This window comes from Argopecten irradians, chromosome 2 (genome assembly GCF_041381155.1).
Source record: "Argopecten irradians isolate NY chromosome 2, Ai_NY, whole genome shotgun sequence".
NCBI classification, from domain to species: domain Eukaryota; kingdom Metazoa; phylum Mollusca; class Bivalvia; order Pectinida; family Pectinidae; genus Argopecten; species Argopecten irradians.
The window spans coordinates 10,208,385-10,266,702 of record NC_091135.1 but is presented as its reverse complement, the minus strand read 5'-3'; the positions used below and the strand labels follow the sequence as shown (position 1 = coordinate 10,266,702).

Here is a 58,318-nt window from a genome sequence, read left to right as displayed (position 1 = left end):
CAGTACCCCAAACAAGCCAAAAATAAACGCAAATAACCTCAAACTACAGTACCCCAAACAAGCCAAAAATAAACGCAAATAACCTCAAACTACAGTACCCCAAACAAGCCAAAAATAACCGCAAATAACCTCAAAATACAGTACCTCAAACAAGCCAAAAATAAACGCAATAACCCCAAACAACAGTATCCCAAACAAGCCAAAGCACAAATAGCCCAAAAATTACAATATTCCAAACCAACAAACTTAAGGTAGACCGTCCCTTCTGGTTTTCTCTCGGGGATTTCGTTTATGTTTGATATTTTGATTTTAGGTATATCCTGATCACCAAAACCACTTAAAATTCATATGTCACCGGGTTAATTTTTCTTCCATGGTTGCTTAAAGATATGTACTAATGACATAAAATTCCGGATTTTAATGATTTTTAAATAAATAATATTCCCTCCCTGTAACATCCCTTAACATATAAAGAATATGCCCGTAACATGTTCATACCTTCAGTAGGTGATATAGAATCTATAACTCTATCAAATTAGCTGGGTTTTCCACAATAAAACGAAATATCATTATCTTAAAATAAAATCCGGGCCCAATTTACGTGAAAATTGCATCAAAATGGTCATGTTTTCTTTTTTTCTGCAATAAGAAAAACCAATAAAAAGTATACCTCACCGTATTATTTTTCAAAATATGACCGATTTGCTTTCTAATACCCCTTAAATTTTGGCCTGAAAACCTAAGAATAGGCAAATTCGTAGCATTGTTCAATGTTTTATGCTATTCATTTACGCTTGTAAATTTTCGATATTTATTTTATTATTGGAGCATGCAAATAACACAATAACTACATATCTTAATGGTTTTATTTATTTATTATATAAGATATAACAAACCAGTTTGCAAGCTACATGTAGGGCTGACCTCATACTTTCAAAAAGAGTCTAATTCAGCAGAACATACATCAGGTTTTTTCTGAGACGAATATTTGCTCTGTGTGATACCGTATTAAAATGGACTATTTCCCGTTATAGCATCTCTCAAATTATAAGTAAATATTTAAATGAAATAAAATGAAAATATTTTCCCGCAATTTTATTTCCGTATTTTGTTTGACCGTTCCCGGACGAAAATTAGTATACCGGTATCTTACGAAGAGTGCCTATCGAAGCTCGAAACTCGAAATGTTTCCATTCATAACACCACTAACTTCCTAAGGCATCCATCTACTGTGTAAATTTATTTCTATTCTGCAAAAAGATAGGTATACAATTATAACGATAACGGTAATTCATTTGTTACTATTGACGTGAAGTTTTTCATTTTGGCTCCCGGTATATCCATGTGTACATCATCTGACTGTTTAGTGATTCTTGGATTTTACTCCATGCACGAATCTTCAAAATTATAATATATTTACCGATTGCCACACCTTTAGATTGATACACTTCAAGTAAACACTCAGAAAGGTTCCAGACGAAGTATTTGCTCCAATGCCGATGTCAGAAGAGAGTTGTAATAGATGGGTACGAAGAAATAAAATACGTTTGCCGGGATCCGGATAGCGACGTTACAAACGTATGACTTCACATAAGGGACGGTCTACGTTAAACAGAAACTAATTTGATAGTACCCAAACAAGCCAAATATATACACAAACAGTCCTTAATATTCGTCAACAAATCATTATGTAGTACTACGTACAATATTTTTTCTAAAACACCTATAGAATTCAAAACCACTTAAAGCTTTGTTCTGTCATTGATTGCTGAACTATCATGATTTGATTTTCCCTGATAAAACATGGTTTTACCGATCAATACATCATTCAATATATGATCAACCCTACTAACAAAGAACCGTTTAATAAGTTATTTATATACATGCACCTTTGCACATGAAGTCACATGTTTTAGCACTATGTATGGAGAGAAATAATTACAATAACAACGCACAAAGAAATAATATGTTCTTTTTTTCTTAATATGTTTATGTGCTAGGATAAAAATGACTGAAGAATGACATTGCGAGTGTGAAGCTACAATTAAATGTTAACTTAGCTGCACAAATAGCCATCACTACAAACCTCAAGGTTACTTACAAAAGTAACGTTAAATTTTGTTAAAAGTTTTTGATATGTATGTCAGCATGGAATTACAACTTCTATAGTCACTACGTCGTGACGGTTGCACTTTGACCACAGTACAATCGTGGAAAAATACTTGTTTGGGTCAAGGACACTAATCATCAATATATTCATAGCACCGTCAGATTTTAACGGTCGAGTTGAATTGGTTTAAAGCTTACAATGCAATTGAAAAAAGAATTAAAGTGAGATTAAACACACACACACACACACACACACACACACACACACACAAATTACACTTTTGTTTATGTTACATGTTAAGATGTGACAAAAATAGTATAATGTATATGGTAAACGTCAATGACAGCCGTCGCTAATTTTGTCTGAATAAGGTTAATCCTCCGTTAAAAAATCATTTCCATGAAGATTAATCTACATTTACTATTCAAGAATACGTTATTTAGTTGTATTATCTGTTCCTTGATTTGATTTCTCAACGACGTATTATGTGTTTCGTCCCCAGAAAGTATGGTTGAAGCTGGTCTAATATTGCATTAAATCATTAGTTTATTGTCCTTGGTATTCGAGAGGCGAATTGCAGTATGTGGTAATCCAAAGAAATTCGTATAAACATAAAACTAAGTTATAGTCAATAAAATGTTTTGTTTAAAACACTCTTTGGAAAAAAGGTTAAGTACGTTTGTCTCGTTTTATGTCTCATTCACAGCCAGGGTCATGTAAGGACTATCAGGTTTTATGATGGAGTAATACCGGCGTATTTACAGACAAACCAACAACCAGCGGTCGTTAACTGGCAACTGCCTCACATGTGTTCGAACTTGCGACTCAGAGGTGGAGGGCTTGTGCTAATGCTTGTGGTATCCGAATCAATATCAATTGTTACAGATAACAGATTACATCACAGTAATATCCATTGTCATTGTGTTGTGTGAAATGTTCAACTTGGTTTACACATTTTGGTATAACGCCTTGTATGCCGAACCCTGGTCAGCGCCAATGAAGAAAGCATCCTTTTTTAAGAACTTCTCGAATTGCTCTTTCATTAGCGTGTTTACCTTATTCTTGACAGAAGTATTGCTATCAACCCTTAGGTTACTATTCATTGCATTCATTTACCTTACGTGACACCAGCTAAGGTATAGATAAAGCCTACGTATTATGTAGCTCTACGATTTGGAATTTCAAAAGTATCAATTGGAATAGTTATAAGTCTACACAATAATGTAATACGCAATAATGTTGGCCATCTTGGATTTGAATCTAAAACAAGGTTTTGCCATGAAGAGGTCTGGGTGGACGTTTCCATGTCAGAAGATACACAACACCCAATCAATTTCAGTTGAGAAACCTATGTTAAGATGTTTGTCAAACCTCTAAAGGGAAACAACTGAATTGCCTGACAAATAAGGATATCAGACCTCGATCATACCGTCTCCAGTTCTATTCAGCAGTACTGTAGTTAACCACAATTATAAACATAAATTGCTATTCAAATGCAACGCACCAAATCGTTGCAAGATTTGCGTTATGGGCTTATTAACAAATATTAGTCATAGTGTGGCTAAATATGGTGCAGTGTAGTCACATATTAGGTTTCATAAACATGAGGCGTGTCTGGTGCATTTTAATACTTGAAGGCACGCCTTCCCCTGGCGATAGGGATATTTAAGAGAGAGTGGCGTCTTTCACAGCTATAGTGTCCTAGGCTCGGCTATAACCGAAACACGGACTTTAAACATCATCATTCAATCAATTCACAGCTACGGTCAACCTGTCAAACCGACGATGAAGCTCGTTTGTATTGCTGTGTTCTTTCTGGTAACTACGGTAGCAGAAAATGCCCTGGTAAGTAATTAATGATAATGTGTCTTAATTACATATAACGTTGCGATCTTGAGATTTCCGATTATTGTTTTTTTTAAGTTATATTAGCTTGTAATTTTGTGATGATTTTGATCAAAATGTTAGGAAACCTGAGCCGAAAGTGTACCTAATCTTGTCAGTTTAGCAGTTGCCGTTAGTCACTTGCCTGTAAAAGTCATGTATGCAGTAATTGCCAAACTGATGACAAAAGCAGAGCTTTACATATTTTTATTTTTGTTAACAAGAGCTGTTTGAGAATTTTGTTGATTTAATTCAGGTTCCTTGTATATTTACAAGTAGTATGAAATACATGTATAGCAATGTTGTTGCACAACTTAACTCTTGAGCCCATTTGGCCTCTTGAAACTCTCAAAATTCAGCATTTCCCCCTCAACTGATTGTCAATACCATCACAACAATTATAATTCAAAATCATTGCAGAAACCAATATCAGTTGTTACGGATAACAGTATTACAACACTTGCACCAAAACCTTAACCTGGCTATTTCGGTCCATTTCGGCCTTTTGAAATTCTCAATATCCAGCATTTGGCTCCTTTAAATGATTAAACCCACCCATAACAACAGCTGTAATCAAAACTGATTGCAGAAACCAATGTCATTGTGACAGATAACAGTTTTCAACACTTACACCAAAACCTTAACCTGGGGAATTCCAAAGCTGACGCCGACGCCTGAGTGATTCCATTAGCCGTTTCTTCGAGAGATTGAGAATTACAATACTTGCGATATGTAGGTGTTTTTTTTTACGTACACATAAGAACTAAAAAAGATTTTTGGCAGTACTGCTATATATTTTACGTTTACAGCATCGTAAAATTAGTGCATACGGTCAAAACATGACGTCACGTCGTGGTCTTCGATTTCCTTTCACAGTTTACAGTGTAGTTATTGTAGGGCTACTTACATACATAAGGCATATAAAACAAGAATTTTACAGTGCATAAATCATGTGGTGTAACTATTGTTTATAAGGCATCATGCATGTTTATGTTTCCATTTAAATGGTTTTCAATGCTTAATTCAACAAACCGGATGTTTTTGATAGATTGCTGATGATAACTTGTCAAACGTTTCGCCCAGTTACGGCACGTATAACTTTAACAATTTTCAACTTTTCTAAAATCATCACACCAAAATACTGGGATATAAAGGCCGACCTACTCTTGAAATAGAGTTTCAAGAAAACAAAGCAATTTTATGAAAATTCAAAAATAAAATGCTTTTTTATTTACTTCTAATTTCTTAAATCTTCTAAATGTTCTCAAAATAGACTTTGGATAATAAGAATTAATGGATAAAAACGTAGAAGCTCAATTTCATCATTCCATACTTTTTTCCTTGAATTGTATGTGATATTATTACGTGTTTAATGATAAAATCTACCCCTAACAGATTTTCAGCGGCCTAAAAGATTCATTTTTATGCTAAAAGAAAACAATAACAACTCTTTTAAAGTACACATTTTAAAAAAGACCGAACACTAAATCTATCAATTTGTTCATAATATGATGTAATGGATTGGAAAAGTTACAAAATCAAAACAAAAATCTATATCATGCCAGCTATGGCTGTATGACGCATTCCAATTGAGAGTTTAACGTACCGTCACGTAATCGTTTCTGGGTACGCGAAATTTATGGTGCATTAAGATCAAGTGACATACGTACACTGAAGAGTTATGGAATGCGTCCCATCATTTGAAATATATACTCGTACAACAAAGAAATGATAAAAATATTCGAACATGAAAGAAATTATAAGAGTAAAACTTTAAATTCCCATTGTGCTTTCACCAAATTTGCTAAAATATACATTAACATCCCTTATGAAAGGTTCTTCATTTGGTTTCTTTCCAATGAAAATAATTACGCAATAATCAATAAGTAAAGAATTCTTAAAATAGAACGGGTTGATTTGCATAGTTAAAAATACCTCATGTACACGTATATGTTCGATACCCGGATAGTAGACAAAACAAGCATGGCCGAGAGAGAGAGTTTGGTACTTTATGGCGATATTTTTTCACCCCAAAACATAATGGGGCTTTAATTTATTTCATTTTATCGTTTTCCTGTTTTTGAACAGATGGGAAGAGACATAGGAGAAAAAGAAGAATTATCGAACTGGGCCCCCTTTGGTGAGGTAACTATACATGTACTTAAAAAGTAGTTTAACGGTTTATTTTTTGGCAAGCATGTATGTACAATATACATGTATACTATGCCATGAAAAAGGGTAATATCCGAATAAAGTATCAAATTGTAAAATGTTTGTGTGGGAAGGGGTCACTATTTTTCAAATATCACGAAAACAGAAAAATTGTTCAGGATACATGTTATTCATTAAACTTTGTGCAAAAAGTATCTCAGGGTGACCTAATTCCATAATTCCCTATTTCGTTACAATATGTCCTGAATTTTGACTTGACGCATTTTAAGTGCAAGAGACCCAGAAAACCTATATCGCTCACATGCTTTGTTATGCCAATTACTTGTATATATACAACGATGATTAAATATTTCGACGTGAACAATAGTTGAGTCCAATTTATGTCTCATGGCGCTACCTAATTTACGTTTACATCTTTCGTGCAAATAGTTGTATTTGTACTTCTTCGTTGTATTTTTGAGTGAAGCTTTTATCTTTGTTGTCAGGTTGACAGAGCAGTGCGCGATACAGAAAACCTAGAAATACCTCGCCAAAGAGGTCGAGATGGGATAGAAAAGACGGAGATAAAAATGGGGAACTAAATGAATAGGAGCTGCAGAAAGAGAAAAAATGGGGAACTAAATGAATAGGAGCTGCCAAAGCTTTTACTTTTTTTCTACTAGAAGACCGTCTTTTGAATAGTATTTTAACTGAGTTTAGAGATTATAATAAACGGATGACAACATACCGACCCTAATCATCGACAAGTTACTAGAATATATTTTGTAATGTTATACAATATGCAACTAACAATATCTATATATCTTTATATATTTATACAGACTTTATGTAATTTCATTTACATATTCAACTGTTCAAAATTTTCCTAAAACATTAGCTTGTTAACTGTATTTAGCCAATCTAATCTCTAAAGTAATGATGTCTTAATCAATAATGTCTTCGCCTGTGAAATGGTTAATTTTGGATTTACAAACTTTTAAATTTTGTAAACAGCAATTCATTTTCACTAATATTTGAAGTAAAACTATTTTATAGATGACATATAAGTTGTCTCATTGTTACTTTGTACTGATAATCCTTTAAGAGATGGTGATAAGCCATCGTCTATATCGGATTTGCTATCATAATGGTTGAAAGTTCATTGGTAGAGCTACCCGAGGTCATAAACAAAAGCAATATATCTATCCGACGGGCCTCAATTAAGTTCTCTCTCACACATATTACCAAACATTAAAACATATATATTAATATTCAACGATTCGCGGAATAATTAATAGTATATAAAACATTGTAGGTTAATTATCTATTTTATGATGTTCTTGTATATTGCCAGAATATCTTTTTTTGTCGATATTTTCTTCCTTATTTCGATAAGCAGTTTGTTTACAACAAAAGAAACAAAAGTGTAATGCAAACACTCACAAAAGTCGGACTCGATGTTGGACTATACAGCGGTTATGTCCTTTAATGTCCTTAAAGTACATTGTCGGTGATATAAGAAGAAAATTCCCTCAGAAAACAATGAACTATAATAGCAACAACAGCCGTCCTACTCCTCAAATACTGAGTGACAAACATAGGAGATAATGCATTGTATCATAACGTAATTTAAAAACGGTTAATTTTGTATAATACGACAAAGTATTGCGAGATAATTTGATGAATTGTATTTGTTTTGTTCGTGGGTTTTTTTCATTAATATTATTGATTTTTTTCCTAATGATAATAACTAATTCACCCAAAAGCTGAAAGTCTCATGTATGGTGAGGTAAAAGAAGAAAAAAAGGTAAACACTTTTATATATGTCATTAACGTTAGAATTACGTCAATTGCAATAGCAGATTTGTCCCTTTCTTACAGGGATTTTTTCATGCATTGGTAATCCTAACTGTCCAAAATACAAAACGCACAAAGACTATAAATAGTTTGACAGTTTCTATAGGATTCATTATTTACTCAGTCGGAAGACCTTTACAATGCAGCTGTGCTGCAGTGCTGACCGCCAAGGTCACATTCTAATCCAATCGTAGTCAGCCTTTAATATTTAATTGGAAGAATGACATGGAAAAAGTGCACTATTATCTCTTTAAAACCGAAAGGTCGTAAAAATATACCAATGCGGTGACGGCCTCGTTATTAAGCTAGTTATATAGCATAGGAGTAATTAAGTAATTATGGGTAATTTATTTGAATTCAAACTGATAAACCTTCGTTCAATAGCAGACAAAAACGGAGAATGAATGACTAAGAGTTTAACAGAATGTGGCAACTTGCAGATAAACTCAATGGTTTGAAGTCACAGACACCAATAAATGACAGATTGCAGATAAGAGACACGAGAGTATCATATCATAATTTTTCAAACTTGTTGGTACAGATATAAACTATAGCATTCTGAGATAACTGTCACAAGAACATTGTAGGACAATGTAGAGGAGGTAGAGAAGTTTTTTTGGTGACATAGTTGCGAAAAACCCTTTGACATACTATTTATTTCAACTTTATGCAATTTCAAAACCCCACCGTCAACCGCATTCTATGAAAGGAAAGAGACCCAGTGTTTCAGTTTTAGTCCAACATGAACGCTAAATCTTATTAGAAATGTTGAAAGAGCAATGTGTTGGTCAATTCATTATTAACTTCTTCGATATTCAACACACCCTTCTACATCTCAACCGAACCCAAAAGAATAAAATCCAACATCATTCAAGTTGAGAAAAAAATCGTATTTGTTGTATTTTACGGGCATGGAATAATTTGTACGGAATTATTACTTACTTTTTTAAAAGGAGGAGGTGCATGGTGGTCCACAGCGGATTTTAATTTTGATAATTGTTTTATTTGATTATCGAATGCATGTCGTTTTGGACACTAAAATAGAAATCGACAACGATAAATAGCTTCAAAGCAGCGTAACTTACCATGATTTATGTAAAGCAAAAAGCTGTTTTTTAGTGTTAATGTATTTTCCAAATGAAATTTTTCATATATTAAAAATATATTATAAATAGTGGTATGGCCTTCTTTGATGTTATCACTTAAACAAAAATATTCGAGTTCAGTATGAATGATTTTTTTTCTTTTTGTTTATTTTCATTCTATGAATAATGTGCACTAGTCGCAAGGGTAATACCAAATATTGTTTTTTCAAAACAAGATGGTTCATTCATTTGCGTCAACGGGAAGCGACTAAGCAGATTCAAGTTTAATTAGATCGTAGCATATTGTAATTATATCCATAAACAGGCAAAATTACATTTGAAATTACTGGATAACGAAATAGTGTTACATTTAGAAAAAATGTTTTGGAGTATTAATTGTTCATACTTTCCTAATGTTCTTGATATTTTGGAGTATTCCAAAATGACCTTGATATCTTAGTCAAATGGGAGAATGCATCATCAATCGTACATAACCTTAAATATAAGATAGCACTAAAGACTTTTTCTTAATATGTATGCTGTAATTTTCATACGAATCTAAAAGACCCTTGAATATGTTCTTCTCCACCAAAAGGTACTAAAATTTTAGAATAGCAATATTCACAATGCATAGGTTTTACTTTTACAAGTACAAATAAGAGCTGAGAATGATTTTAGAAGTACTTCCAAAAATCAATATATTTACATCTACAGTGCAGTCAGTCCATGGAGCAAAGTTGCGATCCACAATTTCATGTCACATTTTTATAGTGTTAGTAGTAAATGTAAAGTGATTTCTGCAGGCATTTATAAACATAAGGCAAAAAAGCGAGAATGTTACAGTGCATAATTTCAGTATTGTAGCTCAAGTGTATCAGGGATCATACACGTTTATCTGTCCTTTTGGATAATTTTTACGACATAAACTTACATGTAATTCGTCATACCTTATGGTTTTCAGTAGATTGCTGAAGAAAAATTTCACAACAAAATATTCACAGCGCTATGGCACATATCATTTTAGCAATGCTTCGTACATGTATTTACCTACAAAATGTCTATATAACAGTTTTGTTAAATGAAACGATGCATAACCTACAACAAAAGCTTTGCTATCATTTGAAACAATTTTCAAACAAGGCAAGGAAACCTTCTGCACCGACACATTCGTTGATTCCATTGTTTTTGATGATAGAGGTCAGTATCTTCAACTGAAATGGACATTGGACACTTCAATCTCCCGAGTCTCTCTCTGCATTCAGGACTGTGCCGTCGAATATTACAACATCGCAACCGGGCCCTATATTGCATATTGGATTATTCAGATATATCGAATTTTGGTCACTTTAAGTTGAACATGTAATACATTGCTGAACGCCTGTGCTATTACCACTTTATACAGACATAACGACACCGAGAAAGGTCGTATTTATCCCTTTGTCTGTGTGGAGAGCTAGCCTTTCACAAGTAAATTTTGAAGTGAATTTATTTACATATAACTAGTTATACGTACTTGGGTTTGTGTATGTTGCCTGATAAAAGGCACCTTTTCTTACATGTACAATCACAACTACATTTTGAACCAATCACATGCGTTCACCGATTCATGTAAAATATCAACGGCTTCGCTATAGCTACTGTTGTAGCTGAATAGACAGCTACTTTCTGACTGACTTTTAAAAGTCGGTACGAATGTGATATATTTTCCGCTATAACAGTAGCTACAGCTTAAAGTGCATAAGTTTAGTTACCCGTACAGGTAATAATGGTTTAATAACGCTGTATTGTTATAAGGAATAATATAAGGAGATATCTAGTTTTTGAGACTGGTCCGACTGAGTTCGAAAAGAGAGTGCGGTTAGGATTTGTTGTGTTTTGTCCGAACGAAGGCGCACTGGTTCTAATTGAGCTTGACAAGAACGGTACGTCAAAATTAGTCGTGTTCTGTCCGAGCAAAGGCGAACTGGTTCCAATTGAGCTTGACAAGAACAGTACGTCAGGATTTGTTGTGTTCTGTCCGAACGAAGGCGCACTGGTTCTAATAGGGCTCGTTAAGAATGGTGCGGTAGGATTTGTTGTGTTCTGTCCGAACGAAGGCGCACTGGTTCTAATAGAGTTCAACAAGAATGGTCTATTATCACTCGCGACATAACGTTCGGGGGTAGGAACGCTGGGTTTTTCGTAGTAAGTTTGGGGAACAAATGCCTGTGTCCTACATTCGCTAGCGTCGGTTTGTTCTAAGTCACTGAGCATTTTACTCTTTGCATTGGCTACAGCTAAATCTTTGTTTAAATGAAGTTCTTCCTCCTGAAGTTTTAATGACAGCTTGGCTATTTCAATCTCACGTTTTTCTGCAGTGCCAGCTTTCTGGCTGATAATTCAATTTTTAATTGCTCTTCTTTCAGTCTTTTTGCTGATATTTTGCTCGATGATGTTGACCTGCTTGAGCTACTACCAGTACGAGAACCTTCATCATCTTGTTCATGCTGACTTTTGCTGACAGATACATTAACGAAATACTCTTCTATCTTAGCTTTGAAGTCTCGGAGAAACTCATGGCGGGCAATAAACGATCCGGTATAGAGTTCCCTTTGATCACTATCTGTCTCTCTTTGTAATTAATGTTCATTCATTTGGAGAAAGAGTTCATAGTTTTGCATCCATGACGTGTACTTTTTGCTTATTACTTTTACTGAAACATTAATATTGTCCGAAACCATTTCACTAATCAGAAAGTTTCTTTAAAACTTGATAATGGTTGTTTAATTGATCAAGACTATTGTCTCTTCCTGTTTGTGTAAAAGTTCTGACAAGTTGATCATTACGTTCAAGAGACGAACTTTCATCATTTATTTGGGCATCGGACGTTTCGGCCATCATATCTTTTTTATGTTCTTGGCCGTCAGTTCGCCTTTTGTCTGCATCGACCTTGGAGAGGTCTTCAACCTTACCGTCTACATTTTGACACATATTGTTCATTTCGGTAACGTTGACTTACAATTTTGGTTAATGTTGTCGGATCCGTTGTATCAGCGTAAATTCAAATCAGTAAATTCGACCACCCATCACTTTGTCAACAGTTCAAATTCACGTTTATTCATCAGTATCGTCAAATATATGCATTTCTTACCCAATACCAACGTCTCCTATCTTGATATGCTGAGTTACACAGTAGTTGTTAACGATCGTGGTGATAGATTAACCAAAATGTGTTTACTGATATCCAAAATTATCCCGACAGATCTTCTATTTCCTGTGCAGACAACCCAAGGGGCGCAACTCTAAAGGCGCGTAAAGAATAGAAGTCGTCTACCGGAAAATTTATCCGGAAAGAATATCATCCACCCAAAATCGGTATTACAATATTGGAGATAAAGTCCAGATAAGACCACGTACGCAAAGATGAAAAATTGAGTGGTGGAAGGACAGACTAACGGAACAACACGACACAAAACTATAACTTTGTAACTCGTTCGAGGTGGAGGACTATAAAAATAACGCACGTAAATAGGTTTTATTCATGAATAATTCAAGACAGAAGTTATTTATTTATCAACCCATTTAATCCTAAAATGATGGCCATATTGAAAACCAATATGTCCGAAAGCCTATTTTACATTTAATAACTTTCGATCATAAAGGCATTGACACAAAAACCGTAAATTAAGTTTCAAAATGTTACACTTCAAACTTTTCTGTGGCAGCCATTTTGAAAAAAAAACAATATGGCTTTTAGTTTTACCAATTATTAAAATTACTAAATTTTATTTTTGCATTCACTAACCTTAAGTTGTATGGTCTGTGACTTGTCGTATTTTTGGCATAAAAAAGTTTTAATAAAAGTGTTCTACATATTTTTCTCCGCCTCCCTAAATTTTAAATTTTCAATATTTACCGACTTTTGAAAAGTTCGTATTCGCAAAGTTGTTCAACAATTAAATCAAAATATTGATTTTTAGCGTGTACACGTTTCAAATAGTTCGGAAGTATCCGAACTGGTCCGATCTATTCCGATCTGTACGGGTATTGCCGATATCGACCACGTGATACGGCTCGGGAGGTTCCAATGTATCCTGATATCGCCGATGTCGGTCATGTGATGCAGCTAGGTTTTCCGATATTACCCGAAAGTTTGAAACATGGCGTTGATTGCGGCGGTTCTTTCAAAACGTTTGATATTTCATGCGACATTTACCGCTATGTCAATAGTATTTTGGTGCTTTCATGGATCTGAACCATCATGTATAAGCATCCATATTCACACATTGTAGGTTTTATTAGAGTTTATGATGGTGAAAATTACAAGAAATACAACTTTAACAACAAAGGTATAGTCGCAAACAATAGGATTTTACATCAATTTATTTGAAGACATTAGAATTTAAGAATATCTAAAGGGCCATTTTGAAAAGCAAGATGGCTGACAACAACTTTTACCAATTACTAACGTTCATATTTGCATTCAGTAACCCAAAAATATAGGATTAGAACAAAAAATAGCATTCTATATCAATTAGTTAACAAAATGTTATAATTGAAACATTTCTTTGTCGGCCATTTTGAAAACCAAGATGTCCGACAACAATTTTACCCATTACTAACGTTCACATATGCATTAAGCAACTTGCAAATATAGGTATTGAACAAACATGATTATATTATGATTATATATCAATTAGTTTTCAAGATATTAGAATCTAAACATTTCTATGTGGGCCATTTTGACAAGATGGCCTACAGCTTTTATCATTTACTAATTTTCATATTTGCATTCAGTAACACTGAAAATATAGGTACAGAACAAAAATTAGGATTCTATATCAATCGGGTTTCAAGATATTAGAATTTCAATATTTTAATGGCGGCCATTTTTTCAAAATGGCCGCCATGGCCGACAGCAGCAAGATCCGCATGGGGCACCGTTCTCAATTATCTTGTGTTAGGTCAATTTAATGGTGTACCAAATTTGATACTTGTATCACAAAATGCAAGATTTAATGATTAACCCCCCCCTAACCCGGACTTTAATTACGGTCTTTAATTACAAATAAATTATTAGAACAGGACATGTTAGTGAAGCAACATCAAATGCAAAACAGTTGATAATGGTCTTAAAATACCCAAATGTTTTGTAATTTTTGATTAAGTAAAACCTATTATTTCTACAAAATATCACTAAATAAAACAATTTGAAATCATGTCAATCCTTGCATATGAGTATTGGATTAGATATTGATGTTGGCACTGTTAGATTCTTGATTAATGGTCTAAAATAAGCATATTCATATCATTTTGTAACGTTACTAAAAATAGACCTTGCCTCACTAGGACCTTTAAACGACAAATTTACCGGTTTAAGATTTTTCTAAAATTTTCACTACATTTACTTCTTCAGTTAATGAGTCAACCTTTTAGAAAATATTTTTAGTGCACTCAAGCTGGAAGTGGGTGAATCCCCTTTGTTAATAATTGACATGGCCGAAAATAACATCCAAAATTTCGACATTTTCTGTCTTAAAAATGTAGCCAAAATCTTATTTGTTACATTTTGTCTCTAATTTGTGATCATAATATGTAATTATTTATACTCTTCAGAAAATGATACAGTGTGACGACGTAAAACATGATTTGGATACCGTTTTCGATCAAAAAAGAACCCTGTCATACCCCTTTACAGAGCAATTTTAATTTGGCCATAGCAAAGGCCCTTGGGCCCTTTTGAAATTGTTAAACGTATTTTAAGGGTTTGCATTAATGTTGCTACATATAACATTTTCTTTAAATAAAATTGGTTCGTGAGCAAACGTCCATTGTTCGTGAAAGAGGTCCTTAAATAAAATACTGGGAATTAATGGCTGACCAATTTTTGAAAAAAAGTTCCCAGATTTCAAAAGAGCACTCTGATGAAAATTCAAATTAAAATATATTTTATTTACTTTTTTCTTACGGCTAATTATAATTCAAATCAAACTAACATTTGTTATATATCAAAAGTCACTAAGTTACCAACATTTTGATAATTACAATACTTTCAATAATTTTACACACAAAAGTTAGAAGAGCTAAAAATGAATTTTGGCAGTACTACCAAAATTCATTATATTAACATTTACAGTGCAGTGAAATGAGTACATAATAAAATCAAACCATGAAGTCAAGTTGTGGTCTACAATATTTAGTTCACATTTGTACAATGTTATCAGTACCTTTACAGATATGTTATAATCTAATGATACATAAAGCATAAAAACCCTTTTACAGCGCAATACTTACGTATTATAACAAGTAAGTATAAGGTATGATATTTTCTGTGTCCTTGAATGATTTGAACACTTTAATTCACCAAAACATCTGATTTGCAATAGATTTCTAACGAGAAAATAGCATGTCAAAAGTCTCACTTAGTGCAGATTGGGGTTTTTTCCGGTAATATATTAATAATCATCAGGTTTGTAAATTAAGCTATGGAAATCATTCAAATTGACGGACAAACAACTATTATTACCTATAAACATTACTTAGAACACAACATTTATGCACTGAACTGTTCTTGTTTTATGCCCTATTTATGTTTAGACTGAAACAAACCTGCAGAAAGTAAAACGGGAAATTAAAGCAATGGAAACTGCAAAAGGGATCGAAGAGGCCGAGAGACAGAAACGGGACATAAAAGGAATTAGAGCTGTTAAAGGGATCGAAGAGGCTGAGAGAGAAAAACGGGAAATTAAAGGAGTAAATGTTGCAAAAAAGATCGAAGAGGCTGAGAGAGAAAAACGGGAAATAAAAGGAATTAGAGCTGCAAAAGGGATCGAAGAGGCTGAGAGAGAAAGACGGGAAATTAAAGGAATTAGAGCTGCAAAAGGGATCGAGGAGGCTGAGAGAGAAAAAAGGGAAATTAAAGGAATAGAAACTGCAAAAGGGTTCGAAGAGGCTGTGAGAGAAAAATGGGAAATGAAAGGAATTAGAGCTGCAAAAAGGGAGCGAAGAGGCTGAGAGACAAAAACGGGAAATTAAAGGAATAGAAACTGCAAAAGGAATCGAAGAGGCAGAGAGAGAAAAACGGGAAATTAAAGGAATAGAAACTGCAAAAGGAATCGAAGAGGCAGAGAGAGAAAAACGGGAAATTAAAGGAATAAATGCTGCAAAAGAGATCGAAGAGGCTGAGAGGGAAAAACGGGAATTAAAGGAATAGAAAATGCAAAAGGGATCGAAGAGGCTGATAGAGGAAAACGGGACCTGAAGGAGTAACAGTTGAAAAAGGTGAAAATTATGGACTGTTCTAAAGAAAATGTTCTTTGGAAGGAAAACAATTGTATTTAAATCATCCATTGGACATTGAATAGCATTATCTCCCAACTTCGAGATTATAAGTACTCATGACAACCTAACGACTCTTATCATCGACAAGTAACTAGAATACATTTGATGAGATTATACAATAAGCAACCTATCATATCTGTATATCTTTGTAAATACTTTATGTAATTTCATTTTCATACCGGTATTTAACTATTAGTAATACAGCTTGATATCTATATTTAGCCAGTTTAATCTTTAGAGTAACGATATCTTCATCAATAATGTGAATTTGAATTTTACAAACTTTGAAATTTTGTAAACATCAATTCATTTTGCTAATTTGTTAACTAAAGCTATTTCATAGGTGACAGACAAGTTTTCTTATTTTATATTTAATACGATGGCCGATATCAGCCGTGACGTTGCTCGCATTAATGTGTGACAGGTTACACACATGTGATGAAAGTAACCTGACACAGATAAACACACATGACATGTTACTCTCATGAGATACGAGTGTATTGATGTTTGTGTTCAGTTGATAAATGTTCTTGTTAATACAGTAAATTCTGTATATAAAGGATACCAAATGGTCATATCTTCAGACGATTAAATACATTACAAGGAAACCGTCAATAACTATCAATACACCACAAAGAAAGCGCCAATAAATGTCCATACAATACAAAAAGGCGCCAATAAATGTCCATACAATACAAAAAGCGCCAATAAATGTCCATACAATACAAAAAGCGCCAATAAATGTCCATACAATACAAAAAGCGCCAATAAATGTCCATACAATACAAAAAGCGCCAATAAATGTCCATACAATACAAAAAGCGCCAATAAATGTCCATACAATACAAAAAGCGCCAATAAATGTCCATACAATAAAAAGCGCCAATAATGTCCATACAATACAAAAAGCGCCAATAAATGTCCATACAATACAAAAAGGCATTAATAAATTACATTACAAATATATCGTCAATAACTACCCATGCATAACACACACAACGTAAATAACTGTCCATATGTTACAAAGCAGATATCATTAATTGCCCATACATAATATACACAACAAGCAGAACTATATATTCGGTCATCCAGACTACCATGTTACCCAAATTAACAACCAACATCGTTTTAACTTTGACGTCGAGCATGTAAAAGTAGACTTATTTATGTAAATATATAGACTGAAAAGTGTTTTGATTGCGTTAAAAGTGGTATGAACGCAATCAAAGCAATTGGATACAGATATATTCTTCATGTAGACTTCACACGCTACATTGAATGTGTCTGAATCCAATCTCTATTAAGATTATCATATGACGCAAAATCGTATCGAAGCAGGAAGTTAAAAATAGAAGTTGACCAATCCTGCACTTGCTTTGTATTCATACATCATTGCGATTACGCTAATTTGAACGCAAGTCCCCTCCCATTGACTATATAGGGGCATAAAAAATATGTTGATATAATCGTGTGGCCTTCTTTAGACATCGTATTTTAATTGGCTATAATTAAAGAGCATTTTAGATTTAATATCATTATATTTTATCATCATATATTGAATAAACTTGAAGAAAAATCCTTACGGTCGAAAAATATATACAAAAATAAAAAGCTGAAAAGGAAAAACTTTTCGTTTTGTTTTTGAGAAGGTCATATGATCATATATAGTCAACAACGTTAATTGCAACAACAGCCTTGTCCCTTTCTTACAGGCCAATTATACATATGGGGTAACTCTAACTGCTCCAAATACAAAACACACAAAGACTATCAATTGCTTGACTGTTTCAATAGGAGTCATTACTTGCTCAATCGACTTTTACTGTGCAGCTGTATTACAGTGCTGATCGCCCAGGTACATTCTAATTCAATCGTATTCAGCTTTAAATATTTAATTGGATGATAGACATGGAATAAGTTACTATTCGCTCTTTAAAACAGAAAGGTCGTAAATATATACCAATAAGGTGAGCTAGATATGCAACAAAGTGATTAAGTAATTATAGGTAATTTATTTGAACTCAGCCTCCATTCAAAGTCAGAATTGCAGATAAATTCAATGGCTTGAAGTGAATGACACCAATAAATGAAAGGCTGCAATTAAGAGACACGAGAGTATTATATTGTATTTCTTCAAACTTGTTGGTACAGAAATATACTATAACATTCTGTGATAACTCACAAGAATATTGGGACATACTTGCGAGAACACCTTTGACAAACTATTTATTTCAATCATATCCAATTGCACCATCCCGCTGTCAACTGGATTACCTGAAATGATAGAGACCCAGTGTTTGAAATGAAGTCCAACATGAACGCTAAATCTCACAAGAAATTTTGAAAGAGCAATGTGTTCAATTCATTATTTACTTCTTCGATATTCAACACAGTCATCTATATCTCAACTTATTCCTCAACAATATCTTATTTTGAAAAATGATAGTATTTGTTATATTTTATTGGATTGGAATCATTTGTATAGAATCTTCACTCACTTTTTAAAAAGTGGACCACAGCTAATTTTAATTTTGAATACTACATTTTTATTCATTTTTTTTTTATTTTAATATCAAATGTATGTCATCGTTTTGGACACTAACATGGACAAAGACCGTGAAAACAGCGTGATTTCTTCTATAAAACAAAAAGCTGTCTTTTATTCTCAATATATTTCTTCAAATGAAACTCTGTATAGGTCTATATTATAAAACTCTTTCATATGTAGATATGAAGAATAGGGATATTCTACTCGAGGGTCACAAAATGTTGGAAAACCTGAGACTTGCCGAGGGTTTTATAACATTTTGTGATCCCGACGATAGAATATCACTTGCTTCATATCAACGCATGAAAGAGTATTTTTCTCTCATACCTCGACGTTGTATTGCGATTTTACTACTATAATCTTCCGCCATTTTGAAATAAAAAGCAACTGCGAGTCAATTCCCCATACATGAAAATATGCGTGATATTTTCAACGCAAAATCCTCTTGTTTGAATCTTTAAAGTAAATCCAGCCTCTTTCTGAAAAAAAAAAAAAAAAAAATAGCACCAAATAAAAAAATAGTATTTTGTTGACGCTGTGACGCCATGAGGCTTTATTGCATAAGTAGCCATGCAATACAGCTTCAGGCGACATGTGTGTATTGCCCTGGACCAGCCAGTATTACACGCGTAGGTATGAGAGAATATAACTTGTGGCATGGTCTTCTTTGATTTAAACAAAACTATGTCGGTTAAGTATGAATGCGTTTAGTTTGTTAGTTTGTTTTGGTATTTTTTTTTTGTTTTTTGTTTCTTCTATGAATAATTTGCATTAGTCGTTAGCGTAATACCAAGTTTTTGTTTTTAAAATTTAATAATGATAATAATAATAAAAAACATCGTCCACTCATCTACGAAAAGCATTTGTAATTCTTAACGACTCCCATTCTACTTTTAAATTAATTGGTAGTTTCAAAACGCGGAATAATCAGTCCAAAGCCGAAAGCAAGTAGAATGAGAGGTTAGCAAGATGTTTTATTATCCCGTAAGACAATAAAACATTCGACTACCTAACGATTTCTGTACAAAGATTTTCAACTCAATCAGAATCAAAAGTGATGATTAAACAACAAGGCGGTTACATCAGTCAAGAATGAAAAGCTGCTCTTACAAATAGGAAGGCTTCCATGACTGCCTTTAGCTGTCGCCATTGCATGATCGTAAAATGCGACTCGATGAGATATTATAGCCTTTTATCTTATTTCTAAATGACGTAACGATTCTCGAGTGGTCAAATCGTCACCATCACGGGCATCATTTGTATACTGCCTGTAAGATATAAGAAAATGTATATTTTGGTCATCTATAGCTTCATACTTGCCAATCCTTCATATTTTGGAGGGAGACTCCCGATTTTGAACTCCCATTTTTGGCCATTTCAACAAGTCCAAATCTTTTGATATTCAAAATGTCAAACAAAAATCTTTCTGTACCATAATAAAGAAAAAATCCATCTTTAATTTCTTCATAGGGGTTACTAAGTAGCCTTTCCTGAGATTAAAAGTTTCAACCCCCATGGGAATTTCAAAACGTTGGCAAGTATGTTTTGCTACTGTAAGTTGATTACTTCTGGTTAACAACAAAACGTACGAAGGGTGACAACTCGAGAAAATAACTATTCAAATTCAGTATTTAGTCTTTTCATAAACGTTGTTTCGTGATTTTCTAAAATGTCCAAAAAGATTACTAAAATGCTAAAGGGATAGTAATTGATAGAAATTAACTAACATTAAGTATTTACGAATGATATAAAAAAAAAACAAGTCGAAATATGCGGAAATGCAATAAATAACATTTATGAAAACTAAATTACAATACCCCCATTACGCTTTCTGCAAGTTCTTGACACTCAAATAATTGAGATCGGCAGAACGGATATGATGGTCATAGAGGTTCAGTGTTCTTGTTTAGATGGCGGTACTAATATTGGAAAAGCCATTCCTTTCTTACCCGATATCAAGAAAGATTAAGAAGAGAGACATTTCTTGGAAGTCATCGAGGCATTTGACAAATACTACAACATTCGATGGGTACAGTATAGTTTTTGAACAATATACAACAGTATAGTTGTATTTGGCCATTCAAATGAACATAAAAAGTGGGATTTTTCGACAGGGTCTCAAAGAAGTGTAGCAGGGAGTTTGAGTTTGCCATTGTATCATTCTTTTTTATTTATTTATTTATTTATTTTTCATTTTTTAATTATTATTTTAAACACGGTAGTGGATGATTATTTCGAGTTAAGTTTTGGGACGTTTGGGATACTGTAATTTGGGACTGTTTCTATTAATTTTGGCTTGTGTGGGATATTGGAGGTTTTGACTGTTTGTTTATATTTGGCTTGTTTGGTGTGCTGTAGCTTGGGATTGTTTGTAATATTTTTGGCTTAATTGGGGTACTGTAGTTTGGAAGTGTTTGTTTAATTTTTGCTTGTTTGGGGTACTGTAGTTTGGGATTGTGTGTGTCTAGTTTTGGCTTGTTTGGGGTACTGTAGTTTGGAAATGTATTGTTTATTTTTGGCTTGTTTGGGGTACTGTAGTTTGGAGCTGTCTGTGGTTATTTTTGGCTTGTTTGAGCTACTGTTTGTTGGGGCTCTTTGCGATTATGTTATTGCTTGTTTGTGGAGCTGAAGTTTGGGATTGTTTTGATTTGACTTTTTCTTGAATAAGTCACTTCTTGTTTATGGATGTTTTAGGAGCATTTGGTACGTGCTATAGTTGATGTTTGTTGGAGTATATATACGTAATTAGCACAGAGAGGTAATGAACTTAAAAGAATTTTGTGTTAACCTTTAAAGGTCTAAGAATCATTTTTGAATACTAGAATAGGTCCAAGGCCAATTTATGTTCCCTGTGGTGTAGAGAAATGTCCATTTTTATTCTTATGGAGGTTACTGATTTCTAATTTGATGAATCTATTTCACCTACATGTCTTCCATTTATTATTTGTTGTACTATTCTTGAAATATACCATGTTTCTCTGTACAACACCATTTGTATAATTTTGTTAGTCCAAGTGAAGAGTAAAAAAACTGGTATTTTGGGGACTAAATCAATTTCATTTGTACATTTTATATTAATCTGAATTGCTGTTTTGTTAATCTATATATAAAAGATTGAAGGTGAAGAATATTATACTTGGTTCTTGTACTTCTGGGTTGAAAACTCAATTTCGATTTTAAGATTGTCTTCTTTTTGACAAAGTTCTCTAAATCAGATCTTACTTAGACTTACAGATAACACAAGTTCTTGTTATGTATCGTAACACATAATATGAGGTCAATATTTGTGGTAATTTTTGTTTTGTCAAATGTACTTCAACGTCAATACGCTAAGCCAAAAGTCGGGACAAATATTTGCATGTAATTCTTGTCTTGTTTGTTTGTTTTAAATGTGTATAATGATGCTTTAGTACAACACTGCATTGATAAGTGCATCTTGCGAATTTTATTTAACTCTATATGTGAAATTTGGTACTATGCATGTATGTATTAACTAATGCAACCATTTGATACTGTGATATGTTTATCGCTATGATCAAAATTACATATAATAAATTATTTTTTCACTGTTTAATGTGAGTAATTCAGTACATATAATACATATACATATATTTGATGTACATTTTGTCAATTATTAGCTCACCTGGCACGGAGTCTGTGGTCTATCCACCAACTTTGGCCAGAAACATCCTTAGTGAAAGAGAAGAAAAAATTTGTATAAATCTTGGTTCTGACCCTGAAGTACTTCGAGGTGGATGAATTTGTGGATATTTTGATCTCTTTTCCAGTTGCCATGGTGTTTAAAAGAACAAAACGTCATAAACCTGCACGTCCTGTTACGAGGATACCTAGTCTTACAGTTTGTTTGTTTGTTTGATTAATTAACGTCCAGTAACAGCCAAGGTCATGCAAGGACGGCCTCCCATATGTGCGCTGTATGAAGTGCAAGATGAGTGTTGTGGGAGACTGCGATATATTTGTGTTGAATTTTCTTGTATATTGGAACTATTGCCCTTTTTATAGTGGAATATTGCACTGAGGCAGAGGTCAGGTTATTTGTTGATTTCCTATATTAGCATTCACAGACTCGAACTTTCCAGTATGAAGTTCCAAACCTCCAAACGTTAACACCGTCCTTCTCGGATAAAACACCACAGTTCTTCACCTCCATTGATCTCACTTCTTAATTCTTTCAAAACCCATTGACTCCGACAGCACAAGAACCACAGTGGAGAACATATTCTGTTCGAAATGAGTTTTCGTTTTGTTTCAAGGACTTGAACTTTTTCAGCTGTTATTTGGTACAGTCATACTTACGGGTTCGACATTTAACTGCTTGATGGCTGATGTCTTCATCACATCATCCACCGTCTCACAACACTTGAATACAAGAATGAACTTAGGTCCTAGAAAATGTTTCGTCACACAAGAATCATGCATCTGCTTATGTAATCAAACATCAAAACATGCAATATCACCGCCTACAGATAAAGTTGAGGCTTTACAAGAAAAAGATAACAAGAAAAAGATATTGTGATATTTAAGGCTTTCGTAGGATATTTGGTCTGTTCAACTGGCTCTGGAAGTTCATCTCTAACTGTAGCTACTGTTGTAGCGGAAAAGATATCACCTTCTGAAAAGTCAGTTAGAAGGTGATATCTTTTCCGCTACAACAGTAGCTACCCTAACTGCATTGCTGCTTCTCAACTACTGGTCTACTTCACAGGGGTAGGCGCGCTCTAATTCTACTATGATAGTCCAGGAATGAAGAGATCGTAATTGATCGGAACCCCTGGAGTATCGAGGATGCTACTGAGTATGACCCGTCACATTCATTGAAATAATGACACATGTACAATATGTATGTAGTCGTTGGACGGGTCAAAGTCGAAAAAGGCTATTCACATGATGACATTTTCATGGCGTAGAATTGCACATACCCCTTCTGGTCTATTTTACCAAGAAGGGGGTACCTGCTACTTTGAATGATATATTTCATTTTGTTCAAAACAGACTGGTTAGTAAAATTGTGGAGTTCTTGCCTTTCCGAACTACAGGTCTACGTGTCATCAGACGATTAGAACCAAAATCCCTCCGTAAAAGATAAAGGGAATGGTGTAATGACCAACACTGCCATGTTGGATTGTGCTACTTTTCTCCGTCTCTGGCAGGAACTTCATTCTTGAATGCGACCATCTGGTATGCCGTCCATTGTCTAGAAGAAATTGAAAAGGGGCTATCTATGAAAGGTGGATTGCCATCTTACAACTCATTTTTGAAATTCGTTACAAGATACACTGTATGGAGAACAATAAATCATATGTTTCAACTTGAGGTTGAAAGTAACCTGCTTGCTGATCTATATTTATAATGCCCTATTAGCGTTTAAGAGCGTTTTTGATGTTTGTTTGTTGTTTTTTTTACTTCAAAAATTAATTGAATCGGGACTACAAAGACAAATTTATTGGTTGAATGATAACGTTCTATTGAACTTCCGGAAAACGTCGGTTTCCTGCCGGACATTCAGAAAAAAATCATGATTCAAGTCGAAACCATGATAAAACATTCCTTAGAATTAGTATTGCCGGTCACCCATCACAGGAAACTTGAACTACGAACTTCATTATTAATTGATGAATCAGATAATACAGACACCTCATTACATTCCAGGACTTTTATAGACCTTGGTATCTGTTCTCTGTACCTAATGACTCCACATGTGGCTATTGAAATTAACTCTAAATAAAATGTCTTCGTTAAGATGCATGGAGAAACAGGATGAACATCTTAGTAGATCTTAATCTTAGATAATCCTTCTAGTCTTATTTTTTTCTACTCTGTTTTAATTAGCTCTTATACAAGCGTCTGATAAGAACATCGGAACAACAAAATTTCACAAACTTTTCTCGACACGGCGCATATTACAGAATATTGGTATCTGATCAAGTTATAAACATAATCGGAATCCGTATCAACATGTATATGGAGAAGGTTTGCATCTTTTCACCTTTGTAATGTATGTGTAGCTTTGTTCCTAATAAACCGCTTTAAGTAAAGAACGGACCATTTTACGCACTGTAGTATGATTTGAACCATCATGGCATAATATCATTCATTTCAATACTGATTTCAATCTTCAGTGATGATACAAAATTTCTGCTCTCAAAACTAGCAAAACAATATACAAAGATAGCCACCATTATCTTAGAATATAATATTAAGGGATATCAATGGAAACGAGCTTTGTTAAAGGGACAGTTCTGCCAAAGAGTGCCTTAAACTTTGTACACGTATAATAAATTATATCGGAAACAAACCAGTTCTAATGTCAGTTAGAATGTGGAACAATACGTGTATGCCATATTTTGCTTCGTGGTTATGTAATAGAATTAGCCTCACAGAATTGTCCCTTTAAAAGGAATCTTTATTTTTTGGGGGGAATATTAATTTTATTTTATTTATTCATTTATTAATGATTTTAATTTACTATTGAAAATTAATGAATTTTTAATACATATATCATATCCTTTGTTGGAAACTAAGTGGGGTAATCAACCAAGAGGGAAATTCTAGTTTGATAGAACGCTTGTTTTTACATCGAATTTTATATGACGTCCGGAACTTTTGACCTATAGTTTTAAGATCGACTGGTAATACGATACTACCAAACCATTAGGTGACGGATTCACTGATTTTTATTTGATATAATTATCATTTCGTCTGTTCTTAGAAAATTAATACGTGTGTGTGCATATGTCAATGGTAGCAATAAATTAAAACTAAAACTGTACCTCAAGCACAATGCTAGTCAAAACATACCGTATAACAATTATATATTATTTGTAGATGTTTTATGCTAGATATCATTTTAGGGGAAATTAACTAATTCATATCTTACTATGCAAATTAAAATTTGATAATACCAGGTATATTTAGCTAAAATATTTAAAATATTATTTTGTGTTCAAGAAATAACGTCTTTGGTCCACAAATCTTAGAAAGATGAGAGAGTATATGAGCTCCAAACATTTATGGAATTATTCGAAATGGATAATAAAAGGAATGACATAGCATTCATTGGTTTTAGTTAGCAACACTACTGTATATATATAACTCGTTTTAAAAATGAGATATCATGTGAGAGTTAATTCACTGGGCTCTGGTTGGATGTTCGCTCCCCCGGGGTTTGTAATCTGACCCCTCCGTCGGAAGTAACGATATCCCCCATCACTCCTTCGCTATCTCAGAACGAGTAGGGGTCTCCCGGATACGACTGCTGTAACACACGATCTGGCTGGGTAACTCTACAAATTCACTGATTTCTACAGCGAATAGGCCATACAAAGTGAATTTCCTCCAAAAAAATCATAACTGTGTTTAGACCATATTTTCCATCGGCCCGTCTTGGTGCACGCGAGTGGTCGTCTGCTCAAAATCTACATGCGTGTGAGTAAACACTGACACGACAGCATCCAAGGAAACAGAAAAATGGGAATGTTTTTCTCCATCCACAAAAATCTCCCAATTTCACGGTCCATTGGTGCGTTAATGGTCACTCGAAATATATTCTCTGTGTGGAGTATATAAAGGACAACTTACGACAAAAAAGTTATTTGCTTTTGGAACCAAACTCCTTTGGACACATGTAAGGTCAGTATTATTTTTGTTGTGTTCAACTAGGTGCCTAGAGTATGTCGGAATAGATAGGTTGTTGTCATAGAAAAGAATAGTGTATCTTCAGTAAACAAAGCAATATAAACAAAACAAAAAAACAGCATTATTTTTTTCCATGTCATAAACATTTTATTATACATATATTACAATGCACACATACTAAAATGCTTCAAAAATTACATTTACAATTACTAGACTGTCATTATTTAATGCTTGTATAATATGATGATCTAGTTCAAACAATCATAAGAAAATAATTTTAATAGTTAGTTTAATTAGCGCCGTTTGCATCATGCGCAGCAAGTGTTTGTGATGTGTCTACATCTGTGTATGCTACACTTTCTTCCGGTACAGGCTATAAATACCTATTTTAAAAGTTTAATGTCTGTTTAATTCCCCTGTAGACACAGCACCCTAGACCGACGAGCATGTTTGACACATTGCCCACTACCGTACGTGTTATCACTTCGCTCCGTATTACATTTCCACACTTTAACCTGGATACTCTTTCGTATTGTATGGTTAGTTTCATTCGACAACGACTTTCAAGTAATTAATTCATTGTATATCTTTTTGTATTAGTGTCTTTTGTCGAAAAGATATGTTTAGTTCAATTAGTTGTGACCGACTGTATTTACTTTTTGCTTGGTTACTACAAAATCTGTATTGGTGGGTCTTTCGAACATTCGTGGCTTCCCGTAGTCATTAGAATATTTTCTTAGATTTACATAATCATATATTTTGTGAAATCCAGTTAAAGTTGTTAAGTAATGTTCGTATTTTGTTTTAATTTGGACTAATCCTTTCACAGGATCTTTTGTCGATTTTCTGTAAATTATAATATTCATTGATTCAAAATTCAAAAGCAAATAGTACAACCATATATTTACAGAAGAACTCATTTTCACTGTGTCAATTAACAACTTTTCGAAAAGCAACATTTGCATACTGTAAGAATTATCTTCTGTCACTCGTCCTTGAAACAAAATATATGTATCATGAAATATTTAAATATATATAATTATTTCCCGGAAGCTGACCAGGCGTTCTGCAGGGAGATTGATTACCTCCTTATTGATAAAACTCTGTAGTGCCCCCCTACTGTTCTGTAGATAATCGTTCAGGAGCATGTCCTGGAGTTCATATGTGTGTGTATGTAAACAAACAGAGTTAGATTTGGCTAATTATTGACGTCTTACTAATATGCAAATGAGATATTATCTCTCTGACGATACACTATAGATACACGTGAAGTTCACAATGTTTCAAACATTTGTAATTAAGCACCACAGCACGTAAACGGACTCAAATCCAAAAGTCATATAAATATACATCAAAGATAACTGAAAATGCCATATCAAAATAACTTTTTCAAAAGATTTCTAAGTTACAGTATTATGAATGTTCCGGAGCTACATCTACGTATTTTGCGTGTTTCATTTCTTAAACACTAAAACTCTTCCTTTCCATCAAACAGACATAATTATGATTTTTTGTTTATAAAAGCTGTACATGTAATCTTGCCCTATAATAACATTTGAACGTGATGTTTTAGCTTATTTTCTACCCTTCTGCTGTATCTTCGAATCTAAACATTTAGGTAACCTAATATTCTACTTTTTCTCTTCGGTAGGAGATGTTATCCCCTCACCTCCTTCTATCAGTCAACGTTACACGGAGAGGGTTTGGAGCTGAATCGGAGATGGTGATAAAATTCTTATAGAAAAAGCAGAAAGGGTCAAGGACAACGGATGGGATTATCATCTGCACGAGCTTGTGAAATAAAGAACGTGCTCTGTGCCCTCGAGTGATAAGGAAAAGGATGCAAACGTAACAGTAACTATATAGTAGAACATCTATGGGATACATTAATTCAGCATGGCCATATTATGACCTTTGTCTGGCGTATAGATGTGATAAAAAAAAGTAAATGCTATGCCAATTGAGAAATGTCAGTGAAAGTTGTGACTAATGACATATCTGTTTTCTAAGTTACAACGGGCAGAAGACGTGTTTCTGTAGGAGGCAAAGGGAAGTCTATACTGTCTATATTGTGGTTTACGCTTGGAGAAAATTCAATGATTTGCGACGCGATTGTTAATTACATTGTGGACCATACTTTGATTATAGAATATCAGTTACATAATACAATGTCATGTGAGAAATGAAAGCAAGTGAATTCATACCATTGTTTTGATAAGTAAGAACTCAAAATGGTGTCCCCAATTCATCTTTGTGTAGTTTTCATGACTTTGTATTTCATCAAATGTCAACCGGCCGAGGAGAACGATACGACCAATGCCGTGACACCACCTGTCAACGGCCCGTTCGATGAGGCTCTTGTTACTTCCATCTTGAAAATTGTTGACGTGAAGTTTGAATCTATCAGTACGCGGATTGGTTCGATGGAAAGAGCCATGAATAGCCTCCAGTATTACAATCTACGCCAGTTTCGTGTCGTCAATACCCACTTGCGAGCCCTGGACACGATCATGCAGGCGACACATTCTCAAATGGGCGAGATAGATATCGAAAGCAAGGAGACCAAAATCTCCATTGACATGCTGAAGAAAGAACTGAAGAACATGGAGAAGGTACAGCACGCTATGTTCGACTCCATGGAATTACATTTTGAGAAGAGTGATATCAGAACAAGTGAACAAATTGCCATTTTGCAGGAATCTGTAGACTTAGTTTTAAACTCTACTTTAGAAAACAGTCAGAAAATTAGTGAAGATAAAAACATTAACCTGTCTCCGCTAATTGAAAGTTTGGCATCGGCCTTCAACGATTCTAACAAGCTAACCAACGAAAGACTTTCAAGTCTTGAAGAAAAGATGGATGATAATCACAACTTGACCATGTCAAAACTCGATGGGGTTGGGATAGAGATTGCTAATTCAACAAGTAATAAAACAGAAGAACGTTCACTTTTGGAGACATTGGTAGACCTGAATGATAATGTTCTTCGATCGATTGATTTTTATCGTCATACGGGTGATTTGATCGAGAGGATTGTGGGCGCTACAGAGACAGTAGCAGACGAACAGGACACGATACGTTCAGATCTGAGACTGTTTCTGGAAGTGCAGACCAATAACACAATTTGTAATCGACAGACGGAAGTGGATCAAACGGATTCAAATGAACTTCCTAACGTTATAATGGCGGACAGAAATTTGCACAGATGTGAGTTGACCTTTCAGGAACTGAATGAACTGGCAGATATATTTAGAAACAGTACACACTTGACTGATCAGTGGACAGAAATGGCACAACTGAACCAGTTCACTTTACGGTCCACCGTTATGGATCTTATGGCAGAAGTGGCAAAATTGCATGAAGTGAATGAAAAAGAAAACACATTTTCTGAAACGACGACTACTGCCATGCCAAATTTATTTACGGGGCTAATGGAGTTTGACCTTGAAAGTATTTCAAATAATACAAAAGCTGTCTATCAAATAGTGGAAGCTGTGGCTGCGAATACCGGATGGATACCTTACATATACCACAACCTACAGTTCGTGGAAAGTCAGGTCAACGAAACTGTGAAAAATTACAAAAAGATTCTCCAAAAGCAGGAGACACTATCTGAGTTGATGCGATCACACGACAGGACGGAAGCCTTAACAGGACGACCGTCGATGATGCGAGGGTTCGGAAACTTGGAACCTGTTCCGACTTCCGAGACTGGTGTGATAATTAGTAATGATGGAAACACGTCTTATCTCGATAAACTGAACACAATCTACAGAACAAATGTCAAAATGCATCGCCTCATTCCCGCGTTAACTAGGTTACTAGGCGAACCAGGTGAGAGATGTTTGTAAAAACCAGATAAGAATTTTTGAATGCTTATATTAAGATAAACTTCTGTCATTAGAATCATGCACAAAATGAACCAAACAACCTATGTTTTATCATAAAAGAATTTTATATTTGAAGACGAAATGACAAAGGAACCCTTACAAAATGTATTTCAATGCTAATTGAACGGCTGACATGTTCGAGTAATGAAATATTGATCATAATTATGTCAATATGAACTCTGTATGTTCAATAAAATAATGTCTTTGAATGGTTTCCTTTGATGATAAGTATACTTTCAACACATTTCAGAACCATTTATCACCCTTGTGGATGGCAAGAACGAAAACGAGGGCAGGGTTGAGATTTACCGTAACGGTCGATGGGGTACCCTTTGCAAGGAGATTGGTCATGTAGAAGCTAGTTACATTTGCCGTCACCTTGGTTACCTGGGCGGTATTTCCGCCGGAAGTGGATTTTATGGTGCCGGGGACGGTGTGTTTTGGAAGCTCAATATGACTTGTTTGTTGACCAGGCGGTGTGAGGTAGCGAGTAGCGTTGAAGCAGACTTGTGTAGCCATAGCAACGACGCTGCTATCATCTGTGGTATGTATCAACTTTCTTTCGCGGCTACTAAATTTCGCGATTTCCGTTTCAAAACATTTTCGCGGAGTTGAAGTTTCACTGATTCAAAATCAAATGGCGATATCTTTGAATTCAAATGTACAATAATTATCTCAGATAATAATTCGCGGAGATAAATTTAAGAATTAGGAAGGGTAATAACAGGGCTAGTTCTACTTCAGGAAATATACACGGGCGTTTAATGATTTCGAGCAAAAAAGATCGATTATAAAATAACATACGAATATGAACAAATAATATTATTTTTTCAAAGTAAATTATCCTGTCCACATAAAATTGCTGAGTGAATTTGCGACTCGAATTTTGGTCCTATTCTTGCTGCAAATTTTGCTGAACATCTTTTCATTATGTATAATGGACTAAAATGCGGTCACAAATTCACTCGGCAATTTTACTTGACATGATAATTTACTTTGAAAAAATTAATCTGTTAAATGTGGATTTTACGAATACACTTGCATGTAAAAAAAAAAGAGAAAAAACGGTGCCCTGGAACAGTAAGCGCGATTCTAGTAATCTGGACTCTCAAGCTGTATCCGATTCCGGTTAAGGTTTCAAGCTCAAATGATAATAAAAAAGTAGGAAAGGGCTATATCAAAGCACTAGTCAAGTTTGTCCTCAGATCAATCAGGGAAGAGGAAATCTAAACCTTGAACATCTCTCGTTGTCTGCATTAATCTTCAACGTTCCTGAGTCATTAAGATGTTTGCATCCATTGAATCAAAAACGTATGAACAATTTTAATCTATCTTTTAATATTTTTCATCAGTTTTATTTTTATTACTTTTATTTACTTATCTTCCTCCAGACCATATGGTGAGACTGGACACGGATGAAAGAAAGAGAAGATCTGCTGGATATCTCAACATCCATCACCGTGGAAACTGGCTCAATATTTGTGGGGACAATTGGACAACACAAAATACAAATGTTGCCTGTCGACAACTAGGACACAAAAGTGGAAAAATTGCGCCAGCACTAACAGATCCGAAGACGATGGATGTTAATAATCTATGGCTTCGGAATATTACTTGCTCCGGAAGTGAAATGCGATTGGACGCTTGTGATCACGTGACATGGACACGTGGATGTGAATCAAACCTACCTGTTCGTATATCATGTTCGTGACGTTAATGATCTGTGTTCTCCATTTTGCTTTAGTTGGTACAGACGTTCTAAATCAGTGTAAAGGTTGATGTCGGTTACAAAGGAGCGTTACTTCGTCGATTCAAGCGCTTAGTTCCTCATATCTAGCGCTTTGTGAGGATAGATCACTGTTCAAATGTACAATTAGACTGCAGGAAGATTAGGAAAATTACTATACAGATATATCCCTGTAGCTTCGTCATATAATGTTTTACTGATACTAACGAATTTGAACTTGCTTATATGCATTTGCAAATGTCCGACAATGCTTTGAACAGTGATTTGTTCTTAATATCGATTATTGTAAATCGATTTATTCACCTTTTAGACCCGTTTGAGTTCTAAGAGTGACTTCGTTATGAAAATACAGGGATAAAAGTGTTTATGATGCACTGAACCTAAACACAGAAGACAATGAATAGACATGGGACTATCTATAGTTTTCTTTACCAAAGAAATTGAAATGCTGCAATTCAATCACTATGTAATGCACTTAAAGGGCTAAAACCATAAACAAAAAATATACATGTACGTATAGAGTCTTGTATGGTACAAAATGCAATCGACGTGCATTGTATCAAATGGACTTTCAATGATACAATATTGATTTTTTGACATATGTATTGTACCAAATTAATGTTTGAAAACCAATTATACGAAATTCACTGTTCAGTAAAACTTTTATTTTTATGTTATCATTTCGTGCGAAGATCAACAGGACCACACACAGCTCTAGACTATGTTGTATTTTCCAATAAAGAAATATGACAAAAAAACGACGTTTGACGTAATTTAGCTCACAAATACATCAGTTTGCAGATATCTGATGATCGCTAATTGCAATGATATGAGGATTCCTTTGGCAATTGGTTTTTGTTTGATGTTTCAGATCGTTTATGACGTGTCATCCTATTTGCTTCACACAAAGCCTGATAATTCATTTTAAATACTTTACTTATGTAAATAAAAATATATTCACCGGATTGCTATATGTCGCGGGAAACGAAGGTGCATGTATATCTTAAACAATTTCAAAATATATACTGATAGACGTACACATGTGAATTCAGTCTTTGATATTGTACATGTGAATGACATACACAGTCTCATTTTTTAACAAGACTCACGTTGTTGTAGGCCTATTTTACTTTTTGTATTTTGTTTATAAATTGTAATGTATACACTGTGGTATATGCACATATGTAAATTGATTTCTGCATCGTCCATAGTTTTCTGTTCTCCAATTCTATCATTTTAAGTTTCCATACATGCAAATTCTTTGATGAGTAAATCCATACATCGACAACTTATTTAAACGTTCTATTTGTATGCATGTTGTACTAAAACATAACGATTGCAATATGTATAATATATATTCATATATACCTAATACTGTGACATTATTGTATGAATTAAAGGGACAATTCAGTCTAAGAGTACATTAAAATTTTCATACATGTCGGAATCAAATCAGATTTAAATTGAAATGTTCAAACTCGCTTGCTGTCCGCCATTACACATTGTGGTCGGACGTCTTGTATGTCGAACCCTGGCCTTTGCCAATGTAGTCGAGAGTTTTTGTCTAGAACTACTCACATCGTTCTTACAGTAGTGTGTTTACGTTATTAGGCGCATGTTATTTTCTAAATATAATTTCACCAACTCCTCAGTGGTTATGCATTCCATTTGATTAACCTGCGTGACTTTGCCTCGGGTAAGGGTACATCATAAATATTATACCTGCTTAATCGTAATAATCAACGGTATTAATCAAAATACTTAACAATGTCATAGAATTTGCCAATATTTCTTGTTGTATGATTCATAAGGAATGTGGAACAATGCATTTATGCCATATTTTGCTTCGTGGTTATGTAACAGAACTAGTATTCCGAATTTGCATATTTCAGAGTTATTTGCACTTGCGGGTAGGTATTGATTTTGACGTCATGCGTTTGCGAGCGTAACGTCATACGTTTCGGAGAAAACGACGTGAATTGCGCTCACAAAATAATGACGTAACAATCGATACCTACCCGCAAGGGAGCTAACTCTGTAATATGCAAAGACGGAATAGCAATGTAACCAAACATAAGAAGATACGTACACTAAGACAACGAATTAAGGAAGTAATTTGTTACTGTTTAATGGTCTTCTTTGACTAACGAAACTGGAAAACATTATTGTTCCGTAAATTATAAAAAAAAGCAGAGCACATTATCAAAGATGCTTTAAGAACACCTGGATGCCACCTTATGACACAAACATGCGTTGAGTCGAACATGTGGCATATACAGCGTTTCTCAATACGCCAGGTGTTAAATTATGAAAGTGTAATTTAGCGTTTTTGAAAAGTTATTATAACTTGCATATGTTTATTGTATAACATGTGTTGTTTCTGTTCTTTGTTAAAGGTGACACACTAATGTTTGATGCAAACTAAATTAGATACTAAGTAATTTATAACAGGTACTTATTTTCCTTTTGAAAATTCTGATTTAGCTCAAAATTCATTTAAGTTGAGTTTCTATTCGTAAATTAAAAATGCAAGCATTTCTATGAAAGAATGGAATATTTGTAAGTCGATATTTGGTGAGCTTCTGTTCTTCAGAATCCATCGGACACATACATCTTAGAGTAATGTCCCTTATCACATGGGCAACGTTAACCACATCGGTAAAAAGAGAACACAAACGCGTCAATATTGTGTAATAGAAATGTGTATTTCAGAGGTAAAGCTATATTTCCTTCACCAGAAACACTTTTAGTAGAAATTTGTAGATGAAACACATTTTTCAAAATATTCTAGCGTAATTATTGTGTGTAGGTCTGACATCAAGAGTTGCATGCAGTTCCTGCATACCATCGTATCACTCATTCATCTAGTTAAGAAACAATTACGATATAAACATTAAACTTAGACGATTTGTGATGAATAAGTGATTAACTTTGCTAGTTTTCAAAATGGTTATTTTACAGTTTGCAACAAGGTTTCTTTCCAATTCGAAACTTTGTTACCACAGTTCGCAGAATTAGTAACAATATCGTATCAATAATATTGTATTTAAATCTGGTGAATATTAATCATCTATACTCAAATCGTATTCTTAATAACAATATTAACTCCAGGTTAACTTATTAAACCCGAACTCTTATACACGTTTATTAAATCAAGGACCCTGTCGAATTCAAAGTATCTCATTGTTCCTAGCCTAACATGAAAACTCGAAGTTTTAACACGGACCTGCCGACTTCGAGATAACGATTATATTTTACCACTCTTGTGCGATGAACGTGTGTAAAAGAAATATTACTTAATATCTCATTTTACATGACATAATTGGTCCAAATATTTTGTGTTAAGCTCCAACATTGGTTCACCCACACTGGCCTTTGACGATTCCCGGGTGTCATACTCTGTTTTGTTCCCCACTTGTAGCACCTTGTTTTGTTGATCGTCGTACACGTTTTGTCTTTCCTGGAACTCTTTGCAAATATTTTGTGTTTCGCTTATATCATCACCATCACAAACGGAAAGACGTCTTAATTTCTCTGTATCGATTTCTCTGCCGCTTGAACTTTCATGTTTAGTGAGTCCTGTCTTGCATTCATGTTCTCTCTGAACATTTAATGTTTCGACATTTTGTTTTGTGTCATCAGAGGAATTCTCCAGTCTATTTTTAACACTGACGTCACAATGACTTGGATTTACATGTGATCCTGTTTTGGTGACGTCATTACAACCTGTGTGAAGTTCTGAGACAGCCTCCGGGGAGACCAATGAGTCTGATGAATGTACAGATGTTTTATGGGAAGGATCATCCACATCGTCATCATCGTACTCTTCGTCATCCGACATCCATAAGTGTTTGTCGTCACATTTATCTGTTGAAAAAGAGATTAGCGGATAACTGCTTGAAATTTGAAATGAGACTTTTGGTCCCGGCATCTCGAACCGATATCTCGAAACAAAGGCAACACAATAACGACTTATGTCATCATGATGTAACTAATTAGTCATTTATTATATCTATATTTTTGCATAAGGTTCGTTTTCACTTAAGTGTTTTTTGAGAAATCTGGACCAGTTGATAAAGCTACTTTACAAAAGCTACTTTATATATAATATTTTCCAAACATGTATCCTTAGAAGGGAAATGTTCAACAATGCAATAACAACATTATAATTGTCCCTTTTTGCAATTCTATTTTTTTTTTTTTTACATATGAAGCCATCATTAGGCACAACTAAGGAAACGAAACCCAAAATATGTGAAGTCAATAGAAAGTAACCTAAAAATTACTTATAGAGACAATTATCTCGATTTTAAATCAATAATGTCATTTTTGTGTGATAACATACCTAGAGACAATTCCGATATATTTGGCGAAACATTTGCAGATTCGGCTCCAACACCCGGTTGTCGTGGAAACATGAGTATCAAATTCTGGCGTCTTGATTCGTGTATTGACTCGGAAATCTGTTCCAACGTTCGGAGTGACTCCGCATACTTCGCCTTGTAGCCCTTTATTGCTTGTTGAAGGTCAAGGACGTTCTGCTTTTGTTGCTGTTGATAGAATGAAATACAATATTTCGATTACTTCTTTGTTTACGATAAGGTGATATCAATAGAGGTACCTGATATTTGTACTCAGTTGAACAGTTAACTTAATTATCGACAAAATTAATTGAAATAGAAAATGATGGTGTAATGATTAAAACAACTCACGAACAGGGTCCAATTTACAACCATTCCTAAACATTAAGGAATGCCTTAACTTAAACCTTTCCATACGAAAGCATTAAAAAAGTAATTCAATTTCACCATTAACTTCTGCAATGTTTTTCTATTGAAAACTCTAAGTTTTATAATTCCTTAAAGTTAAGGAATATTGATAAAGCTGGACCATGAAAAGATTTTTTTATAAAATTATATTTTACAATGTATTATTATTTCTAACTCATTTTTACATCGTTTGTTGTAAGCTTTAAATGTACGAACCTGTAACCGTAAGTCTAGCTGTTGTTTCATCTCAAAGTACCCTCTGAAAAAAATATGATATAAGCATTTGAGTTGCTTTCTTGTGATTGCAGCTGCAATCTGTCATAAAACAAATGTACCTATATACTAATAAAAATTGAGGATATAATAAATAATCTGTAAAATATGTCATATTTATTGTGAGGCAAATAGAATTGCATGTATCACGTTCTTGCCTTCTAATCAATATACCAAAAACTATCATATAGATTGTATTTGCGTCACCTACAATTTCACATATTCCGCGGAATTTAGAATATGTGACATTTAATTCAACGATTTTCAAATATCATGTCATGAACTTTTTTACTGGAAATAATGAAATCAATTTGCCATGAAAAAAATCATCAGGCAAGAAGACGTGAACAACCGTGAAAGCGACACCTATAGGACAATATATATCATAATGATGAAATTGCAATACGTGGGAGACCAACACAATAAAAAAACATTTTCAATGGAAAATGATGATGTTTATATCAACATTATACTGAATGAAAAGGTATCAGGTCACAACGACCTACCTGGTATATATACATTTAAACCAATTATAGCATACGGGATCACGATTTATACAGTATATCCTTTTTATGATAATCGATAATCTCCTGACTAAATTACCTTGCATTGGAAATTGCTCGTTTAAACTTCCGCTCCAGTTCCTGTATCCGGCTTTCTAGGTCTCCCCAACGAGATGTGGTTTTCTGATGTTTTTCCTCACTCATCCTCTTTTCTCGTTCAGCTTCCATCACCTAGGTAACCATATAAAACAAAATGTATTTTCTGAAACCGAAGCCTTATATTACTTAGACTCTAAAAGAAGCATGAACCAAGCTGGTTCAGAAATTGTCAATATCAAGATAATTAATTTATTGTTAACCATATAATAGATTTACAAGTATCATCTGCTAATAGGACGTTAAACTAATAAAACTAAAACCATACAAGTATCATATATTCTATTCAATTACACGTTGAACAGATTTGCGTGGGGAACACTGAAATAACTTATCGGGAGAATGGTCATCATTTAAACAACCGAGTTTTGTTTGTGACTGTAACTTTACCCAAAGCATTTAAGGAAGTGGATGCAGCCAACAATTCTTAACATTGCGAAACACCTGGTTCTACTCTCCTTCCAAAATTTTCAGAAATTTTCGTAGTTTGTTTAGCTAATAAATAATTAAACACTTTTGACTTTTAATGACGGTTAATTATTACAAATCGTGGTCATTTTGTATTTCTGTTTTCTAAGAATTTGCATGGATTTGATCACTTGTGTTCAATCTAAATCCCCATTGGATTTGTATTGTCGAAACTTTTGAAGTAAACATTTTTTTAATCCTGTACATATATACAATAGTCTTAATGCTAAGTCTCCAATGCAGAAAGCATGTCTTTGTTCAAATTGTTGTTGTTACACTATCGCTCATTACCGAAATGAAATCTTGTTTGTTTTTCTATCATTATTCTTCACTGCACTACAGTATAATTATCTAGCTTTTAGAATGTTTACCCACCTAACATCACAGAAAGTGTTTTGTTTGTTGCAGTAATGTTCGTAAATGTCAATAGTCCACAAACTTAGCGACTTTATTTCAACCAATGAATTGACAGAAGACACAGATTTCTGCCGCAATTTTTTTCTCTATTCTGTAAATAATCCATATCCAATACAACAATGTGAAATCTACCTAGCACAGACGTTACAACAACACTGTGTTGTCGATGTGACCTTGAAAGTCAATTGCAATACATGAAATCCATTAATACAGGAAAACGCCAAATTGCAATGGATGGGACCAATTTCGATTTGCACGGATTTGATTACGGAAGAAAGTGTTTATACCCTTGGGTTTTAGTAATCGTTATACCCATCTATCATTGATCTGAGCGGCTTGAAGATCCTTTCGTTTCAATTCGTATTCTGGGTTTTTTTCTGTTAATCCATTCTGTGTTTAACTAAAGTGTTCATGTAAAGTAGTTTATTTTGTAGGTAGCTATTACCACACGGATTTGAATTAACCTTATTTGTCTAGTTTGTGCAGAGTGGAGTATGCTATGATTTAGAATCGAAGTTTCTTCGTGATGTGTCGTTGCTGAGCAGAGGAATTCTGGTTCAGGGAATAATCCTGAACTTTTTGATCTAATCAAAACAAAAATGCTGTAACTTTTCGATATCAGTAAACAGAATTGGCTTCGGAACAAATATGCCACACGTAATATGCCATCCTTAATACGAATAAGTACATGTAACAAGATAAGACATGGAAGATAACTATTTCGTATTACGCTTATTTTCACTTGAACTAGGTTATAATAGAGAATACGTACATTCGGTTCCGTGATTACTAGAAGATTTATATTTTCCTCTTTCCACTAAGCTTCCCACATTTACTATTCTACTTCTCAAACAATCACTTTTGAACATTTACACAGCAAACAAATGAAATAAAAGAAACTAGAATTGGACCAGGTGCTCCAAATGGTAAGCGATTTCTTCTTCATTAACGACACATTCAAAGATTACTGGATTAAATCTAGCTTGCAATCAACTCAGATAAGTTACTTTAAAGCTGTAAAAGTATAGTGGAAAATCAATATACCGAAATATCGAATTTTAGGGTATATTCCTACACTAAGGAATAGCTGAATTCCGATGATCGGTACTCGACATATCGGTCTATCCACTTGCCTTGTGCTAACCGGTGGTTAAACAATTACTAACCTGATATTATGTTTTAATCCGATAACAAAACTCACCCTTATTGTGGCATGGTTTAGCATTTCCTGCCATGCTGACGTCAGCTGGACTTCCCCGCCTTGTAGCAGACGTTCCTCTGCCAGTGCCACGGTTTCCTTGGCGGCTCTGTAAATCCCTATGGCGGACTGATACTGACGCGCTGACTTCAGGGACTCGCTTTGTACCTATAATCAAAGTACCACGATGGTTTATATTTCAAAGTGGTTACCAGTGACTGAAAGAATACGTGGAAGTCTATGAATCTAGTAAAATTGCGGGAAAAGTTTATGACTTATGACGAACACTGATCAAACATCTCTGGCCTTGAAACATGGTCTAAGCGAGAAAGAAATCGGACCCAAAGTAATTAGAACCCCCCACATTATTAAGGACGTAACTACTCAAACTTTAACTTCAAGTATTGTCTGTTTTGGCATTCGTCTTCCTAAGTTCCTTTTACTACTTTGAAGAAGATGTTATTCAAAAGTGAAAGCATGGTTCTTCAGAAAGCAGGGCCAATTACAGAAAGCTATATATATTATAAACATCAAATACAACGCTATATTGTGCAGTCCAAACATCACAGCATGTTCATGTATGTAGAAAGCTTACCTTCTTCGCTTCCTCGCGTAATTCGTAGTACTCTCGAGCCTTCTGGATGCTCTTTTTCTTGTCTTTTGAAATAAGTGCCATTTTATGTGAAGCTTCATTGAACGTCATTCTATATTTTGCTCTTGCCTCCTGGTAAAACAGAGAAATAATTGCATCACTAATACAAATGTTCTTATAGTTCCAACATTTGGGCTTTTAGTAATAAATCTACATAGTCATAAAGACGCTATTTTGATTTTCCAATACCTGATATTTCGTTTATTGTGCGCTTACTGTTGGAACCTTACTTCACCTGTATGGAATTACAATCTACTAAGCTCAATCGGAATGGTATTCTACTATCACTTTGAGCTCTACATATTGCCTTCGAAACTCCGGGAATCTTGAAACAACAGTTTATGTTATTTTTCTAAAATCTATTCATATCATCTAATGTTAATCTTTTGTGCGTCAATCCTGTACATGTATCATTAAACTTTTTTCTATACAGAAAATTAATCGGGAAGCTGAACAAGGGTGTAATTCAAACAAGATTAATTTCGGTTAACTAATGGCAATGTAATATTGTTTAATTGGTGGTTGTCACGTTTTCCGTGAGAGAGCTTTTCACTAATTATGGGTTATCGTAATTGCTAATTAACACAATTTACAAGCAGAACATTTCACGATAACTCATTCAAAGGTCGTGTCTTATTTCTAGCCTCGTGGGGGAATGACCGGAGAGGCATACGTTTGTGTTTCATTGCGTCGTTTCCGTATAATTAAATTGTTTAATATAAAATCGTCAAATATAGTATTATTTAAATAGTGAAATTATATCAGCAGTTAGTGTTATCAGATAAATACAACAATATGGTTCAGTTTATGTAATAATGATGTAACACAACCAGATTATATTTTTATGTGTGATATTTATTGTCAACGAAGAAATACACCCGATCTGAAAGAAACAGCCGAAGTCCAACATCATCAATTCGACTGTTACAGATCTTGCTACACAAAACAATCATGTGATCGACTGGATACATTTTAAACATGAAGAATAACCTCTTGAAACGGTAGATAAAGGAAGTCTTCTTGATACGCTCAGTAGATCATTATTAAATCGAGACGAGGGGGCACACGAACTCTCGCAAATACATGGCCAGGCATTAGGCTTAGAGTAGCGAAACCGTGTCATTTCGGCCCAATGCAATGCTAGATCATAGAGTTATATACTCAGCAGTTTATCTCCCCCACAATTACTGTTAAGACCTATATACTGGAATGTCCTCGTGAAATGTCTAAAACTACAGGTCGATATTCTCTAACACACAGTAACGAGTGAATCGGGTGAATGAATTGTGGCACGTAGGGTGTCACACATGTTGATAATGAAATAAGGCGATTAATTGACAATTCTTATCTCGTTGATTAATTTATCACTGGCCAACTCGCAATCGTAATAGCCCTCACATAGAAGTACATATATGTTTGAACGCGATAAAACAAGTACAGGGTATACTTGTTTAACGAATGTACCTAAATTAACATGAGAACCTAAAATAAAACTGAAAACAATAATGACCCCTTCATAGCCAATGCATGGTGTGATTTTCATGGGGTAATGCTATTGTCTAATTGGCTAATTTCAGGTTGAGAGAGTAATCACTGCATTTGAATGACCAATAATTTTATTCAGGCGATGAGGAACTGTATCTGATTGGCCGGCTTCGTTTGAAATATCTGATTGGATCATTAACTCTCTCGTCTCGTGTTATTGATATACTCTATCTAATTAATTGTCAAACCTGTTCCATGTATCGCCCTATTCCATTAACCTATATTACCATATGAGGACGTGTGTATAAACGTTAGGTGTAATATACACAAGGTGTTATCAGGAAGTCGTTAGAGAAAATGTGACATTAATGAAGGAAACCAAAGGAAGGTATAAATTGTTCATTGGCAGTTTAATATGTAGGATTTCTCATTAATGCTAACGAAGCAGAAAATACAAGTTGAGAGAATAACAATGAGAAATAATTATAGTTGAAATAACGTATACGTACAGTTAATGAAATAAACTATAATTTTCGTTGGTAAGGAAAAGGAAGCTGTCTTGGTCATTACAGTAGGAGATTTTCCTTCTTTCTTCCTACAATGTCTAGTATGTTAGACCTCAATTAAACATAAAATGTCCAGAGAACCTGTTTACACCTTATTAATATATGTATAAGTAACCTGTCCAGTCTCTTTGTATAAACACTTCACCCAAATACCAATGACCTAAAAATATATCTAAGTAAACAGGATACAGTGTACATTTACTTACATCGAGTTCATTCTCCAGTCGGTTAACTTCGGCACTTGTCTGGTTCAGGTTTTCAAGTTCATCCTTTAACATATCAACAAATACATTTTGTATGAGACAAATCAGTTCTTAACAACTGTAAACTTAAAGATACTTGTATTATATGACGCTACAGACAATTTATTCATTGTGATTTAGTTATGTCAAATACATTGCAAACAAAACTTATATAAGATATTAAGTGATGGTGATTAAAGAATACTAATATAATATCCTTTCAATATAAATTATGAAGCTTTCCACTGCGAATTTCGTATAATAATCCCTTTACAACAAGTAATACATTAGAAATAAAATGCTAGCAGCCAAGATGAAATCTAAACTTATATAGTTTGTACATATAAACATAGTATACATATATCATTTGTACAGATTTAATTGTGACGAATATAAAGAAAACCGTTCACTGCTTTACCTACCAAACTAATATAATCGGGGTAAATCTCAACATAATTAAAACACTTTATCAATAAAAGTTAAGTTTACCATATGAAGATGACTGTGTAAGTTTTCTGTGGTGTTTAGGGAGAGAGGGTCAAAAAGTTATCATTTATAACTGATTATGGCATAAATTCTTATCACTACAAACGCCAATACAAGTTCAAACGAAACAAAAAAAAGCGAACAGTAAATACTGTATACCGGTAGTCACTCATTCTTATCGCAAATCCTAACCCAACTCAGAATCAAATACAAACGGGACCTAACGATGAAAATATTTAGAGTATGTATTGAACAAACTACGACCTGTTTAGGGGTCTTAACACAATCAATAAAGATGTCGAATTGTGTAGAGTTTAAATAAAATAAAATTGCATAATTCATATATTGACCGTGCCAGGGAGCGACACGATTTTTTTTTATTATTATTACATTCTAAACAACATTAATGGTCGGATTTACGATCCGATATTGTTTAAGTACTATATACTTGTTCTGACAACGGATTTACAAAACTTACCAGCCAGCAAGCAATTACAAACAATTCAAATCTACTGTAGTGTGACCTACATATCTAAAACATAACTGCTTACTTCCTGCCCCTAAACATATTTGTCACATTAGAGTGAGTTATTGAACAAATCATTTATTTGGGTGATTCGTCAGAAAGCCAGCGTTCCTACTGTTGTTGACAAATTTGCTGCTGGTGTCAAGTCATTTAAATCTTTTACTACAAATATTTCTTCGAAATGGGAGTTCACCACATTTAATCACAGGGCCACATTTCGAACGTCTATTTAAATACATTACATAACGTGTTATGTGTTTAAATCATACATGTACATTACACAACGTGTAATACATATAAATAGAGATTACCCATCTTATGCGTGTAATGAATGTAAACAGACGTGACCTTTCTTATACATGAACTAATGTATCATAATATGAAACGAAACCTTGTGATTTAACATTATTTAATGTTTTCTACACTTCATTACCAGATGACCGAAACAAAAAACTCAAGTTTTTAAATGATAATTTTTTTTTCATTCAATTTTTAAATAAACAAATCTGCAACATCGAATATTTTTGTATGGTAGCATCTTTTTAATTTCGATATCTGTTCACGCCAAATGATATTTTAACGGTAAAAGAGATACACACATGTAAAAGCATTTCTTTTTTATACTCAAAACAGGTTTGTTAGTGTCACTGAATACCAAATACATTTCAGTTACAATTCATTTACTCTTCTGATAAAAATAACGCTATTTCCTTCTCTAGATTGAAGACCGCGTGACCAAAATTTCATTGGATAACTAGTACATCAATTAGAATGCTTCGAGGATCAAAAAAATATTTACATGAAAAAATGTCCAAACTCAGCATATTTAAAGATCCGTGAAAGAAAAGTCGTGATGATGCATATGATAAAGTAAACCAAAAAACGTGTTCTAGACCAGAAGCACCATTACATGATTTTATTTGCTAAAAGTAATTTGTTTTCATTTCAGGGCGTTCCGATATGTAAAAGGCTTCATCGATGGGGAAGATACACCTGTAAATTGGTGTGTTATTGTCCATTGTTAACCTAATTTTTCACATATGGTTCATTAAATGTTTTCACAGATGCTTCTAGTGTTACAAAAGCAATAGACATATGTTGTTTATGCAACAAATATATATTTAAGCTAACTGATAATCATCAAACCACATTCACCAATGTATCAGACGTGTGATATTTTGACAGATCGATGTTGTTGTGTGTTGGAAAAACAGTAATGAATCTTAATGTCAGATGTCCTCGGTTTACAGGTAAAGCCGCTTGGTGAATCATTTTATCATCTTAATTATGTGGTTATACTGTTGAGTGTCACCACTGCTGTCTAACCTGCGAATAAATCCGGTTTTCTTTGTCAGACATTCCATGTGTCAATGTATCATAAGATCATGATGACATTTGTTATGGGAATTTTATATAAACAATAAGTGCATTCATGTAAAACAGGATCTAATGTTTGTGGAAGCCCTGGAGCTCTTTCTTTTATCTCTAGTTTACAAATTTTCAGACGACATATACAGGACCACTTATCTGGATACTCCAGGCAGAGAGATTTTTAAAAAAAAATTGAACCGGATATTACGACCACTTCAATGATACACATTATATTAACGCGAAGCCGAGAGGCTAGGCATTTCATATATCTATAATGACCAACTAGCTCAAAAGTTAATATTTACAGTTCGAAAGTTCTTAAAGGCGATTGTACAAAATCTATTGATCTAGGAGTGTATGCTGAATTATTTCTGGGTTTGGATTATGTACATGTACTTGTAATTACATTTTGGATGTGGGTATCTGCATCAAAGTGTGTGCTGTTCTGTGTTTTTGGACAGTATGCTTCAGTGAGATAGCGCTATAAAAAGGGAAAGCGTCCCACTTACAACACGAATATACCGCAGCCTCCCAAAACATACAGACATTCAAACATGCAACACAATGCATACAGCGATGTTAGCCTTTAAATGGCCCTGTATGACAATAGGACGTTAAATTTCATATTCTGTGTTTAGATTAATGTGTGTGGTGCTATTTAGAATACATTCTAGGGTTTGATGCCAATAATGGACTCAAATACGTTTAAAAATGTTTATATGATTGGACGTAAAAAGGTTTATGGCGTTTAAAACTAAATAACGACGTAATAATATCTACCATAGTGGAATTTCGTGTTGTCTTATATATAACTTACATAAGAAACTTCACAATATGTTGTGATAATATAATCAAAGCGGACATGTGTTACAGCGACCATCTGTTACGACGTTGATTGTCCAGTGTGTATATATACCACAATAAGACCTAGTGGTGTATATGATATCGTTTTACTTATTGAAATCACCAGTTTAGGGCATATTTTTCATATTTCAATCAATTCAATTCTGAAAATAATTTTTTCAGAGGGCGTATACAGGATTTGCTGGCTGCCCGATCGATTCGTGTCATAAACTTATTTGATTTAATCAAATATTTCGAAATGAAAACTTTAAATGAAAAGTGTTGGTTTTAGATCGGTCATGTCTTTATTTTCACATCTGTCGAACATATTTTTCGTTTTTTGATGATTATCACAATTGTGTACATGGAATCACTGATTAATCTTACAAAATATCAAAAAACATTATAAATGATGAAACTGTTTGTCTTGTTATAATAACATGCTTATTTACGTCGCTAACAATTTAACTTATAAAGCAGTTACCTCAGTTTCCCAATTTTTGTTTAATACACATGAACAAAGGGCTGCGGTACAGGAATTCCTCGGTCGTGTTAACGACGCACGACCATGATAAGTAGGTGAACATGTAAACATGGAGATTGGGTTTAGGTCACAACAAGGCTATGTATGAAAAACATGAAGAATTTGGCTTTTAAAAAACATCAATGATAGTTTATCGATAGCAAAGCTGTAATCATTTATCGCGTTTTGTGGTGAAATGTTGCACCGCAGCTGCAGACATGAAAAAAAGGTTCTGAAGGTTGGATAAAATAACTCGGTGGCAATGCAATTTTGGTTAAACTAAATATCTCACAATCTCGTGTCGAAAACCACTCTTTCGCATGGCGACGTTGGGTCTTAGGTAACGAAATTGCTCTGAAAACTTTAATTCAAGATAGCGAGATTGCTATGGTGACGTAGGCAAAGCAGTCAAAATGGTATGATGATCTGAAAAAGCGAGACTGCTCTTTTAGTTTGTTTGTTTTTGATGTTTGAAAATTGGTGTCCTATAAACAGAGACTGTCCAGTGCTCTTACGAGCGAAGAACTTCTGTATCTATCCTTGTTGTCGAGGTAGCTAGATAACTCTGTCTTTATCAAAAGTCGAGATATCGAGAGTTATCTAGATTGAAAACGGATATGGTACTTGCCGGCCACCGTACGCTATGTATATGGTGGACACTACCCATATTGATAGAGCATCGTTAGATCTCTCGAGTCCAGATCGATGGCATTTTGTAATAAGCTTTACTTAACACTCCAGCATTATCTCGGTATATTTGATACTTGTCATCAGCTCTGTAAATATAATCTATTTAAGCACAGTGATGTATCTCATGTCCACCAACAATTGGTAGATTCATTCGATAACATGGCTGACAACGCGCATTTATCAGCTGAATCCAATATATATGGTCTTATGGGAAGAAATATTTTATTTCTGTTTCAATGTCAAGATTGAGTGGAACACATTTCCACATATTTGATACAGAATTTTAGGCATTCCAACATTGATTAAACCGTATTCGTTTTGTAGCTGCTAGGTATGTTCAAACTTTTTGAGCACGTGAAGATTGTCAGTATTGTTTGAGTTCATTTTACCCATTGTCATAGCCATTTTATTGTTATGAATTTCAAAACAATAGAAACACAATTCCCAGTTGGTATATCTGATAGAAAGCACCCTGAAATATTAATTCACTCAAATAAAACGTGATTTATGGGTGGTATGCCAATGTCATACAGGCATAGTACACTTTTATACAATGGGGAGTTATAATCTTTAAAAATATCCTATCTGTCAGCAGATACAGTAATATAAGAGGGAGAAATGCAGTTGCATTGAGAACATTGATTTGTTTATCATAATATCATGAAGGATCGGAAAGTAACAAATGTCTTTCTTTAACCAAATTGACATGTTAGAGGATCATAAGCGCACGATCTAATACTTCACTGAATATGTGATATATATCGTTCATATAGATCTAGCGAATACTTAACTGAATATATCGTATAAATTACTGTTTATATAGCGAATACTTTACTACATACACATCATTTATATCGTTCATATAAAGGGAGAGAGTTATTTGTTGGATGAATATCTCATAAATTGAACTGATATGTAATTCAAACATACCGTATATTGATATTTTGAAATAAATTTCGCGTTCAATAAATCAGACATCACCATATACATATATAGAGTTTACGGAGATGTGAATAACATGATATCATCGCTTGATAAATCATTGTTGTGTTGTACATCACATGGTGACAAGTCGTGTAACAGACAGATAATGAGGACATCAATATCATTATATATCTACAATAATATATGCTTCTATAGATGCCACATCCCCATAATAACACTGTCTGCCTATACTACAAAGTGGATAATGACATTGTTGCAGTCAAAACGATATAAATCAAGGCGTCTTCCGTGCCGTGTCAGGACATCGTTAGCTTGTTGTCATTAATTTATATATCTTGTTTAACAATGAGTAAAGGTAAAAATGTAGGCCACGTGTTCTCTGGCGACATAGGTACCAATTACCTACATAGAATATACCGCAAATCTGCATAGTAAATTAGATATTCCAGCGGTTGGTTGCGAAAGAGTGAAATTCTTCACCCTCTAGATCTTTGTTTTTGCACAGAGCATGCAAAAATATGCATCTTCTCAAAATTAAACACACGTGCATTTGTCAGATTTAATTTCAAATTATTTTGGAGATATATAAACTAATCATAAAATAATTTTCAGTATATCGCTAAAAAAGCAAATGCAAAAAATATCTACAAATGCATTGCTATATGATTTAGCTTGGCTAAAATTATTGTCAAAAGAGTAAGCCATCTTTGAAGGACTCTGTTAAAAGCTAATATAAACGTATGTTGTGCAATTTAAATGCACAAAAACATTTTAAATAAGTGCATTTAACATGAAAAAGCATTCGTTTATATGATGACTATGTCACTCTGAGATGGGCATTTCGCCTCGAGCTTAGTGGCTATGGCTACTGTACTTACTGACATGTCAGATCAGCTGATAAATAGCATATGTATACATTCTTCAAATTCTGTCCGCTATTTACATTTTATTTTATTTCCTACATACCTTTACCCGGGGGTCGGGCTGTTCCTCCTCCTCCTCCCCGTCTGGGGGGAGGTGCAGATCTGTTTCTCCTCGCACGGTATCCTCCATGTTTTGAACACTCTCAGCACAACATAATTACGATCCGATGTCACTCAGGCCGGTAGTGAACTTTGCCTGTTTACACAAGGGCATCTACTATATACATACATATAATGAGAACAACCCATACACACGAGACTTTGATACGTGCAGATTAGTCAACTTAAAACCTAGATAAGAAAATAAGCACCGCAGTCCAGATTTAAACTAAGTTAATCTTATCTTTTCCAAGTTGCCCTGACTCAAAAATGATATCATACCTGTTGTATAAAATCAAAAACATATATTATAAATTATTAAAGTTTTATATAAAAAGATAAATGGTTAACTGAAAGAACAAACCTGGCTCACATATATAAAGACTGACACTATAAACTCCGCTGTTATTAAAACAGGTCGCCGTCCTCTCTCGCACCGATACGAAATACCTGTGTCAGTTTCAGAAATTGACAACAGAAATTGACAATACCAGCTGCGGGGCCTACATACCACCGGGCTTTAATCTCAGCAACGAAATCGATTTCTACCTCGGCTTTAAAGCGTAAATGGCCCGGAGAGAATGTCACCACATATTGTATACATCTAAGTGTGCTTTTTGTTCCGATTTCCGGCGTTTATTATATGTAGCTATAGATAAGCAAATATATGTAACAAGCATGTTTTCTTTCCTTGTCAATTATGTACATATTGTATATATTAGGCATCAATATCATAACAATAGCGGTATGTATATGTACTTCCTGGTAATAAGAGGTAGCGAAATATTTCAAACATTATGCAATTCCTATAAACTTTTTCCGTTTAAAACATCGAAATGAATACATTGAATAATATGGTTAATTATAAGAGACATTACTCGAAAAACACGCACAGTGACACAAAACAATTGCATGCACGTTCTACATTTTTATTCACATTGTAGTAACACGCGCATGAGTCAGAAATGTCCACAACAAATGTATATAGACTAAAGATCTCCATGTGGATCATGCACGCGGAGCTGCCATTTCGGCTATAATATGCAGCTACATTGTATTGCATTACGACATATACTCAGCATTCTTGTGGCTATACTTGTGGTTAAGTTGTCCCGACATATAACCACAAGAGGTGGAAGTCTCTGGGTCGCGAGTTCGAATCCCATGTGGGCCAGTTGCTAGATACTGCCCTCTAGCCGCTGGTTTTCCTCCGGGTACTCAGACTTTCCTTCACTATCAAACCTGATATGTTCTTACTAGTAAATATCCATGGATGTTTATAGGTAGTTAAACCAATAAAACAACCCGAAATCTTGTGAATGTCTTGTTACTGCATGCCACGAACAATACAGAATTTTGCTCATGGAATCACTATACGCCTATGACTAGATTTAGCAACATTTCGAATGCTAGGAAAGCACCAAGGCCATCGATAGCTGATATTTAGCCCACCATCAGCAGATGGTGGGCTATTCAAATCACTTTTCGTCCGTGGTCCGTCGTCCGTCGCCGTCCGTAAACAATGCTTGTTACCGCTATTTCTCAGAAATTATTGAAGGGATCTGTCTCAAATTTCATATGTAGGTTCCCCTGGGGCACACGGAGAGTCATGAAGATTTTCAGACTGATCGGAGAAACAATATGGCCGCCACCCAGGCCGCCAACTTGGATTTTCGCAGTTGATGTTTGTTACCGCTATTTCTCAGAAAGTACTGATGAGATCTGTCTCAAATTTCATACGAAGGTTTCCATAGGGCACACACAGTTTCATGCTGGTTTTGAATCTGATCGGAATAACAATATGGCCGCCAGGCAGCCATCTTGGATTTTTGCAGTTGATGATTGTTACCACTATTTCTCAGAAAGTTCCCAAGAGATCTGTCTCAAATTTTATATATAGGTTCCCATAAGGCCGTAGGACAGTTTCATGCTAGTTTTGAATCTGATCGGAATAACAATATGGCCACCAGGCCGCAAACTTGGATTTTTGCAGTTGATGATTGTTACCACTATTTCTCAGAAAGTTCCCGAGAGATCTGTCTCAAATTATATATATATGTTCCCCTAAGGCAATAGGGGTGTCATGCTGATTTTGAGACTGATCGGGAAAACAAAATGGCCGCCAGGCAGCCATCCTGGATTTTAGTAGTTGATTATTGTTACCACTATTTCTTAGACAGTTCCCAAGGGATCTGTCTCAGATTCCATATGTAGGTTGCCCTAGAGCCCTAGGAGTGTCATACAGATTTTAAAACTGATCGGAAAAACAATATGGTCGCCCGGCAGCCATCTTGGATTTTTGCAGTTGATGTTTGTTACCGCTGTTTCTCAGAAAGTACTCAAGGGATATGTAGGTTTCCCTAGGGCACACAGAGTGTCATGCTGATTTTGAGACTGACCGGAGTAACAATATGGTCGCCAGGCAGTCATCTTGGATTTTGTGAGTTAAAGTTTGTTACAGCTATTCCTCAGAAAGTACCGAAGGGATTATCTCAAATTTCATATGTAGGTTCCTCTAGGGCCCTAGTTTCGCATATTTCATTTTGGGATCAATCGGTAAACAAGATAACCGCCAGGCAGCTGCTTTGGATTTTGATAGTTGAAGTTTCTTACCGCTACTTCCCAAAAGGTACTGAAGGAATCGTTGCAAATTTCCTATGTAGGTTCCCCTAAGGCCCTAGTTGCACATATTGCAATTTGGGACCAATCGGTTATAAGATAGCCACCAGGCAACCATCTATATTTTGAAATTTAAAGTTTGTTACCGCTTTTGCTCAGGAAGTACAGAATGGATCGTTCTCAAATGTTCATGAAGGCTCTTCTAGGGCCCTAGTTCTGCATGTTGCATTTTTGGACCGATCGGTCAACAAGATATGGCTGACCACCAACTTGGATTTTGATAGTTTAAAGTTTGAAAAGCAGAAAAAAAAGAAGTTTAAGTTTGAAAAGCAGAGAAAAGATCCCTCTGTCCTTCTTATGTCAGACATAGATCAATCGTTGGTGGGCGCCAAGATCCTTCTAGGATCTCTTGTCACTTTCTAATTTGACAAACAAAATAATCCATGCGTATTTGCATTGTCCACATCATTTAACGATGAAAACAAAAAAAGCACATTTCAAACCAACACTAGCACCAGATGATGAGTTTGCTAACGCTGGGGGTTATGTGGGTATATACGTACCCTAATGATCGTGTCAGGCATATAAAATACAGGATAGTCCAGGGATTGTATATTAATTTTAACAGTCGCTCCTTTTGAAATATCCCCAAATTTCAAAAACATACCTGGTATATATAGTAGTCTGTTTACTAGAATATACTATATGTACGCGTTACAATTGTTCTAAATTTGCACGAAATTGCAGAAAACAAAGTAAAAGTAGAAGCACAATTTCCCAACGACAAATTATGAAATATCGGACTACCCATACATAGATGCGGGTTGTGTTGGGATGTCAGACACTGAACAAAGGTTATCAATTTATCAATAACTTGACATTCAGTCTAGCTAGTTGATATTGAAATATGAACATACGAGCTTTAGCGTTTAGCGCGCCGATGCAGCTTTTATTTTCCTTTTTTCTGTTTTGAAGGGAATACACTGTACAAAGATCGTAAATGAGAAAGGTTCATCAATATTTAGGTGAGCAGTGTAATGCAAAATTATAATAAATTTCCAATCTACGAGAAGCTGTTTACAACAAGTGGACTTTCCGAACTTCCAACCAACGTTCAATACATGTTATACAGTACATGTGGTTAACATCGAATCCAACATATATTATTGTTATTGAGAAAAAAAATACGCCATTTAACGTTTTAATAGGTCGGTAGAATCTAAATGCATAGATTTTTTTTCGTGTCAGTTTTTCCCCTACAAATATTCTATAAAGGAAATGAAAATAGTTACTGAAATACGATTTAGAACTTTTGTTTTGCGTTACTAGAGTAAAAAGAAGGGAGGTAACTGCAATGTACCTATATCAAAGTAGTCAAAACTGTGTAAGAGTTATTGCCCTTCGCGCCTCAATGCACATTCCAAATTATAATGTTAATTAGGCAAAAAAATGTCTGTTTAGGGTTACCCTACCTACCAATTTTTTACCCCCGACCCTAATTAATTTTTCCCCATTTTTCTATAAAGAGAAAAATTAAAAGTCTGCACTTCGATCTCAGACTTCGGTTCCGCCCAATAACATTTAGAGTGAAAGACACTAAAAAAAATATCCCAACCTACCGACCTTATTTTTTTGACAATGTAACCCAAATCAGGCATATTTTTTGGTCTAATATATGCATTATGATACAGAGTACTTTTAATAAAAGTTAAAATTTAATGACATTCAAATGTTCAAAATGAAGATTTAAATGTCGAGCGATAGATATTATCATCGTTAAAGATTTACTACGCATAATTTTGACCACAAATGTTGTTTCCAATGCAGACACCTTTGTATGTTTAAAACTTTGCTAAGTATTGTCCATTAGGATGTTCAGGCATAGTGTTTGGACTATCATTATCTACAACAAATAAAATCATCCTTACAAATTCAGTAGAAATAGAGAACCAAGACATCATCAGAAATACAAAATTTATTCATTATTTACAACATTTTGTTTCAACCTTGTACATAAAACATACAAGTTTGATTTGAACACTTTCTAAGCTTACAAAAATGACAACATATTTATGAATTGGACAATGATGCAGTTATGACTTCGACAATGACTATGAAATTGTTAGAATGATGTTTTAAGATAGAAAATTTGGACCGTCTTCGTCTGCAAGCAGACGACAGTAGAAAAAATATAATTAATGCAGATCTGTTCTTCAAAATGGCAATGTCTCGGAAATAGTGATCTCAAAACAGGGTAACAACATTGAAGTGCTTGGATTTGATCCTTTATTTAATTCAATTTGAATTTAAACTTGTATTGATATGAAATAATGCCAGATTGTGCTAGGCCTTTGCCATTTCTCAAATCTGTTTGAACAAATGCCTGTTGTGTATGATCATGTTTCAGGATAGACTGTCAAAATAGTTGCCAAAGGAAATTTCAGATCATTGATTCTTGTTCATTAAGGCAATAAAATCGGTCTCACATTCCACGACTAATGGTAGATAAAATCCCTTTATTATGCATTGCCATGACCAGTCTCTCATATAAAGATTTCCGAGTCCCTGTTAAATTGACAATATTTGTTTATGTATTGTGACGACCATTCTGTTATACAGACACACAGTCCTAAAGTCCTTGTTAGATGGTTTTTGTGTTATGTATTGCGTATCCCCAAGGCCTGCTCCAGTTCCATCCGTCTCTGCTGTACCTATAAAGATAATATGAATAAGTTTAGTTTAGATATATTTTATTGCCAAAACAAAAGACAAAGGGATAAGGCAAAAGTTATTACAACTTATAAAAGCCTTCTCCGCCTTCTCCATGACGAGACAAGAGGCAATAGAACTAGACAATATTAATAACATTAAATACAAAATTTACATTTTTATAAAATCAAGATCTTTTGCTGAACTTTATAAATTGACGCACGTATCTGAAAATACTTTGGTTTATATGATCTGCATATAGCTCGCTGCCACACAGTAAAATTTTCAAATTTACATCAACTTTCCAGTTTCACAGTTATCTCATAAAATAATTCTTCCACTCACATAATTATTACATTGGAAGAAAAATTGATAGGCACTCTTACACTTATGACCACAGATACAATTTGGACTGTTGGTGAGGTAAAGTTCATATTTGTGAATAAGTTACATATTTGTGACTCAAGTCATATGATTCAATACTTTTCTGTTTTGTGTTCGGTAGTTGAAGGACAAGTGAGCATCAGTATCCTACTTTTATTGTATAAATTAACAGAGAGGGTGAAAGTTGCATCATAATATAATTACCTACCAGGTATATGGTATTGCAATAAACATCTACTGATATAATTACATCAGAATAAAATATTATGTACCAGGTATATCAACTTTAAAGAGTATTGCATAGACAGAAACATATATACATAGAGACTGGAAACTCCTCATTTGTCTTTGTTGACAGGCAGTGGGACCTCTGGTTTACCAGGTACAGGCATTTCCCCTTGGAAAGCACGAAAATTACCAATTTTACCTGTTTTTTTTTTTTAAATCAGCCATTCAAAACCGGAAGTGCATTTTGTTTTGTTAGTATATAAGTTAAAATATTTTTTTCTTCTTTCCGAAATGGTACTCAAACCATCTGAAAATTACAGGATTTTTGTAACATATCATACTTATTCTCCTGTATATAATCATTTAAAAGTATATTTAAAAACCCCTAAGCACATACAGAGGTACATCTACCGATCATAAAAATGGCGGAGTTGCCAATCTCTATGTATAGATGTTTCTGGTATAGACAAACCTTGCCGTAGAAGTAACGACACACAGCTTCCTGTGACCAGGGTTTGTAGTAATAGTCAGCACGTCTCTCTTCCTCAGGGTTACCAGCCACATCTGTAATTGTCTGAAAATACAGAGAAAAAACTCAATTCAACTCAAACCTTAATGTACACAGGAAAAACTCAATTCAACTCAAACCTAAACACACAGAGGAAAAACTCAAATCAACTCAAAACTAAACATACATACATGAACTAAGAAAACAGTTAAAAGTTATGAACAAGTAAAAACTTTTACAGAACTATACAAGATTTATCCATGCCTCAGCTGAAGCATAAGACAAAGATTTCCTTATGGAGGTGAACCATTGATCTACAAAGAGAGACAGCCCTGGTACCTATATATATATATATGATTCAGTATACCATTGTTTTTATCATCTAATCATACCTTGAGATCACGGGTCTGGGAGATGAGCCAGTTGTTGATGAACTCTTGTGGATCCTTGGCGAAGCTCAGGAAGAATTCACGATTGGTCTTTAGCTGATTTATCGTCTCCACTGTCTCATGGATCTGCAACCACAAAGATTGGGTAGATCAAATCAGAAATATGTTTAGTTAGTTAAATTGGATGATGTCCAAGTGCTGGAGGAAGGCCGGAGTTCTGGGGGGAATATCACTGAAGTATGGTCAGTAATTGGGCTCTATTGAATTGGAGCCTTGAACATGAAACCCTTGTGTGAGCTACTATATAATTGAATATCAAACACAGTGAATATCACAGTGCCTCTATGACTCTGAAATATAGGGCTAGTGTAAGACTAATTAACATCCAGAGCCCTCAATAGCCAACAAGGAATGCCCCGTGATAAAGTAAAACAGTAAGAAAAAGTTAGAATCAGAAGGGTCCATCAAAATGTAAAAGCTTACCCAAACAAAACTTTACAAGAAGATCAGGAGACAAATGCTCTTTGCCTCCTTTTTCATAAAAAAAAAGTTCCAAAATGAATTTGGATTTCTGAACAGATTATCTTTAGTAAATTGAATAAGGATTAATTTGAATAAACTTTTATATAGATATAACACAAAAATCTGAGAGTACTCTCATCATAAACCACTTTGTGGTTAATTTTGAGTACAGTCAGATTTTTGTGTTATATATATCTCCATAACATAAAAGTTTATTCAAATTAATCCTTACAGGTTTAATGATTCCTTGTATTAACCTACAAAAAGTCAATAACTGTTTTCTTATATGAAATGAGATCTATAATGCAAGACATTGTATTAAAGGTATTATTTCATTATAATACTGTATAACAAAACAGTTACCGTATTCGACCCAATAAGCGCCCAGAGTGCTTAAAAAATTGATAAAAAATGAAACGGTGCTAATAAGTCAAAATTCTTGCAAATTTATACCGTTTTATGTAGTTTTGGTCCTTATTTATGCCTGGGCAATTGAAATTGAGGCCTCAAAAAGGGGGAGGGGCGCTTATTGGGTCGAATACGGTATGGGCTTTTTGTAGATTAATATGAGAAATTGTTAAACCTTTGAAAGGCGATAACCTCCATATATATTTTGAAAATACATCCAAAACATTTTTCTGACCTTACTGCAGTGTCATCTGCCATATTTGTTCAATGTGGCTGCTGCCCGATGATCAGCAATGCCCTATTTCGATTGGTCAAAAATGCAGGCATTCATCGCTCTAAAGTTAACATTTAATTTTGTAAAGACCTGACCGGATAGTTTCGATTAATCAAAATACGACAGAAATCACAGTCATACAACAATAACGTCTACAGCATGCTGACGTGACTACGTCAGACTTACCCTTACCTTGGAATCCAGGCTGGCTATTTCCTGCTGACTCTGTGTCGACAAAAGGAATGAATTCATCTGCTGCTTCAGTGTGTCATCCTATCGAATGAAGAAAATTTTCTAATGTAATAAAGAAAACTTCATAACTGTAAGCACACCTACCACTTTTTATATTCAACTTAGTCCACTAATTCTATACTGTTATGTCTTTTTATCATATATTCCAAAATCTTTGCAAGTCCTGAGTGCAAAAGATATTCCATGTCAAGTGCACTCCCACTTATTTCAATATTTATCTTCTATAATGCAACCCAGTAGGTAGTCTGTACATAATATCTTCCTATTTCTGTAATGCTGGCTCTCAAAAATTCTTTTGAAACATTTCTAACAAAATAAAACTTCAGTAATTAAATGTATACGTGGATTTGTTGAAATGCGGACTGTGCTGAAAATTCCTATGCATATAAACTTATGAGGTAAAACTACATATTTACTATTCTGGCTACTTGAGGTTGATACAAAAAAGACAAAATTGAAGGCCATTTCTGCTGGATAACTTACTACTTCCACTTCAATATCATAACATGCCGTCTTCCTGGAGTCCGGTCCCTCCACACTACAACGTTAAATACATAAAATCAAACAATTTACACTGTAAGATCATGAACATGCTTTAACTGACAAAATTATCAATTGTAGAGATAGGACTAAATCGAAGTC

At 34.4% G+C, this 58,318-nt stretch overlaps 3 protein-coding genes and 1 long non-coding RNA gene across 8 annotated transcripts in view; 2 read left to right on the top strand and 2 right to left on the bottom strand.

Annotated features, from left to right (window-relative positions):
* Window positions 1-3,770: 3,770 nt before the first annotated feature.
* LOC138314405 (uncharacterized) lies at window positions 3,771-6,763 on the top strand. The gene is made up of 3 exons (XR_011207371.1): window positions 3,771-3,955; window positions 6,083-6,139; window positions 6,652-6,763. It is a non-coding gene; the product is annotated as an uncharacterized lncRNA (long non-coding RNA).
* A 19,119-nt stretch (window positions 6,764-25,882) lies between these two features.
* On the top strand, window positions 25,883-34,369 carry LOC138314403 (uncharacterized). Its single transcript, XM_069254716.1, has 4 exons — window positions 25,883-26,605; window positions 28,263-30,445; window positions 30,752-31,045; window positions 31,893-34,369. Exons 2-4 carry the CDS (start codon window positions 28,843-28,845, stop codon window positions 32,210-32,212), a joined length of 2,217 nt encoding a protein of 738 aa, XP_069110817.1. The 5' UTR covers window positions 25,883-26,605; window positions 28,263-28,842; the 3' UTR covers window positions 32,213-34,369.
* A 563-nt stretch (window positions 34,370-34,932) lies between these two features.
* LOC138314404 (SH3 domain-binding protein 5-like) lies at window positions 34,933-49,931 on the bottom strand. Of its 2 annotated transcripts, none has more exons than XM_069254717.1 (9): window positions 49,748-49,931; window positions 49,328-49,480; window positions 42,942-43,004; window positions 40,628-40,756; window positions 40,036-40,200; window positions 37,894-38,024; window positions 37,234-37,276; window positions 36,594-36,798; window positions 34,933-36,115 (listed from the first exon to the last, which is right to left on the bottom strand). In XM_069254717.1, exons 2-9 carry the CDS (start codon window positions 49,412-49,414, stop codon window positions 35,553-35,555), a joined length of 1,386 nt encoding a protein of 461 aa, XP_069110818.1. In that variant the 5' UTR covers window positions 49,415-49,480; window positions 49,748-49,931; the 3' UTR covers window positions 34,933-35,552. The 2 variants fall into 2 exon arrangements, with proteins under 2 accessions (XP_069110818.1, XP_069110820.1); XM_069254719.1 differs by having other exon boundaries at window positions 49,757-49,931.
* Window positions 49,932-53,962: 4,031 nt separating this feature from the next.
* The window catches only part of LOC138314401 (SWI/SNF-related matrix-associated actin-dependent regulator of chromatin subfamily D member 1-like), a 24,888-nt gene continuing 20,532 nt past the window's right edge, over window positions 53,963-58,318 (bottom strand). For all 4 annotated transcript variants that reach the window (XM_069254712.1, XM_069254713.1, XM_069254714.1 and 1 more), the window contains 5 exons: window positions 58,160-58,214; window positions 57,617-57,697; window positions 56,224-56,346; window positions 55,796-55,897; window positions 53,963-54,713 (listed from right to left, as the gene is read on the bottom strand). In XM_069254712.1, coding sequence (XP_069110813.1) covers window positions 54,660-54,713; window positions 55,796-55,897; window positions 56,224-56,346; window positions 57,617-57,697; window positions 58,160-58,214 — 415 coding nt within the window. In that variant the 3' untranslated portion in view covers window positions 53,963-54,659. The remainder of the gene's footprint in view (window positions 54,714-55,795; window positions 55,898-56,223; window positions 56,347-57,616; window positions 57,698-58,159; window positions 58,215-58,318) is intronic.

Coding starts and splice junctions, on each gene's coding strand:
- LOC138314403 (XM_069254716.1), top strand. CDS start 28,843: ATGGTGTCCCCAATTCATCTTTGTGTAGTTTTCATGACTTTGTATTTC. Junction 30,446..30,751: donor TAGGTTACTAGGCGAACCAG/GTGAGAGATGTT, acceptor AACACATTTCAG/AACCATTTATCACCCTTGTG. Junction 31,046..31,892: donor CGACGCTGCTATCATCTGTG/GTATGTATCAAC, acceptor ATCTTCCTCCAG/ACCATATGGTGAGACTGGAC.
- LOC138314404 (XM_069254717.1), bottom strand. CDS start 49,414: ATGGAGGATACCGTGCGAGGAGAAACAGATCTGCACCTCCCCCCAGAC. Junction 40,201..40,627: donor TACGCGAGGAAGCGAAGAAG/GTAAGCTTTCTA, acceptor CTTTGATTATAG/GTACAAAGCGAGTCCCTGAA. Junction 38,025..40,035: donor TAAACCATGCCACAATAAGG/GTGAGTTTTGTT, acceptor ATGGTTACCTAG/GTGATGGAAGCTGAACGAGA.